At 44.2% G+C, this 58,572-nt stretch overlaps 2 protein-coding genes across 2 annotated transcripts; both read right to left on the minus strand.

The window, feature by feature from the left end:
• Window positions 1-3,093: 3,093 nt before the first annotated feature.
• exosc10 (exosome component 10) lies at window positions 3,094-14,340 on the minus strand. Its single transcript, XM_083640902.1, has 25 exons — window positions 14,209-14,340; window positions 13,649-13,785; window positions 13,384-13,507; window positions 13,184-13,288; window positions 12,806-12,962; window positions 12,051-12,159; window positions 11,498-11,573; window positions 11,274-11,384; window positions 10,341-10,484; window positions 9,776-9,966; window positions 9,449-9,605; window positions 9,120-9,268; window positions 8,867-8,917; window positions 8,654-8,765; window positions 8,487-8,534; window positions 8,292-8,367; window positions 8,083-8,192; window positions 7,894-7,986; window positions 7,254-7,322; window positions 6,718-6,823; window positions 6,543-6,616; window positions 3,833-4,013; window positions 3,672-3,736; window positions 3,498-3,574; window positions 3,094-3,382 (listed from the first exon to the last, which is right to left on the minus strand). The coding sequence occupies exons 1-25, from the start codon at window positions 14,332-14,334 to the stop codon at window positions 3,352-3,354; spliced, it is 2,679 nt and encodes an 892-aa protein (XP_083497028.1). The 5' UTR covers window positions 14,335-14,340; the 3' UTR covers window positions 3,094-3,351.
• A 7,298-nt stretch (window positions 14,341-21,638) lies between these two features.
• Window positions 21,639-55,161, minus strand: LOC310781800 (contactin-3-like; the record flags this gene model as incomplete). Its single annotated transcript, XM_083642427.1, has 22 exons — window positions 21,639-21,736; window positions 23,956-24,121; window positions 24,587-24,699; window positions 25,071-25,257; window positions 26,681-26,790; window positions 27,362-27,596; window positions 28,084-28,154; window positions 28,348-28,497; window positions 30,387-30,545; window positions 36,091-36,208; window positions 38,031-38,200; window positions 39,943-40,070; window positions 41,022-41,172; window positions 41,712-41,841; window positions 44,588-44,724; window positions 45,933-46,117; window positions 46,494-46,596; window positions 47,835-48,038; window positions 48,241-48,336; window positions 48,835-49,010; window positions 53,962-54,097; window positions 55,107-55,161. 22 exons carry the CDS (start codon window positions 55,159-55,161, stop codon window positions 21,639-21,641), a joined length of 3,078 nt encoding a protein of 1,025 aa, XP_083498553.1.
• Window positions 55,162-58,572: the final 3,411 nt, after the last annotated feature.

The following is a 58,572-nucleotide window of genomic DNA, read 5'->3' on the forward strand; positions in this document are numbered from 1 at the left end:
GGAGTTTGTCAGAACCGCTAAACTGTCCAGAATAACCACAAAACAAGCCCTCTGTTGGCGTTCAGACTTCAACTACTAAGCCAATGAAAAGAATAACGTTGCACCCAAAAATGACAATTCAGTCAAATCTACTCACCCATGCTACTCTTGTGCACAGTAGTCACATCAGCCTGTATTATGTTTTAGTGAACTGTTTCAGCTGTGTCCAAGCTGAGTCTCCATATTCTCATCTCATCAAATGGGGGATTGTACTGATGCGGACTAAATGAGGGTCCTTGATATGAAAAAGGTTGAGAATCACTGATTTAGTTCATCTGTAGTATTTGATACTTTCACAAGACCGCCATAAAGGTCAAAACAATCTGAATGAATTAGTTGCTTTGGTTAAATAAACTCAGAAAATATTGGATAATAACATACAAGATACTCTTTTGTGTGTACGCTTCTATAAAATATGAATTTATGACAATTTAGCAGCTAAATCATAGATTATTGAAAGATATTCCATATTCCAGACTGAAATGCTATAACAGAAGTGGAGTATTGGCTGGAATGACATGAACATTTGGACACTTATTCAGCGGGTATCTTGCATGTTGCGTTCAGGTGCACTGTATTTAAAAAAAAATGTAATTCCCTCGCGGGCCACACAGGGGGCGCCCGCGGGCCGCAAATTGAGTATCACTGAGCTAGACCCTCTGCTGCAGTTTACTGTTGAAGAGTGCGCCTCTCCATGGGCAATGGTTGGGGCTTTGATGCTGTCCACAGGAATAGCTGACAAGTTTGGAGAACTAGGCATCTCGCGCGCTCGATTCCTAGGCTCGCCCTGCAGCTTGCATACGAAGCCTGCTATGCAGCTCGACCGCTGTGCGGGCTCACCTGCTCTTATGACATCACTGATGATGTCACAACTCCGCATCCCTGATGACATCCCAATTGCTGTTGACATCACTGATGATGTCACAATGCACAATTGCTCAAGTGAGATCACTGATGAAATCAGTGATTTATAACATCACTGATGGCATCATCAATGAGACAAAAATTGAACAGAGAACAAACATTGCCCACATTGGAGAATTAAGTCTGAATGTGGCCTTCCAGTTCCCTCTTGCATCCTCGGTATCCTCCACTAGATGGAGTGCTGGTTGTACAGTGGGGAATTGCAAATGAGCGTGGGAGGATGAGGGTCTTTGAGATAAAGGACTGACAGGACTTAAGATCAGTCTGGACTTTTGCCATCAGAATCTGGGATTCTGGATGCTTGGGTGGGTGGACTTCCCCCTTATCATTGTAATTTTACAATCTTACCATCTAAAATAGGTGTCGTATAGTCCAAATGTTGATGTAATGATGATGTAGAAGTAATGATTTTATTATGATTTAAAAAAAATCAACTCAACTTGAAGCATAACACAAACAGCGACAGATATGGGGCAAAACTAGAATTATCCATCCCCAAGCACCACAGCTGCACAAAATGACAGTGTAGACACCGTTTTATAATGGACCATTCCATCTCATCATACACTGCCTCACTGGTCCACCGGACAGCTGCACTAATGGAGACCACTGTGGCTTCAGTTGCTATCATACTGCTATGACTACAATGGTGCCACTATGTGTTTATGTAGTTCTGTCTAGTGCAGTGTGTATGTGTAGCATAATGTCATGCACTGTCTCTCTGCATTACCTGCTTCAGTGTTTGTATGTAGCCGAATGAAACCTCTGTAACTTTGCACTGTTGCAATCAAGAGAAATTAAAGGGATATATCTGCAAATACAGTGTTATCAATTCCTTTCTAAACATCTCAGAATAATTTAGTGATGGTTAAAGCTGCACTACATAATGCTAATAAAATAAGACATAATGCAGACATTAAAACTTACATAAGGCATTTGAAAGCAGTAAAACCTGATAAATAAAATACATTTACAACAGTGGTTCATAACCTGGAAAGGGAATCGGAGTCGGCTCACAACAAAATCATAGTATTTCAAATATACGAAGCAGTTATGTTTATGGTTTTGTAATAAAAGCCTTTTCTTATGACACAATACAGAATAGAGTAGCTTCACTTCAATAGTCGGTCATTAAAATAGAGGAAAATAATGTTCGTCTCCAGGCCTCTATGATGCCGTTTAAGATTTAACATGTCAAACCTTTTTTATTTTTCTGAGCCAACGGTGAAGAACCACTGATGTAGACCAAAAATAAAAAATAAACTGTTACAAAATAATCACGTGTTGCCTGTGAATCTACTCCTGCCTTGCCTGGATGAATGCCTCACAAACAACTCTCAGGCAGCTGGATAATATCCAGAAAAAGGCAATTAAAATCATAGGTGTGGATGAGGACTCTGCCCATAAGGATTTTGCCATCACCAAATTGAGCCATCGCAGAACAGTTGCTGCAACAACTGTTATTTTCAAAATGCACACTACCAAGTGCCCAGCAGACCTGAAAGCGCTGCTACCCCCCGCTCATGTCCCAGGTCGAACCACCCGGAGGCTCCCACCCAACCATGCCCTGTCACTGCCCAGGGCAAACACCAAATGCCTGGACAGGAGCTTTCTCCACTCTGCCATAGCAACATGGAACAGCCTTCCCCCCGCGGTTGTTGGAGACATTACATCAAGCAGTGTTGATGCCTTCAAGAAGAGACTGAACAAGCACCTCCTCAGCACGAGACCCTAAAACTCAAGGACTTCTATTTATCATACTTAATCAGTCTCACATATATGTATGAGTAGCTGCAGATCAATGCTAGGCTCTCTGAATGTTGTTCATGAAGCCTGTATCTGTAATAGCATAATAAAAATAAAAAATAAAAATTGAAAACACCCTTAAAGGCCTTAGGTAGTGGAAACCTGCAGAGATTTAAATAGATACACCGCCATTATCAAAAAGCCATGTGACTGTAACAAAAATAGCATAACATTAGATTCAGCTTTCCTTTTCTGAAACACGTCTATTTTTGCAACTACACAAAATCTACCAGGAACATGTTAAAAAGTGAATCTGTTCCATCAGTTTTTTTTCTGTTTTGAGAAGAATAATAGGCTGCAAATGCTTTCTCTGAAATGGTTTTTAATAAGGTCTTCCAAGTATTTACATGAAAAAATTATTCCACAAAAGCAAAAACATTACATATTGAAATTCAATAAATATTGAGTTTCATTTTTTAGAAGAAAAGCAAGTTACATGATAAATTGTTCCACAAAAGCAAAATACATTACATACTGAAAATTCAATAAATATTGAATTTCATTGTTTTAGAAGAAAAGCAAGTGAAATTGATTTTAGCTGACAAAACAATGTTAAAACTAATAATAATTGAAGAGTAGGTCTTATCTTTTGGGCCAGTTGTGTCGGAATCCTCTGTGGAGAATAAAAGGATAAAAAGCAAAGTCAACTTACTGGGACACAGCTTACTCTGATCTCCAAAAGCAAAAACACAAGATATATCATTTAATGTAAATATATATATTTCTACCTGTCAGATTTTCCAGGCAGGTAGGACATACTTCTATTTGCAGCAGAGAAATTAGATTTTTGTCCTTTGGGATTTTTCTGTAGGACAACAGATGCAAATGAAATGATTATTTCGATATATAGGTTTGTGAGAGATTTTTTCCCAAATTACATTAGAAAATGGATAGAAAAATACCTTTCTCTTTGGATCGTGGGCTTGTCTGTTTGGATCAAATTGTGCATTGTCCTTAGACTTGGCACCTGTAAAAACAAATGAGGAACATCCATGAAATCTAATATAATTGATGTAATGATTTGACAAATGTGATTTAAAAAAATGCTGTATGCATAGCCCACCAGCAAAGACTTTGAGGTCTGACTGATTGTAGTCGAAGGGTTTGAAGTCGTCTTTGGGAGCTGGGTTGTTCTTTTGGGCTTTCTCTGCAGATTTCATCAGTTTCTTGTTTGGTTTGGGAGTGGACTCTCCAACCTCACTGGTCACCCTCTCTCTTTTCTTCCCACCTCCTTTTGCAGATTCCTGATTCAATTGGTCAACAAAGTTGTACACTGTGTTAGTGTGTTAGTGTGATTAGTAGCTACTTTTTTTACTACTTCTGACTTCAACTGACATTGCTGTTTTCATGTTGTAACTGTGATACAGAAGTGCCATGTTTAACCCATTTTCATATTGATGTTACAATAAAAAAAGTCAGAAAACATTTGTTGTGATTATGAATTGACTTGATTTTGGGCTGCAAAATGAATGAGTGAAAAGTGACCGTGGAAATTATTGCCTCCAACTACATCCAGGACTAAAGCTGAATACTTGGACGGCATGGTGCCTTAGTGGTTAGCGCTGCTGCCTCACAGCAAGAAGGTCCCGGGTTCGAACCCCGGTCCGTCCAAGGTCCTTTCTGTGTGTTTACATGTTGTCCCTGTATTCGTGTGAGTTTCCTGCGGGTGCATAACTGCTACATTTCGCCATCTTTTTTGTGTTGATCAAAGACTTTTAGGCTCCTCCACAGGGGAAATCTGTCAGTCTGTCAGTTATTTCGTGGGGTTAGTTATAATTGATCAATTTAGCTTCACCTTCACCTAATTGGACCTGATGAGACATTTTGCTGTTAGCCAACAGCAGCACGCTGGCAAGAGAGGAGCATTAATGTGGCAGCCACACCACAGCATGTGTACTATAGAAGCGTTGGAAAACTGCAAAGATATTGTGCATATTGTGCATACAGAAACAACAGCAGAAAGCCTCACTGTCAAAGTGGCGAGTAGAACTGACAGTTAACCGCCAAAGCCAATTATTGCCTGTATTTGGCGGATTGGCGAGTATTACTGTACTTTCCTGCTGCCAATAACTCTGACTATGAACGCCGGAGCCAACACACTTATTCAAAAGGTGCTGTTTCAGCAGGGAGTAACTTCAAACCAACTCCTCTCTTTAAGCCCTAATCACACACTGGATCACTGTGTGGAGCGACTGTTGGCTCCAGGCTCAGAGTCCGAGGCAGAGGGGAAAAGGGGAGCCACCAGCAGGGACGGAGCAAACCGACCAGCAGCCTTTGGCCATGTTCACATTACAGGCAAATCCGATTTGCTGATAAAGTCATTAATCATCATTATCTGATTTGGGAGTGTGTCCGCACTGCCACAAATCTGATTCTCAAGTCGGATCTGTGTGTCCAGACCTAAACAGCCTATCTGCATGGGTTGTTATGGTAACGACGTGAGCGTCAGTAAATACGCACGTTGGTGACGTGGTCTTCCTGCGCAGAAGCATTTGATGACGAGTTACGAGTGACATTCAAATCAGATTTGGTGGATCTGCGCGTCCACACTGAAGTCACATCAGTCAAAAGCAGATTGGAAACTACCTCCATATGTGGTTTGGGACAAGTGACACAAATCAGACTGGGAGCGTCCAGACTCATAAAACCAATCTGGATAAAGTCATTAATAGGTCACTGAAGTTCACAAATCAGATTTGGCCTCCTAGTCTGAACATGGCCTTTTTTCTGTTCTCCTGCACAGTGGACAGACAGAAGAGGCTGTACCACCACAACCTTTGTCTCAGTGAGCGCTCAGCAGAGAGGAACCACCAAGTGGTGGGCAAGAGTGTGCATGACTAACCATCCAAGCAGGAGGGTTCCAAGTAAGACCCTAGAGGGAGCCAGAGCTAACAGGCGGTGGGGCCTTTGGGGCAGGAAGTAGCTATTGTTGTTTCCCGGGAGGAAAGGAAAGCGTTCAGCGGCTGATGAGTGGAGGACATGCCTCTAATACTCCACTCCCGCGGTGTCCATCCTGCCTCCTCAGGCACATCATGTGGCGGATATAAATATTAAACACCACGAGCATCCTGCTGCTGCAGAGTGGCAGCTTGTGAGGCGCCATATTCATGTGCACAAACACCAGGCCTGTCTTAAGGAAATGTGGAGCAATGCAGTGGGTTAAATCAGCTCACTATCCTTATATGCTGCACCAGGCTCTGGGCTGAACGGTATCTGATGGTTTTTCAATGGGATTGCACCAGGCCAGAGCTGTCAAAAAATCACATTTGAATATTCCCTCTAAACAAAACATATTCGTTCGATTATATTCAAATACTTTTTTTTCTTTTTTCTTAGTGGGCGTGGCAAGGCAAACCAATACAACCAGAGAGCTTATACTACTTGGTATATTTATTTGAACATAAACATTTTTATTATTTCAACATAAACATGGTTTCCCCCCATTTTATTCAGTCAGTACTAATACAGTATAGTAGCCTCCACTTTTGTAATGTTTTTAAATAACCAGGCAAACAATGTATGTTTTTATGTTGTCGTCTTGGCTAGGTTTTTTACCTGGTTAAATATATAAAAAATAAAATTTCATATTAATTTTCATATTTGAATATTCTTTAAATTTGTATTTTTGAATCTATATTTGAATATAGAATATACTTTGACAGCCCTAGATTGCACTTGCCCAATAGGGATATCAGCAGTGAAGTTAAAGAGTGTGAAGCCTATTTGAAGTACAACATGGCAAATTGAGGGACAAAATGGAGAAAATGACTCACGGCGGCTTGCTGGCGAACAGTGATGACGTCTTGGAGAGACTCCTGGTAGCTCTGTTTGGCCTTGTTCCTTTCCTCTGTGGAAATCAACATGACAGAACAATGAAGCCGCAGCATGTAGCATGTCCACGTACAGTGAAGAAGAGTACCTTCAGATTGCTTCATTAGTGCCCCCTACCTGCCGCCTTCTTTGCGTGTTCCTTAGTTTCCTGCTTGGCTTTCTTCTTGGCCTCCAACTCCTTCTGTTGCTGTTCTATACTCTGCAGTTTCCATCTTTTACTGATCTGTTCAGATGACATGATGGCACAGCTATGAACATTCAAACATAATCAGTTGGGAGAATACCAACACAACTACGCTTGGATGGAGACCCTTTCATCAAGGTACATCAAGCTATTTAGGGCTGGTTTATTATCATGCAGTGAGGGGAAAACGTGCAATATATAACAGAATCTGGAGCTCCTTTCTGGACTCTCTCCCTTCAATAAATCCCCTTAGTCCAGAACATATTCTTCTCTGGACCTGCTGACTTTTCTCTTTAACATATCCTTAAAGGACCTGGTGTTGCAAAAGATGTTGATCATTGTACCATTCTCAGGATGGTGTTTCTTTTCTCCTGTTATTATATTTTACACATAAAAAATAAAAAATGTACTTTGACGCATTGTCAACAAATAAAACAAAAAAAAAGTATGAATGGAGTTTATTGATTACCTCATATATTTTTGTAGAGGGGTCAAACTTAGCATTTTTGTTGACACGCACGTCACTGGAGGGTAAATACTGAAAACAAAAAGGAATCGGATTAAACGGTACTCAGTGGATACTGAGAGCAGCTATAGAGTACCACAGGAATGAGTCCAGAAGACCTGGAGGTTAGCACTTCCGGTTCCTATGTGTAAAATGTAAATGTGTAAATTGGGGATTTTGATTACATGCTTGAAATAAGGTCTGTGGTCAACAAAAGTTTATGAAACAGCGAACGTTGTGTTCAGCAAGATAATCTTCTCAAATGAGGACCACTTTGTGTTCAGCAACATAATCTTCTCAAATGAGGACCACTTTTATGATTTTCAAAGAGTAAATGTGTTGTTTTTTAATGACAGACCTTATTTCATATCCTTGCAAGCCAGCTGGATTCTGGCGAGAACAAAACCACCCACCTGGCAGTGTCAGGTTACTTATTTCATGCATTTAACCAAAACTCCGATACAAACATCCCATTGACTTTTACACGTAGGAACCAGGAAGTGCAGGGACTTCGGGGTAAGCCTACAAAAATATGTCATCCCTGCGGTACTCTATACAAAACTATGTGTATAACACTGGAGGTTAATCACTGGTAAACTCTTACCATTCTGAAAGGGTTATGGAAAGACTCAATGATGCGGCTGGCTTTCACCTGAGCCCCAGTGAGGGACTCTTGGTCGTCTTTTGTCTCCATCTCCTACAGAAGGAAGCAGCACACATTAAGTAGGACAACAGTTCCACGTGAACAGATGGGCTAACAAAGTAGACTCAAAACACCACAGCTCATCTCTACCTCAAACACGGTGATTTTGGCCGAGGCCATGAGGCCACTCGTTTTCTGTCCATCGACTTCCATTCCTGGCTCGTCGTCTGAGAAGAGCATTCCTTGCTTGACAGGCAGTTCTGAAAACAAAAAACACAAGTTTAAGGTCTATTCAGCTCAAAGACTAAATCATAAGAACATGCCAAAATATGTATGACTATCAATTAAGCTTACTGTACCATGAGGAGAAAAGCTGGTCAAATCACTCTCAGAGACCCTGGATGTATCATGGGGACCGAACAAGGTCACCTCTGGCTGGAGAATGACAGAACATTACTTTTTCCAGCTCCAATCTCAGTTCCTTCAATTACGCTGCAAACTAGCATTCAACAAAGTGTCGTTCAAAGCTAAGGATACGTCCGTTTTTAACCAACCTTCTTTATGGGCGTGAGTCCTTTCTTCTTCTGAGCTACAATCTCGGCCTACGAGTGAAGAAAACATTGCGATTTGATTGATCCGAGTGCCTTCATTGTCAAGTGACTCTGACAAGAACGCTGACACAACGAATTTAGATCATTAATTGAAAAACATCACTTTGTACCTTGAGGAGAGGCATGTCCCTTCCCTGCTGCACTAATAGATGGAGCTCGTTGACCTGCTGCCTCACTAGTGGAGGGACGGGGTTACAGCAGGCAGTGATGCCCTGAGGCTCCCTGGGTAAATGAAGACAAAACATTTTGCTCAGGGTTACCACTAGGAAACAATGAGAACAACTCAATCCTTTTACAAAAAGCGTAAACATTAAGAAACTTACTTTGGCAATTCCTCAGATATCTTGATCATCATGTGATTGGGCAGGATATATCTGATGGACAAAGGAGAATTAAAACATGTTCAGGAAGCATCCAAATGGCTTTGATAATAAGGACCGACTCTAAACGCAGGGAGGATTGTTGTCGGGGAAGTGCATGATGGGAAACATTTCACAAGGCATTCATTTTAAATCGGAAAAGAGCACGAGCAGGCTGCTCCGATAACAGCGAGTCCATCCGTTTCCAACAGCCTACCCTGTGCTTTCATCTTCCTGCCTGGCCAGCTTGTCCCTCCAGGCAAACAGCAGTCTGAAGGCAGTGAGCTGCTGGGTGTTAAACGACTTCTTCTGCTTCCTCATCAGGTCCAAGTACGAGTCCTCCGTGAAGATGGGCTTCACATATTTCTGTAATTGGTGGTGGATCATGACGAATGTCGGAAAAATTAATGTGCCCACGGTGTGGAATTTGAAAATGGGAAAGAAAAAAAGAAACGACTGGAAATAGAATAGCGGGGAATGAGATGTGAATGTTAAATTTATGATTTTCTAAGAGGTGCACAGACTTAAGATTTGTGTGTTGTGTACCTTCAGGGAGATGTCTTTGCTCTTGTTCCAGACGCACTGCAGCAGGCCAGGCTGCCCGTGGTTCAAGTCCAGCAGCTGCACCCTCAGGGAGTCGTAGATATAGAGGAGGTAATGGGTGTCGGCCCTGGCATAGTGGAACATCTCTTCTGGCAAGGGCCTGCAGGGAACAAGAGTGACAATCCTATTCTTCAACTGCCTAAAGTCCAAGATAATGCCGTGCACGTCACAATGCATTCCCTCTCAAGAGATTAGGCTCATTCACACAGCCTAACATGATCAGAAGTAACTAGAAGATCAAGCGGCGAAATGGCATAATCGTCTCCGTACCGAATCCTCCAGTCGGCAAGTTGGTAGCGTTTGTCCGAGTCCACGTTGCAGAAGAATTTGAGCAGGTGGTCCAGCGAATGCCTGGCCAGGTTCAAGGCCCTGCTGGCCTGGTGTGTGTCAAAGAGATTGACGACGTACAGACCGAGGTCCCTCTGGAGCCACTCGATGTCAGAGTCAGCACCATGAAACACCTGGTGACAGTGGAGAAAATACATTCAGCTCAAGTGAAGAGTGTGCTGCATATGGTCAGTGTCAGGGAAAAACGGCTGACGATGCTCTTCGGTGAGTTATATATATATTTATCAGGAGAGGACAGATTGTTTTTGTTGGAGATGTGACCCCGAGTTCATAATGTCTTTATCACCTTCAATTTAAACAACTTCAATCAAATTTATTCATATGGATCAATTTTCCCAGCAGGCATAAAGATCCACACAGCAAAGAACCCCCCCCCCCCCACACACACACACAGTTACCTATACATGAAAACAAAACCTCTACAGAAACTATTATCTCATCTCCCTTCCCATCTTAGGACCCTCAAATGCAGGAAGGATTCAGTCACCTTGACCACAGCCGGGTCTGTGAACGCCTCGTTCAGGATGTACATCTCACTGCGGAGCTCCATCGTGTCGATGAGGAAGTCCTCCTCTCTGGTCGAGATCTGCATCAGACAGGTGATCCCGAGGAAGCTCCTGTAGGAATGATGCTGGGATGGGGAACAAAGTGTCATCATGACAAGGTGTTATGGCCCATTCACATTCTAGAATTAAAACTACAACTATAAAAAATAAAAGTAAATAGAATGTCTGTGTTCCCATGGCAACGATAACTATAAAAACCATCCAAAATGATAACTAAAGTAAAGTGTGGGGGGAAAAAATCTAATGGGGCGCAAAGTAACCCTTCCCACTCAAATTAATATCAGTAAAGAACACGAAGAAAAATCTGGACACCATGAACTATTGCACAGATTTAAGTGGGTGGAAATATCTTCTGTGGTGATTTGAACTCGTTGATGCTTCCAGCACATTAAAGATTGAGCCGGATGGAGCGGTTGTTTTCCTGCATTCTTACGCTAGGCTTGGAAAATACTGGCAACATCAGATGACAACATCTGTCTCCTTATACCATAAACCTGCACATTCTGGGGTCATTCCCTGTAGCTGAGATTATGTTCTCACTCCTAATAAACCACAGTTTATGTGGAAGAGGAATGAAATCCGCGTTTTCGGGTGTGCAGTTATTTGGTGACACCCAAGTTCAAATAGGATCGTTCTCACCTGCCTGTCCAAAAAACACAAAACACAAAAAGTATTAAAACGCCCCAAAAGGTTGAATAAACCTTGGTAAACACACTTGACGTGAGCTCACTCTTAGGTAATGCCAGATGCTTAAGGTAATTACTTTTCTCCAACTGAGGAGATGAAAGTATGATCTGAGGCTAGTTTCCCTACAGAGGTGCAGGTCAGCTACATCTCAGATGTTTCTCCCATACCTCCAGGTCCACTGCAAATTCAGACAATCTGCACAGCTTCTCATTCAGGGCCACCAGATCTTCCAGGGTGTCTATGAAGGAGCACTTTGTCTCAGCAATTGGGTTGTACATCTGGAAATAATCAAACCAATCAAAGGTGTATTCTGGAAATTTAAAGATTATGCAGAAGTCTAACATATGGGGGGGGGGGATATTAAATTTAAAAAGACTGATCTATAATTTACCTGAGGTTCAGACTTGGACAGTATCTGTTCTGGTACTGTAAGATGATCCAACTCATACTGGTATGGGTGTGCAAACCTACATGGATCAAAATCACGCTTGTAAATCACGTTTGTAAATCACATTTTCAGGGATGGCCAAACTTTTTTGGTTGCGGCGGGCCACATACAGGAAAATAGGAGTCAAGGGTCAAACAATATTAAGCGCAAATTTCAAACAAAATTCAAGCACTTCAAGGACCTTGTGCGAACCGTGAATAACACATACCCAACAGAATTGGATGGCTGTTTTAGCTTTGACATCCAACAAGCTAACTAACATTATGTCTCGCCTTCTTGCTGGGCAGTTTGAAAAACAAAACAAAAAACAGCCGTAACAGCAGGATGCTACTTTGTTCTAACAGGTTATTTTTCATTGTATTTTTCCAATTCACTGCGGACCACCTATAAGCGGGCAACGGGGCATCCCTGGTTTACATGGAGAATGAGTTGAGGAAAAAAATACCAAAAATATTAACATTAGATGAAGGAACTGCAAGTGAGGGATTTGTCTTACATGTCTTCCACATGTTCCTGAGTTCTCTGCTGGTGAATGAAGTCAGCCAGGGCAGCCGGGACATCCAGGTCCTCCGGACGCTCTTTGCGTATTTGTTTGTTGGTGAAATCTACAATTGGGGAGCAAAACAGCCATCACATTAGTTGAAATTTAAATTCATATTGCATACTGGCAGTCAAGGACACATTTATGTAATAAATAGACCCTTTTCACGGGGGCGATTTTGTGTCAAAAAGGCAGGGTAAACACAGGTGCAAGCAAAACTTCCAACTTCCAACCTGTGCCTACCCTGCCCTTTCCACACAAAATCGCCCCCCACGAAAAGGGTCTATAGCTGAATGCTTGACACATAAATTAATAAATGGAAGAAATAAGGATTATTATTCAAATTAATGTGGACCATCATCTCTGCAATTCCGGACTTTTTGTAAAGGGGTTTTGGTAACATGAAGGTACACCCCAACACTATGGTTCTAGTTATTATGCAGTTTGATTTTCTATTTTGTTTTTCATTTTCTATTCTTCATACATGTTTTTTTTTTTTTACTACTTCCCTTTTCCCTCTATTACAACTGGATTTTACAGGTTTGGACAGATATGACTTGTAAGCACATTGTTTGTTTGGACCTTTGTACTTTGGAGCTTTGTACAACACAATAAAAAGAAATGTTAAAAAAATATATATGTGGGTTAAACAAAAGACAGGAAATGGTTGAATTTCACCTAGAATAAAAGGAGTGAAAAGTCCATCTTACAAGAAGGAAGGGACTTTAATGCATTGGGCTTGATGAAGATCTTGGGGACGAAGGGTGTGTTGCTGTTGTCCACTTTCTCTTTGAATTTCAGCTGAGGCCTTGCAATGTTCTTGGCATGGAGCAGTCTGAACGTCTCGCCACGGCCCGAGTCTGAGCCCTGATTAAAGCAAGCAGAAAATGACTGTTTTGACCAAAAGGTGGGTGAACACGTTCACGAATAATAGGGACTGGGAATGCATTATGTATCAAGTGTTCCACAGTAAAAGTACTTGAATGCCTGGACTGCCACATTATAATTTTCCAGGCTGAATGCAGCCCAAAAACAGAGGCTGGTGTGTGTGCACTGCTGGGGCTGAGAGAACGGGTTCATTAGCCAACCTTGCGATTCCAGCTGGACACGACAATCTTAGGAGGCTGGATGCCTGCAGGCATGACAGGCTGCTGGCTCCTGTTCACCCCGTCAGCTTCATCGAGAAGAATCCCCTGGAAATCAGTTACAGGAGCTCTGTTGGTTTGCCAAGACCTTCTCCTCAACATTAAAAAAAACAATCCCATAACACCACAGCTCAAGGTCATACCACTTTTTCCAGGATGACGTCGTTGGCGTCCACCACCAAGTCAAACTGCTCCTCCAGCCCCGTCAGCTTGTTGCGGTCTCTAATGTGAGATCTGCAGCCATGGTTTTGCATGATCTGACTCATACTAATGCAGGGACACAGTGAAGAAGATATATCATAAGATGAGATTAAATAGATGGGAGGTTATTACTCAACAACCCACACTTGGTATTTGTACATCTAACCAGATTAAGTGACAAAATAACATAACATACAATACACTGACCAGTGCAATATTTGATCTCCTTGAGTTTCACAGAACTCCTGAAAGCCCGGGAAGCTGCGGTAGAAATCATATTCATCTCCTGTTTGAGGCAGGCCAGCAGATGCTTTGGTGGCAGACAACACAGAGCCCAGTCCATACTGGAGAGGAAAGATGGGTTACTCTGTGGTTTAAATTCAACCTTTATTTAACCAGTTAAGTCCCATTCAGATAAGAAAACTAACGGCAAAGGGAGACAGTGGCAGCAGCACAGAAAGTTGCAAAAAGACAGGACTATTAGGTTAGGCTACATAACAAAAATAAATGGCACAAGGATAGGAGCTTGGTGTTGTAGTAGAGTAACGTTAAAATGATAGATTCATCTTCCCTATACATGACAATTATACAGTATTGTAGCTGCATAGTTTGAGTCATTCGCCTGAGCCGATATATCGCTGTCCATGTTTATTAAAGAAACCCGTGCGTGCAGAATGGGCTATGCTGCAATTTGACTGTAGCCATAGCTCAGCATGTCCACGTTGCCCCAGCAGGACTGCCCCGTGGACTCGCGTTAGTCCACTTACTTTAACGAACGCATCCACGTCCTTAAAACCCGGACACAACTCATCTGCTTCTCCGTCGTTTGTGGCTGAGTTATCGCCTTGGTGCCCACTGTTTGAAGAGTTATTGCCTCTTGAAGAAGACTCCATCTCGGGATTGTGTGTGTACATGTGAGTCGCAGGAAGAAGCAACTCACTTCCTCAACAGTTTCTTCGACGCGCATAAAACAGAGGGCGAGGGAGGAACAGCGCCGCCGACTGGACAGGAGTGGGAGGGCAGCAAACTTACAAAACATACATACTGCATCATCAGTCTTTGGGAATTGGCACAGACAGGCAATGCATCTCTTTTTGAAAATATTGTTGCAGTGTGAACATGTTAACATTTTCTGGCGAATTATGGTACAGTCTATTTTACATAGCCTATATCTGTAACGTTTTAGGCAGAGATGCTCACAAGTCATTTTTTGCAAGTCCAAGTAAAGTCTCAAGTCTCTTCTGGATGAGCGTTCTATCATCTGCTGCATGCAATCTGGTCTGCTTAGAACACTGCATAGCTAAAACTAAGGAATTCAAAGCATGTAGTATATTATCCTCACTCCTTTATTAGAATACAATATCAGAATTGATTAGATGACATTAGTAAACATTTCCTTAATGTTAATGCACCAAAAAAATATAAATACAAAATAAAGATTGTTCACAAGTCTCAAACCCCAAGTCCAAGTCAAGTCTCAAGTCTTTGAGGATGAGTCTCAAGTCAAGTCTCAAGTCACTGTGTGTGTGACTTAAGTGCGACTCAAGTCCAAGTCCCCATCTCTGATTTTAGGTAACCTACTCCTCTGATTGCAATATTTTCAGGAACCCTCTTCCTCCTCTTTTTTCGACTGTGTGCCCAGGCTGTTGTCGTTAATGGGCCAATTCAATGCAGTGGCATTGCAGGCCCACCCCGCTGCATTGGCTCCCCCCATCTAACCTCAGCAAGCTGTTGCACTAGCATGCTCATACCATGAGAGGGCAATCTTGACTATTGAAATCTGCTGTAAGCCAACACTCCAGCATCTGCATTGTTGCTACCAATGAGGATGCAACACAGCCCTGCACATTATTCATGCCATAACCAATATAGGCTCTTTGATAGAGCCAAACAACCCATATCTGAATTCTGCTCATTTTTGCAGCTTTCCTCGGCATCTGTGCGTGGTGGGAGTCCTGGTGGAAGTACGCTCTATATTACACATAGAGACCCATTGCCTTTTTCGTTGACCATATCTGGTGTGAAGTTAACCTAGTGCACCAATGCACGGATCAATAGCATGTGAAGAGCCCGTCACCCAAGTATTGACACTCCAACTCATTACGGATGATCTGTGGTGTGTGGAGAGAGACCTTTCTTTTCTGCACTTCCCCTTCATATCGATTTTCTACACAGGATCCTCTCCTCTCTTATTATCTTAAAAGTATCTCTGCAACACTGGCTCAATCAATATTTCACAGTAGCATTCTACGTCATTGTTTTTTCTTCTTCTTTTTATTATTAAGAAGAAGCTATCTGAACTGCAGCAGATATATGCTCTAATACAGTGATCCTCGGCCCTTTTCATATCAAGAACCATGATGTAGTCCTCATTAGAGCCACAGACCCCCCAATTTGATGGGATTAAATTTTTCTGGCCCAAATCTAAGATTAATTCTGTTGTTAAACATGATTTTGTCCAGAATTCCGTCTGTCTGTATTGTAATGTAGGTATAGAGAGATAACAGCGATCTTCTACATCCACTGATTGTGTTCACTTATTGTTATCTATGCAAAATATTGTGCCTTGTTCAGTGTAGATGTGTTGATTTCTACATAGTTACTATTAAATTATAATTTAATTGAACTGCATTGAATTTTGAATTGATTTGAATTTTAGTTATTTCTCTGCTTTACTCTTTCTCTACTCTTACAAATGTGATACGTACATGTTGTAATTCTGATACTATGTTGTAATATGTACCTTGCTATAATTGTGAATTCTTAATCCTTCTTCTTACTAAAAACCTAACTAGGGACAGGAGTGGGAAACTAGCAATAGCTATAAACTCTGTATGCAGAACATCAGTTACTTTAACTTGTTTGAAATGAGTGAATGTAAACTTGCATTGTCCCTATCAAATAAACGATAAATAAAATAAATAAAAATATTTTAAGATATTACATCATGTGATGTTACTATCCAAAAAGCAAATAATTACATTGACTGTGATAACAGGCTGTTATATAATCGGCCAATTAGCACATCAAAAAACCCTCCTGAATGTCTTCTTCGTCCACTTAATAGGACATAACTGCTGCCATTTACACTAATTTGTCTGCTTTTTCACGTTATGGTTTTTATAGCTTTGATGGCGCCCCTTGGCACTGCTTAAACGCTTCCTGCTGTCAGGGAAGACACTCAAATGGATGATGCTGAGAAAATGACACAGTGTCACAAGTATCCTCATACAAAAATGAAAGAGAAAATCCATCAGTGAATTATTTTTATTAACTCCCTGATTTAGAAAACACGAATGCACCAAACAATATCATACATGCACAGCTTCAGCATATCAATATCAGCTGATGACTTTTCAATGTGAAAACATTCTGCACACAATCTCACAGAGATCACCTGAACATCACAATACTGAGGAGTCACAACAGAAAGGCCAAGCGTTGTCGCCTGGGGGCGCTAATTGTTTTTCCACTTCAGTCGTTATTGAGTTAGCTCGTTAAGGGTCAATCATGTTGCTCTACCGCATTTGCACATTTTCTGATAAATTCAACTTTTTCTGATCTTTAGAGTTGTAGCAAAATTGGAAAGTGGTATAAAAAGACGGAGTATATGTACCTACGTGCATTGGCCTTCTACCTTGTAACAGGTGTAACAGGCGTTTGTGTCATTGCGCCAAAAGGCTGTGTGTGTATCTGTGTGATAGCAGCTGCTAAAGATCTGTTCTGCTCATGTATTTTTCAGATTCTGCGTTTTGACTGAGTCTTACAATTGGAAGTGGAGCATGGTCTGGTCTCCCACTTGGCGGCATTGTTCCAAATCACAACAGAGTAACATTACATCATCAGCGCTAGAGTGATAGCATCACATTCACTTTTCAATAAAGCCAATACTGACTCTTAAAGCAACACTTGACCTTTGTGCCGATTTGTCAAAAAAACAAAACAAAACAAAAAACCAATCAGGAAACCAAGAAAGAAATCGAAAATCAAAACATCTCCACAGTACTGATATATTACAAAACAAGGAGGTTGGCAATGCTTTTATGTTCCCCGGACGCAAAGTTCATCATCTGTGTGTTTGTCATTTTTTTTCCTGTTCAGATCAACATTAAAATGAGTCAGAAAGATGCGTTTTCTGTGTAAACATTTGTTAGCTTAACTTAACAATGACACTGTGTGACGATGAAAGGATGTGTACAGAGAAACCACATAAAGCCACCAAAACAACAGAATGGGATTCAAAGACATGTCTTTTTTAAACGATGAACACTTATCTGGGGAGGAACACCTTCTCTAGCACTTAATATAAACTTGGTTTATCCTTCACGGTGGCTTGGATTTTCAGCATTCAGAGTTTTTCCGCTGGCGCCTTTGTGCTGGGGCTCCACATCGTATTTTTTACAGAAGAAAAATTATATTTCAATTCCACCCTGGGTTAAACTTTCTCCACCTCCCATATTGACCTTGCGGTATTACTTGATTTGAATGTCTGCAGTGCTTCAGTTGTCAAAAGCCCTGAACCAGAGCCAGTACAAGACATGGCTTTCCATTCTTTTCCAAATAGCTAAATGGCCTTCCTGCAAATACAGTTTCTGTTTAATAAGTGTGCACGCACACGCACACACGCACACACACACACGCACACACACACGTACCCAGCCACACCCACACCCACACCCAGAAAAACTCACACGCATTTCCTTGAATCTTCTTGGTGCCATCTTGATGGAATTGTCCTGATTTAGTCCTCCCTAAATCCTGATATATTCGTCTTGTGTGGGCGTCATTAGAACCATTACTTCTACGCCCTTTCCCATAGAAGCCCCGCAGGCCTGATCTAATTTATTAAGAAGTTTTAATGTCCGCTAAATCACGGCACATCTCAGACTTTCCATTTGTCAAGTCCAACCGTTAAATAGACCCTCCGTGTCAGACGGTGACGGATTTCTGATATAGCCATTCCCTCCCCCCCTTTAGGACTATTGAAAGTTAGAATAAAGCAGGTCTGAATACCTGAGCAGTGGGCTTATGATGAAATACATAAAAAAAAACGAAAAACGAACAATACATACAACACAAAACAAGCCAATTCAACTGAGAAAAAAAGGATAGCTTCACAAAATATTTAAAACACAGCTTACCATAATTTTTGCCAAATGATGTCTCTACTGGTGGCTAAATTTCAATATCAGCCTGGCACAATTGGCAGCACTTGAACCCGTCCACTGCATGGGCTGATGCTGTGTGTTGACTGGCATGCACCAGGGCACAACATGTGTGGACTGGCATGCACCAGGGCACAACATGTGTTGACTGGCATGCACCCGGGCACAACATGTGTGCACTGGCATGCACCCGGGCACAACATGTGTTGACTGGCATGCACCCGGGCACAACATGTGTTGACTGGCATGCACCAGGGCACAGCATGTGTTGACTGGCATGCACCAGGGCACAACATGTGTGCACTGGCATGCACCCGGGCACAACATGTGTTGACTGGCATGCACCAGGGCACAACATGTGTGCACTGGCATGCACCAGGGCACAACATGTGTTGACTGGCATGCACCAGGGCACAACATGTGTGCACTGGCATGCACCAGGGCACAACATGTGTGCACTGGCATGCACCAGGGCACAACATGTGTTGACTGGCATGCACCAGGGCACAACTTGTGTTGACTGGCATGCACCAGGGCACAACATGTGTTGACTGGCATGCACCCGGGCACAACATGTGTTGACTGGCATGCACCCGGGCACAGCATGTGTTGACTGGCATGCACCCGGGCACAACATGTGTGCACTGGCATGCACCCGGGCACAACATGTGTGCACTGGCATGCACCCGGGCACAACATGTGTGCACTGGCATGCACCCGGGCACAGCATGTGTTGACTGGCATGCACCAGGGCACAACATGTGTTGACTGGCATGCACCCGGGCACAACATGTGTTGACTGGCATGCACCCGGGCACAGCATGTGTTGACTGGCATGCACCCGGGCACAACATGTGTGCACTGGCATGCACCCGGGCACAACATGTGTGCACTGGCATGCACCCGGGCACAACATGTGTGCACTGGCATGCACCAGGGCACAACATGTGTTGACTGGCATGCACCAGGGCACAACATGTGTTGACTGGCATGCACCCGGGCACAGCATGTGTTGACTGGCATGCACCCGGGCACAACATGTGTGCACTGGCATGCACCAGGGCACAACATGTGTGCACTGGCATGCACCAGGGCACAACATGTGTTGACTGGCATGCACCCGGGCACAACATGTGTGCACTGGCATGCACCAGGGCACAACATGTGTTGACTGGCATGCACCCGGGCACAACATGTGTGCACTGGCATGCACCAGGGCACAACATGTGTGCACTGGCATGCACCAGGGCACAACATGTGTGCACTGGCATGCACCAGGGCACAACATGTGTTGACTGGCATGCACCCGGGCACAACATGTGTTGACTGGCATGCACCAGGGCACAACATGTGTTGACTGGCATGCACCAGGGCACAACATGTGTTGACTGGCATGCACCCGGGCACAACATGTGTGCACTGGCATGCACCCGGGCACAACATGTGTGCACTGGCATGCACCAGGGCACAACTTGTGTTGACTGGCATGCACCCGGGCACAACATGTGTGCACTGGCATGCACCAGGGCACAACATGTGTGCACTGGCATGCACCCGGGCACAACATGTGTGCACTGGCATGCACCAGGGCACAACATGTGTTGACTGGCATGCACCCGGGCACAACATGTGTGCACTGGCATGCACCAGGGCACAGCATGTGTTGACTGGCATGCACCCGGGCACAACATGTGTGCACTGGCATGCACCAGGGCACAACATGTGTGCACTGGCATGCACCAGGGCACAACATGTGTGCACTGGCATGCACCAGGGCACAACATGTGTGCACTGGCATGCACCCGGGCACAACATGTGTGCACTGGCATGCACCAGGGCACAACATGTGTTGACTGGCATGCACCAGGGCACAACATGTGTGCACTGGCATGCACCCGGGCACAACATGTGTGCACTGGCATGCACCAGGGCACAACATGTGTGCACTGGCATGCACCCGGGCACAACATGTGTGCACTGGCATGCACCAGGGCACAACATGTGTTGACTGGCATGCACCCAGGCACAGCATGTGTGCACTGGCATGCACCAGGGCACAGCATGTGTTGACTGGCATGCACCCGGGCACAACATGTGTGCACTGGCATGCACCAGGGCACAACATCTGTTGACTGGCATGCACCCAGGCACAGCATGTGTTCAAGTATGTTGGCCAGATGGGTGCAGACAGACAGCAACACACAGGCAGTCTGTGCGGCGAGACGACGTACCACTCCCACTACTTTTGCTTGTGTCCTAATTGATGCGACGGACGACCTTTAGTTGCCCTCATGGTACATTCAACTCTCCACCAAATGATAACGCGTGAACGGCAAACACTAGCATCGTGAGCTGCTGCGTGTTTTTTTTTTTAAATATCTCTGATACAAGCAACTTTGAATGAAACACATCCCTCTAAGATGAAGGTGGCCGTAACTGTATGTTCTGAAACTACGCATCACTGACTAGTGTCTCTAAGTGAAGCCATTACGAGGATCTCCAAAGGCACGGGCACAGGCGAATGAATGTGCTCCTACTCGCCACGTAGTACGTAGAGCGGACAACTGAAAATATTTAAAAAGTACAAAATACAACTTGATATCACTTCTTCTTCTGCAGGTTTACACTCAAAACGTTTGATAAGAAGAAGAAACTGTGAGAAATGAACTCTTAAGGAGAGCGTGTAGCGATCTATCTTAGCAAACAACAACAAGGAGGCGCAGACTACTTTGGCACATGAATGGAAGTAAGGCATCTGTATCATTCTGGAGGCAAAAGGAGCTGAATCTCCACGGAAAAAAATGTCAAAGCAGAAAAAAGGAGAAGGAAAAAAGCTCAAGCAGATAGTGTACTTGGAGTTTGACAGCACACTCCATTCCTGCACCGCCTCAATACCCGCAAACTAAACACTCAAAATAGTTTGCGGTCACCTCAAAAATACAGGGATGAGAGAAAAAAATGAACTTTCACATATAAAAAATATATACTCATAAGTGAAGGTGGGGGAAAACAGAGCACAGTCTGTCATCTTGTCATGACGTCGACCTGAATGTTGATGTCACGATGGTGATGAGCAGCGTGAGCGGGGAGACGTCCAGGCTCCGCGCCCGCGAGCCTCGGGCACTCATACCTGCAAGGAGACACATGACAAACGGAGGTAAAAAAGCTTGCCAGGTGCTGCATATAGCTGGCGTCAGCACCGCCACTGACTTCTAACTGCAACTTTGAGTCTGTCACGAATATCCACGGGCATGCATCAACTGAACCATCCACTTTTATTTTCCCCCCACTTCCCCCTGCTGCCTCCAGTGACCGCTGATAGAGATGGCACGGTATTCCAATTGGAAATAAGACGTTTTTGTCTTCGCAAAAACCACATAAAAACTTTAAAATATTGCAGGTTCTAAAGGGTCATGGAAATGTGGTTAAAATCTGCAGTGCAATTTCCTGATTTATGTGAGTCAATTAGCGCTTGTGGATCACTTTGCTGTAATAATATTGATAGAGAAAATTGACATCACATTAGCCTTTATTTGGACAATCACTAGTTATTAATATATTCATATACATTTCCATTTTAGTTACATATAGTTATGACACAGACATAGCCTAGGTAAACCCAGCCCCCACGTGACCTGCTCTCTCAGTTCCCAGTCACTAGCTAGTGACTGGGAACTGAGTTTACCCAGGCTAACACAGACATACTTCAAATTTAGATGACCTGTGTACATACACAGATGGACATCATATTTGGATAACCTGTGTACATACACAGACAGACGTATTTAGATAACTTGTACCATACATTTGCAGCTCCTCTCTATCGCACACTGTGCCCTGTCACCGTGCCACGGTGCTCTCTACAGGGCCAGAATAACAGATAGGTTGAGTCTACAGAATGGCCTTCCAGTGTGCGTCAAGACATGTAATCTGATGTGCGTCAAGACATGTAATCTGATGTGTGTCCTATAAGTATCTTTAAGTTTCTGTTCAATGTATGTAAGCCTGTGTATCCATCCGTGAATATACAAGAGTGCATCTCTTGGCCAAGATCTATGTTCAAACCATCATATCAGACGACTTCCTCTGACTCCTGGCTCCATCATTTCATTTCAACTGGTTTCCTACAAGTGGTTCACGGTTTACCTTTTGGCTGTGGAATTTCATTCTCTATCAAATATAATATCCACAGATCTTTACTGGGGGGTGGGGTGGAGTTTCTACTTTTAAGTAAACTTAGCCCTCTGTTTCGCCTGCTAATGTGTCTTGAATGTGTCTCATTCTTTGCAGGATCTCACTGCGCGTTTTTGTCAAACAGAGATAAAGATTCTCCATGAATTGGAGTCGGAAAAAAGGTAGCCCAGTTTTCATCAAATTAAATTTCTCTCCCAACGGCTTTTTCAGGGGCTCAACACGGAATATCAACATTGCAGATTAGCATTTAGAGAAGAAGAGTTAGCCCCCTGGAGTCCCACAGCGCAGTAATAGCGTCTAGTAAAAGAGGAAGTCAACCTCGGCGACAGAGATGGATCGCACTGCATATTTCAGCAAAATATAAGGCTGCAGAGCACAACGGGGTGGCTGGGGACAGAAGTTATGGAGAGTCACAGGAGGACAAAATGTCCCTGTCAGGTTTTAAAAGTGTTAAGTGACTTCATTTATGAAAGGGAATGGCCAACAAACTAGAAGTTCTCACAGACTGAGTGAATCTCAGTGAATCCATATGTCACATTTAGTCATTCCCACAGTCTTGCTATGCAGCATGGTGGCATCAGCATATTTCAGATCATCGGTGAGAGCCCCAACATTTTTGGAATAAGCATCAGTGTTGTTCCTTTCCTCTAAAAGGGCATCCAGAGCTCCAGGCCACCCATGTGTCTTAGTGAGAAGCAATGTGGACATTTTGTCCACAGACAAACTGGAACTAGAGCTGAACAATTCCGGGAGAAAAAATAAGCAAAACTGCAGCATTTCCAAATACCAATTACAGAGGCTGCAATTAGCTGCTTAAGTGAGAGGGGCGTATCAAATGAATTTCTAAGCAAGGCGTTTTAATGCTGCAACTGCAAGTACAATATTGATGAAAACCTTTCATCATACTCAAACTCAGTAAATCCTGCGCAGACACAATATTGATTTGAGCAAAATCACTTTTCTTTACACAATTCTAGAGTGATATGAATTGCAGTTAAAATCAGAAATGCAAATAATCACGATTCGCTGTTTTGTCGATATCTTTCGGCCTACAGGAACTACCGGTACTCGAATGACATCGAGACTTTGCTAGACTTCGCCACATGAATGCCACGTGTAACACGTGGAGCAGATAGGAGTGAGCAGCCAGCTTACTTAGTTGGTGGATCCTGATGGGGTCTGAGGCTGGTCCCAGACCTCCTTCACTCAGCGACTGGATGTGGATGATGTAGTCGTCGTCTTCAGGGAGGCTCAGCTCCACGGTGGAGTTGGCTGTTGTGAGCGTGTTGACCTGTCTGTGCCTCTGTCTCCTGTATGACAGCTGGAACAAGGTGGGTGCCTGAGTGCTTAGAAACAGGTAAGGCCCAATACCATACTCTGAACGTTTGTATGTATATATATACAGTATATACTGTATATATATATATATATATATACACACTTCTTTTCACCTGACAGCGAGGTGTTACAGCAGGATGTACTGTAGCGCATGGGAGGATCACACTATTCCCACCAGTACCCCCCCCCCCCCCCCCACCGGCACCCCGACCGACCAGAGGAGGGGCTAGTGCAGCGACCAGGACACAAACCCAGGACACAAATCAGGCTTCCCAGCCGCAATCACGGCCAATTGTGCCTGTACGGACGCTTGACCAAGCCAGAGGTAACACGAGGGGGCTCGAACCTGCGACCGGCGTATTGGTCGGACGGCACGCAGGGGATCTATCGCTGGCGCTGCACTACCTGGACGCCCCAACACTGTATATACTGTATAGGATGAACTCACTTGGTAGCCGGTAACTTCTGACTCTGACTCCATGGCCACCACAGGCTCCCAGTAAAGAGAGAGGCGAGAGCCAATTAGGGTCCATTCAACATTCAGCGGTGGCTGGGCTGGTGCTGCATGGCAAGAAACGAGACTGTTAGAAAACAACTTAAACTCCTGTCACATCATTACCCCTATAGCAGACACTTTCCTATTACAGTGATGGCTTTTCTCTCTACTCGTAGGATCATATTATATCCCAAGAATGAGATGAGAGCTGCACAGTTCTTTCAGTTTTCCAACTACCGTGACATGAGGGAGGAAACATGCCAAAACACATTAACCTTCTTCCCTTGCGATATGGCTAAGAATAGAACGGCTACTCGTGTTCATTTGAGCGTTATCCTCTGTTTGTTTTGCAGGTTTTGAAGAATAACCAGCGTGGTCACAACAATAAAGCCTCTTTCGATGAGCAGCGTGACCTGTAGGGGGGGGCGTGACTCACGTGGCTTTCTTGTGGTGGCGTTGATGGCGGGGAGGAAAGGGCCGGTGCCCGCGGTGTTGAAGGCGCTGGCTGTGAGGAAGTACTGCACGTTTCCCGCCAGGCCGCTCACGGTCACCGACGTCTGGTTCCCAGGGACCCTCACCTTCCCCATGGTCTCTGGCTTAGTGTCGTCTTCCCAGTACGCCACCTATCGGGAACGTAGAGCATGGCATTTAGGGGTTTCAACACGATTTCAGGCGTGGGCTTGGAACAAACAGTGTACATGGGAGCGTGTATTATTTATCAAATGTAGCACAAAATCAGATTTGTAGCTGTTTCTGATATCTTAAGAGAAATTCTGTGCAAATTTTTGACATTACAATTGCCCTGAAAATTTACTATTACAACTCCCAACAATGCTTCCTTATTGGTGTATTACAACTGAGTTTCACATTACGTCCTAAAGAGGAAATGTAATACATTACTCAGTAACATGTTGAACTTGTTACACTAATAATAGTGACGTATAACAACTTTTAATAACTCTGAATATCAGACTGAAAACAAACTCCTCTCGCCTGTTTTGTTTCTTGTCATAATAAGAAACAGCAGAAAAATTTATTACTCCCAGTCACTACTATGATTTTAAAAGCTATTTGATTACCCTGATTATTCACAGAGGAGCGCACAGGTGAGGCAATCTAGTTATCCTGATTTTTTAAAAGGTTAGACAGGATCCGATCAAGAATCGTGGGTTGTGGAACCGGAAAAGTGATAAAACAAATAGAGTACTATGCAAATTTTATGATTCAATTTCGAGCATATTGACAAGACAAACTAGTGAAAGAGCTGATTTATTACCATGCTGCTTCACTGGCCTGCTCCTGTACAGCGAGCGGTCCTGCATCAACCTCTGAATGTTAATCAACACCAGCTCCCACAGTATTCTGTGCTGTGGTGTGGAGGTGCTGATTGCGTTGGGACATTTGGTCTGGTATAGTGGTAGCACAGAATATCATAGGTATCATGGCACCTGTACAGCTGACAGGAATGGGAATAGGCACGAACTGTAGACAGGCAATTTTCTTTTGGTCTCTTCGAACAGAGGTTCTCAAATGTTTTTCAGCCAAGGACCCCTTACAAGATAGAAAATATACCGGAGACCCCCCTCATTCTGATTTGTGATTTTGGGCTAAGCTTAATTATTTCCATGGTAACGTGCTTGACTTTTAAATTGATACGTTTGTTACAGTAGATTAGAATGTAATCCATGAACCATTTTAGATTTAAAGCATACAATATTTTCGTTGAATTATGAAGCTTTTGCAACAACAACAAAAATGTTTTTATTTTTATTTTCCTGACAACTTTTCCCGGACCCCCTGGCAAAGTGCCACGGACCCCTGGGGGTCCCCGGACCCCCATTTGAGAACCACCGTGACTTCGAAAAAAACATTTGGGTGACAAAAGCCACCCAGCTGAAATAGCCATTTCCATGGCGACGCAGATTTTTTGGAAGCGATGACTCGCTGGTGCACCAGGGGTGATAACAAGGATTTGAATTGTGGTGTGAGAACTCTTCGTTCTCCATTTCCATCACACAAAAAAAAGAGAGAGTGAGTGAGATGTACCTCGTAGCCCAGAACTCTTTCCGAGGCGAAGGAGAGAGCCTGCCAGTTCACCTCAATCTCCGAGGCGGAGACACTTCTGGCCCAAACTCCCCCTGGCATCCCGCCTGGCTCTGAAGAGAGACGGCAGAGAGCTTTGCTGTCTTCATCCAGCGTCACACAGACAAACTGATAAACTGTCCTTCAAATGTTCCCGTTTATATAACCACGCCAACTAACCATAATCTAATGCTATCACTCTCGCCGATCCCTGCTCGGATAAATCAGCGCTCCCAACAACTGCTGGTAAATCGTCCGTCGATCCTCCACTACACCGCACTTCACCCTCTTTCAACATGCGGAGAGGAAATATGGATCTAAACGCTAGCTGCTTTTCACTCTGGCCTCATCTTGTCTTGTGTAAGAATTCAAAACACACTGGTGATATTTTGGAAGCAATCTGATGCAAAGGCCTCGTTTCCTCTCCCTCCTTACATATAAATATGTTCCAAATGTTCTACCAGCTTTTCGTTTCCTTTTAACTTGACCACCAGCCAGTCAAAGAGATTTCCCGAGATCTGCTTTATTTATCAATCTTTCATCCCCAGCAGATGCAATAAAACCAGCTTCATTTTTTTTCTATCCCTCTGAAAAACATGAGGACTCATCATCCTCCCTCCGAGTATTCCACCGCGGTCGCCTTACCTATCTCCGCGGAGTAGATGGTGACCACAGGACTGAAGGGACCCTGTCCTTTGCTGTTGTAAGTGCCAACCTTGACGTGAAACGGCGAGAAGGGGGCGATGCTGTCGTTGCGGTACACGTAGCGGGACGCGCCCGGGGCGGAGGTGGCCACGTGCGTCCAGCTGACCTCTCCGAAGGCGCGGAAAGCGATGATGTAACCGAAGCTCTCACCGTTCTGCATTTCTTCGGGGACCGGCTGAGAGTGAAACACAAAACTATAGTGATATTAAAACACATACAAACCACTCACGTCCCCCCCACCACTAGGGGCTGACACTATCTCATAGTGCCAAACGAAGTGCGCGACCCACAAATTGCTTTTCTTACCCACCTGAGTGAATGTAATGAGGAGTTTAAAAAAAATGCCATTAAAAAAAAGAGCCAAGCTCATTACAGAATGTCCCTGTAGCTTATCAAATGAAAAGTTATTTCGGCATTTATTGAACTGAGAGCGCTCAAATTATCTACCTGTGATAGCTTTGCTCATCTAATGGCTTCTTTAACATTTATACATCTCTTTCTCAGCAAACCACGCGGCTTTGCTTCACCGCTGTGATCGGAGCAACATCCAAGCCTTATAAATGACAAACAATCTATTATGGGGCAGATTCAGATTTGATTTAAGGTGAAATAATAAGCACCTCCTTCAGGGGGCAGGCTAGAGCATAAGACTGATGACTTACCTCCCATGTGATGACCAACTCGGATCTGCTGCCGCCCCCTCCGCCCACTTCCCCCGGCGCTGCATCAGGAACTACACAACAAAAGGTCATGTTCACTGCTCAACATACAACTTTTTGGGTTTATATTGTGTGGGATTAATAATCGTAATCCATTCGTCATTTTGTGGATTTAATAATAATAATCATTTAAAAAAATCTCTGTAGTTTTAATTTCAAAGAATCTCGTGTAGTCGTGAAGAATGAGGGAAAAGTGGAAGTGTGTACCTGCGTCCTCGGTCCTGGTCCTGAGTGAGATGGGACCGGGCTCTCCCACTCCAACACTGTTTTTAGCCAGCACCCGAAACTCATACTCCACCCAGGCATTGAGGTCCACTACCGTGGCTGTTAGTGTGTTCCCAGCGATCACCTCAGGCACTGGAGGGAAAACACCGAAAAACAGGACAAAAGAGCAAAACATGCAGGATAAAAATAAACACAACCGGGGAACTAAATAAATAAAACATACATCAGAAGGAATACGAGAGGAAATTAAGATCAGTCACTATATGAACGCCAGTCTACAAATATAAGTCTTCTAAGCAGGGATTTAAAAGATGATGTGGATTTAGTGATAAAGACCAGGTCAGCATTCGTCTTGTCAGCAGCTCCCAGCTCCCTGGGGATTTTGGCTTGGCTCAGGTTCACAGGGGGTTAAAATGAATTACAGCTCAGGGACAGACCTTGCTGAACTCTAAAGGTAATTAATAAATCAGGTACATCGATTGTACAACTGACAGGCAAGGGACGGCTAGAGAGGCTATAATTGTGGCGATACACCTCAGACACACTGATTGCATCGTGGCGTCGTGTCTAAGGCCACTCACGTCAGTACTTGAATGCAGCAAGCACTGCTTTTCAGCATTAGACTCATTTTGGAAACAATAAACTGGCTCTAGACTGTCTATTTATATTAGTATTTCAAACATTGGAGGAAGCGGAAAGAATAGGCTGTCACAAGATTTTAGAAATCGATTGGTCATAAATATTTTGATGTACAATGCACAAAATATGATGAAAGTCAAATAAATAAATTACTTATACCCTTATATTATCTAACTAAAATTGGCTACGTGGGCTCTGTGGTGGTGGTGTCTGTCTGTGGCGGTGTCAGTCACGATTTGTGACAGAAGTGATGTCATCAGTGATGTCACTTGAGCAATTGTGATGTCATCGGTGATGTCCCCCGAGCAACTGTGATGTCATCAGTGATGTCACTCGAGCAATTGTGATGTAGTATGAGCCGATGGCGCACAGTTGCACGCCGGCGCCTAGGTGGGTGGGCGGTGTCTGTCTGTCATGATTTTGGGAGTCCGCTGAGCAGGCGATTGCCATAATTGCAGTCATGGCGCATAGTCTCCAGATTCTCCACACTAGGAATCAAGTGCACATAGCGCGCGAGACTCCTAGTTTAATAAAAACTACTAGCTGCACAACTAGCACAACGTAACTTGATACTTCTGCTCAGGTCAGGTGTACGTTTTGAAACGGATAAATTACGCTTGACCCGACAGCCACAGCAACTGCGATAACGCTAGCGGGGTCTCTCTGTTAAGCAAGAGTATAGATCCTATCCAGTTTGTATTCTGTACAAGTTAAAGAGATTGACTTTTGCCTAAAGCAGGTGCATAGGTAGTTACAGTAAAAAAAAAATATATATATATATATATATATATATATATATATATATATATATATATATATATATATAATATACTGTATATATATATATATATATATATATATATATATATATATATATATATATATATATATATATATATATATATATATATATATATAATATCAAACAACAAAGTCCCCACTGAATCCCTTCCAGTCTGTATTTGGGCCTGTGTTCCGTAGCTGATCCTGACCTTTGACCTCCCTGCTGAAGAGGTCAAGAAACAGGAGAATGTCCCTATGGCGATGAGCCGAGTGTCAGAGTATCATATTAGAGGCTGTACACTGTATTAGATGAACTGTCATGTTCTACCTGTGTTAACCCTTTGCCAGTCTACGGTGAAGGTGTTATGTCCTACCTGTGTTAACCCTTTGCCAGCCTACAGTGATGTCATGTGTGTCCTACCTGTGTTAACCCTTTGCCAGCCTACCGTGATGTCATGTTCTACCTGTGTTAACCCTTTGCCAGCCTATGGTGAAGGAGTCATGTCCTACCTGTGTTAACCCCTTGCCAGCCTATGGTGATGTCATGTCCTACCTGTGTTAACCCTTTGCCAGCCTACGGTGAAGGTGTCATGTCCTACCTGTGTTAACCCTTTGCCAGCCTACGGTGAAGGGATTCCTGGTCTGGATGAGGTAGGTGTTGATGGGGCTGCCGTTGTCCCTGCCAGGGCTCCAGGTGAGCTGGGCGGTGGTGTCGGTCACTTCCTCCACCGTCACCGAGTCCGGGGGACCAGGGGGGCCTGGCAAGAGCAGAGGGACAGACACACTGTGAGGTAACATCTAGCAAAACCACCATGCTGGAGATCCATATTTATTGTCCAAGAACCTCCATCTCTTGCCATTTGCATTGGTAAGAAAAAAAAACAAAAAACAACAACACTGTGTGAGTTTAAGTCGAGCTATTGCCCTTCGCGGGTAATTACCGTAGTTAATCCAAGATTTATTCTCCAATATTCAAGCAACGTGTAATCTTTGCTTTCCACGCTCCTCTGGGTCATCGATCGACGACTCAGCAGAGGCCCAACTAGTTGCTCCTCGCAGTCAAATTAAAAAGGTAAAAGATGAGAAAGGGCCTCGTCGCCCTGAAGGACCCGAGTTTTATCATTCATTTTCATTATCCCACCAATTAGGCGTTGATGTTTTACTTTGGCCTCCTCCACTGCTTCCTGTTCTAATGAAGGTGTCAGCTCATCAGAAGTAATAGTCCACCAGAGAGCTGTGAGACAGACCACAGAATAATAACATGGCCAGCCAGGCTGCTGCTGCTGCTGCTGCTCGCACTCTTCACTGCCTCTCGATCGGATACCAATCTGAAGACGTTCCAACCTGCAAAAGCTTCGGCAAGATGCGAGCCAAAAACATGGACTTGTTGTTTATTGTTATACAGTAGTACATGTATAAATACAATCGTGTGGTAAACATGTCTGAACTCCCAGGTTCTTTGTTTACAGAAACCGAGCATGTGCCGTCTATATACCGTACATTTAGCATGAAGCCCGGGCTTGAGCGATATCGATCTGTGTAAAACTCATTAGCGGCTCTTGATAAAAAGCTTTAATACATTGGCCTCGTTATCAAGGATCAATTCCTCATCCTCTTAATTATATTTCCTTGGCTGAGGCGAGAGGCTGTTGTCAGTGTCTTCAGGGTATTCGAATAATCTCTTATTAAAATGGACAGACTGTCTGTCTGTGCTTTAATTGTACACTCAGCAGCAGAAGAAAATTAAAATTGGGCTTTATTATGACTACCTACGACCATAGTAATATTTTCAATTTGACCCAAATTGGTAAAATATAACTTCAGACTTGGCAAAACCTTTGCAATTTTATTTTTTATTTTTTTAATGGAATGCAGTGATGAAACAATAGAGACATATTTAGTGATGTCCCCTCTAGTGAAGAGTGCACTGGTGTGAGGTGTGTTCCCCTTTATACTTTTAGCCCTTCTTTCCCAAGGGCTAAACAATTATATTAATATTTAAGAATATTATATATTAATTAATCATTATTATATTCTGAGTGATCACATTCATCCCCTCTGCATTTCTCTCTTCATGCAGTGAATATGAGCCTTATCCAGGCTATGGTGTTTACATGGAACCATCAGCAACCTGTTTCTTCATCTGAACACATGGAGGTAATCTAATACTCTTTCCTGCTGCGCTCATTAGTCGTGCGTTATGTTGATGACGTCATGGGACACAGCGCTTGCGCTTCTCACCAAACCCAACAATAAATGTGACATGTTGTTTACACGTCATGTTATGCCGGTTAATATCGGCATATCACAGCTACCATATTCATGTTTTTCATATTCGGGATATGGTAAACAGGATACGTCATTTACAGTACATGCCCCAACTCATAAAATGGAATAAACTCCCCGAAGAAAGCAAGACACCAAAACACATCGGTTTTGAATCATGCTCTGTAGATAGAACTTGCCACTGCAATGAAGGAATTTTATTTTTTTCTTCTTACTTGTTGAGTGGCTTGGCTCCTCTCATCCTCTTTAAGTCATAAACGGAATATTTGAATATCTCAAATACAGGCTTAAGTACGCAGGATATGTGCTTGTAAATGCACTCGTGGTGGCAGCATTGTCTTCCAGCATGGCGATGCCCCTGTGAAACAGACACGAGTGCTCACCAAGTGGGTTGAACGCTAATGATGATGACGTCACCCACGTGCCATCATGGCCTTCTCAGTAGCCACCAGCAGCAGCCAGTGGAGTGTTAGTGAGACGTCATGACCTTCTCAGTAGCCACCAGCAGCAGCCAGTGGAGTGTTAGTGAGACGTCATGACCTTCTCAGTAGCCACCAGCAGCAGCCAGTGGAGTGTTAGTGAGATGTCGTGGAGTGGCACCTAAAAAACACCAAGAGGGCCCAGATGATCCCTCTCTGGACCATTGTGTCAGCAGTGCTTAGCATTGACCTTGTCTTCTAGGAGATGAGTGGCGCAGAAACAGCACCCTGCACAGTTAATGAGCTACTATCACTGGCTATCACCTTATGATTGTACAGTGCCACCTCTCTGATTAATAATAATAATAATTGGATTTATATAGCGCCTTTCCAAGTGCTCCACAGAATCATTATTCGTTCACACCATTCGTACTGGTGGTTCAAAAGCGTGGCAGCCACACATCGGTGCTCAACGGCCCCTCTGACCGACCAAACGAGGCAAGGAGGGTTGGGTGTCTTGCCCAAGGACACAACGACAGCAGCTGGGAGGGAGCGGGGATCGAGCCGCCAACCCTTGCGTCTTTGGCCGACCCGCTCTACCTCCTGAGCTAAAGCCGCCCCTAACTGATTACCTGGTTTACACGCGAACATGCGGGTTATGTGAATATTGGCTTTTTTGAATGAGGCGTCCCTGACAGAACCTGAGCTACATCACCATGTACTCATGTGCAGTACAACTTGTACAAGTCCTTGTAAAACCAAAATAAATGTGTTTTGAGTCTGTCACACCACAGAAAAATGTGTTATTAACCACCCACATTTGAATGATTAAAAATGATCGCCAAGTATCTAAAATTAGGTTTCAAAAGTGTGGGGAAAAATGAGCAGTATTCTCTGCTCTGAAACTCTGGGGGTGTGTCCTCTGAAGTGTGTGTGTGTGTGTGTGTGTGTGTGTGTGTGTGTGTGTGTGTGTGTGTGTGTGTGTGGGGGGGTGCTATCCAAACAGCACAATGACTTGTTATTGCTAAATAACCCCCATCATCACTCTACTAACAGTACATCAATTTGTTAACAGTGGGATGTGATCAAGCACAGCCATTATTTGGCCTCGGAGACTGATTGCCATCCAGCTTCATGCTTTGCCGTGCTTTGACATTTGAAGCGCTTTTTCGATCGGAGGAAAAAGGCAAACATGACAGCTGCTGTGAGCAGGAAGTGTAAGTAATGCACAACCTGAGTCACAGACCGGCTCCCTTCCTGTCGATACTTGGCCAATCCATTCCCGACTCAATCCATTCCCACCTTGACATAGCTTCCACTTCACAAACTGGCTGATTTCAACTTAGTTTTCATTTATTTTGGAAGCTTATTAGTGCAATTTGCCTACAAGATCTCGAACATGTTCACGCCGGAGCACTGATGGGCATCCTTGCAAAGAGAAGGATATGGATCCGACCTTTTCAAGTTCTGACACCCAAATCATCCCTCACCTCATCTGACATTTAACACATTTGCAAGGTGTCAATTTGTTCTTATTGATCTAAGCTAGAAGCGTCTCCTCATCTGTCCTCCTCTCGCTCTGTGCGCTATTCCGCTCAACAAACCTGCCACTCGCCGAAGCACGATGAGAAGTAGCTCTGTTTTGTTCCGCCTGATGTAGCTCTCGACAATCATCCCTCTTTGGTAGAGTTATACATATTGCATGACTGAGCAAAGACAGGCATCAAAATGTGCCACTGTCAACTAGTCACTGTTGACAATATTGCAAATTGCTTATCAAAGACGGGAGGGGGGGGGGTGGGGATCCTGAATGAATCACAATTTATATTTGATATTCCTGCAAATGTTGACAGTTGTGTCAGTGCAAATGTTTCAAAATGTCATATATACAAAAAACCTAGACTGGCTTTTGATGTCATCAAGCAAACTGCTGCCACACTAAAAGTAGGACACAACTCTGCGGACACTGTGATTATGCCCAGAGTCATTTCCATGCACTTATCGGGTACCATTTTGGGTTCAGAACTGAAAAAGAAAACGCCCGTTTGAGTTGAAAAGCCGTTCGGCACGGACACACTACGCGACGGTTGTCAGGCGTCTGTCGCTGTTCTGTTCAGATGACACAACTTGCTGTCGTGTTTGTGTCGTTTTGGTTCTTATATATGACAGCGACGGGGGATCACATATTACAAGAAGATACTTCACCAGCAGAATCCTCGACGAGTCCGCAAACGCAGGCAGTCTCACGCCGGCTTTATTCATTCTACGCTCGCACAACATGGTCCATTCTACAGAACTGGTTCAAAGGCAGAGTTATTAAGTTTACTGCTATTATTAATATTATTTGGGGTTTCAATAGATCCGATTTTTTTCAGAGTGGGAGGCGAGCCTCCCCAGGAGGGCTCCAAACAGTCTCAGGGGAGGCTCAGTTAATGGGAATGAAAAATTATGACATTACTTATTACATTAGTTATCAAAAGGAGATCACATAGAATAGCCTAAATGTGTCTGATTTGATTAAAGAGATGTTTTCTCCACATTCCCAGCCAGAAACAAATGAATGCCATCAGAGAGACCTTTTTTTTATTTTTTATGAATTTGATATAGTCTTAAGCAGGGGTGTCAAACATGCAGCCCGGGGGCCAGGACCGGCCCGCCAGAGGGTCCAATCCGGCCCACAGGATGACTTTGCCAAGTGTGAAAATTGCACTGAGAGGTCCTTCAATCCAATGTGATGCACTTGTGAAGGCTAAGAGGTTTCAGGAGCAAGTTAAATATTAAGTAGCATATTCACGTTTTCTGTATTCATCACTAAATGGTCAACTATATTCAGTAGGCTACCTTTTTTGCCGTCAGTTGGTTGTAATCGTAATGCACATGGTAGCTGAGATTAACCTGACTCTGCCAGACGGGGGCGGTATTGTGTTCACTGTGTTCAATACCGCCCCTGTCGGTGTTTTGTTCATGGGACAGGCCAGCATTTTGCACCAGTCCAGTAGAATGGCCCATATACTTTCTACGCCAGACCACTTGCCATCACCCCCGGGCCGTGACTGCCTCTCTGCAATCTCATTGGCTGTAGCAGGTTGATGGCTCTCCTCACGAGCAGATATTTAGCAGGTTTATCTGTCAGGTTTCTATGACTCGTTGGCGAGCTCCCCGGTCGCGTCTGAGGACAGTTCAGACATAGCAATTGAGCGCCGATTTGGGAGCGCCGAGCCAATGCTGATTTACTTCTGATCAGGGGGGTCTGCTGCGCTCCAAAAACTGTCGCAGAGGGGTATTATCGTCTAGTCTGAACTGGGCATAAGCAAACAAACATTCTGTGCCCAGAAAATCTGAATTTCCTTCATCCTTCACTGTCAGTAAAGCATCTCCATAAAATGTTTGTAGGGTAAATCTTCCTTTTTTTCTTTTTTTTTCCCTCTGGGCAGATAAAGAAGCACAGCATGGGTAAAAAAAAAAAAAAGGTAAGCCTAATAGATTAGAGTCTTTCATATTATGTGCTTTTTTTTTTACAGGGGGGTAAATGTCTTTTTTGGGAGGGCAACCCAAAACATAATCCTGGCTATAAAAGCATGCAAAGAGGTTTTCTTACCTTTCACGATCAACACAGCCACAGCTGACAGGCTCTCCACGTCCGTGTCCACCACGCAGATGTATTTGCCCGCGTGGTAGAGCTGAATGTTTCTGATCATCAGATCTCCTGCAGCTCGCTACCAGGGAGGAGATAGAACATGATGTAGCATGAACGATAACAGGCCTTAAACAGGCTACAGGAGCCAAAGGCGTTTGTTGATCCTGCGGTTATATATATATATATATATTTAATATATAGCCTTTAATATCTCTTGCCAGTTTTTGCAGTCAGAGCCACTAAGGAACCACATAATCAAAAACGTTCCTCTTGCGGCAGAACATCTTAGTCACACACAGGGACGAGATGAGCTCAGATGAAAAGGAGAGGGGGCAGGATCCGCCGAATTTTACAAAGTAAATTGAGTTTTTGTGCCTTACAAGACCTCATTTCACTCGCTTTTGCAGAGGTCATCACTCACACGTTCCAGAGCAGCTGTGAGGAACTGCACAACGTGAGCCATTTCTATTGGGGCTCCGCAGGCACTTCTTTTGCTCTGTTTGAGAAGCAGAAAACCGGGGCCTCTAAATTCTCAGCTGAGAGGACACCCGCGAGCAGCAAATGGTAAATTAGTGGTGAAATCCCTCTCTTGGCATTGGCAGGGAAATGTGGATGGTAGGGCCAACATGGTTTAATTATGGAAATTAATTCCTTAAGCAGCAAAGTTAAGTTGATAATCTCTTTTGGACTGGGGACATTACAGCATTTCTGAGGAACGGGTATTTTTTTTCCGATAAGAATGTTGTCAGTCAAACACACACACACACACACAAACATGCAGAACAGGGTAATCTGGAACAGCACGAGGGGTGTTCTGGAGATGTTTTGGCCATGTGGAGCTTTGCCGTGCTTTCTAAAACAGTCGTTCCCATCCCAACATTTTTTGACTTATGTGGTACCCCTTAGCTGTTCTGTCATGCCAATAGTACCCCTGGGCCTGACTCGTGCATGTCGATGATTCTCCTCAATTTATTCTATTAAACTCATATTTAAAAAAATGTATCTAACACAACCCCCCACCCCGAGTTTTTCTATTTATTCCAAACAAACTGGCATTTTCTATCATTTTCCCCAAGAAAGAGCTACCCGGCAGCGGGTGTTTGGAATAGCAAATTGAAAAGCTTTTGAACTGGATATGGGTTGACTACTGTATTACATATCATAAATAGAGAATAGTAAGACAGACATACTTGAAAGAAAATGTCGCAATCAACCCTTGGAATGAATTTGACTGGCGTCTGCCACTGTTACCAAAACAGTTTTATGAATTTACGATTTAATTTATGAAACTATTGATATAGCATTTCCATAGAAGTGCCAATGTTTAGTGTGTCTCACAGTGTCAATTAGCCAAATAAATCAATCACATGACAACCATTTCTCAATAAGTCAAATTTAGATTTATACTTCTTTTTTTTTTTACAAGGTTAATGCAAATAAGAAAGTCCTCTGCGATAAAATGGATTATTTGGCCATGCCAGACAGCCGGCTTAACTTGAATAAAGCTGGGAGCTGCTGTTTCCTGCTCCTGGTGGGCTAGCTGTCTGAACAGGCTGCCAGGCCGGAAGCTCCCCTCGTTGACTGCTGTGGAGGCGGCAGGCAACTGCAGGAGCCCAGTGATGTCGGCGCCCCCTTTCACACTGTTCACATCCCCACAGCTGACAATTACAACGCCTCCAAAGATAGCTCCGAGTATAAAGCTATAAACACGAAGCAGGCAAGTATTGGCAACCGCTGTAGTAAGACTAACCACAGCGAGTCACTCCGAGAGATCGCGCGATGCCAAACCACAAGCTGTCTCTTTGAACTAATAGCAGGTCTGAAGTGAAGCGAGATCGGAAACAGGTGCCAACTGTCCATTTGGCACTTTGTATAAAGAAGTAGGACTGCGGGTCACTCACCCCGCCCACTAGCTCAAAGTGACCGTCTCCCTTGGTGATGAGCTGTCCGTTGAACGCCCAGGAAAAGGAGACATCAAGGACGGGGTCACTGGCGACCTGACAGGGTAACACGATGCTCTCGCCCACAATGATCTCCATGTCCGCCGGGCCCTGGGTGATTCTGGTTGGATCTGGCCCGAGAGAAAAAAACACTTTAACGACACCGCCCATCAGAAAATGAATCCCTGCACAAGATCTAGCCCTCTGTCTCTTCACTGTGTGATAGATGTCAGGTATCGGAGGGCACTCTGTCTCATGCCTTCTGCGTCTGCCCTTCACTAGCAGGATTCTGGGTTAAAAATATTTGACTGCTACTCTAAGGCCTATGAAATAACCCTTCAGCCGGAGGCAGAACTTGCCATCTTTGGCTGCTCTGAGTCCTCTCTGAACTTCACTACAGCTGTGCAACAATCTCTGACACTGGGGACAACTGTTGCCAAAAAACAAATTCTTAAGGAATGGAAGTCCCCCTCTTCACCCTCTTTCCAATTGTGGTTGATGGACATGATCTCTGTTATACGGATGGAGAGACTCAGGTTCCTGAGAACCAACTCACTTAGAAAATTTCGAACTACGGTATATGGGACCCATTTTTAGCCTATGAGGTTAGGGGCGACAATTCTCACAATCTCACAAAGCACAGGAGACATTTAATGTTCGGGGGAGTCGGTCATGTGGACGTGTCGTCATTCCAAGTTATTTGCTGATTTGCAGGGAATGAAGAATACTAGTGGTGCGACACTTGCTGGAGCACGTGTCAAACAATAAGTTATATCCAGTCCGACAGCGTATCGTGGAAGCTTAATCGAGTCATGTGATAACACGGAGCCCGCCGGCTGCCGCCACTAACACGCTCCACTACTCTGGGCTGCCACCGCTCGAATAATCTTCTGTAATCCTGATAGCAATTACAATACACGGCGAATCAGATAAAACATGTAGTATATAGCTGAACCAAAATGAAGGGGCACCGCTTCAAAGTCTAGTAATGTGTTACAGCCATTATTTGGCTAAGCCTGCTGCGCTTCAAAAGTCAAGATAATGAATCTGCCCCGAATCAAATAAAGAAGTTAGAAACACAAAGAGCACATTGAGGATATGCGTCCTCACATCGTACCTTAAAGGCACAGCAAAAAAGATATGTAAAGAATGAGTTCTTAAGCTTAATCAATACACGGTTCATGGTGCTGTGGCACTAACTGAATTACATTCTTAACAGATACGCCAATCATTTAAATAACGTAATCGGCTTTGGCAGTTACAGAGGCGGACGACAGCATTCGGCACATTAATAAAACTAGCAAGGAACTTGGAGAACGCCCAACTATCACTCGACTGGAAACGCACCATCACTCCCCCTGGAAACACACTTGCGACAACAATAGCATCTGTAACTAGCTCTTCACTAACACTTTCATTGCTTCCATACGTGGCACTTTTATTTGTTGCGGTAAATTGGTTGTTTCAACGGCTCTGAGGGAAACAATAATGGAGTATTTTCTCAAACACCGTCCGAGTGCATTATTGCACCCACTGCAAAATGCAGTGGGACAAAACAAGTCAATAAAATAAAACAAAACACCCACAACAGAAAGAGAACGCTGTGATAAGCCGGGAGGAGTTTGTCGAGGTTTACCAATGGAAATGTACCCATTGGTTTTATTTAAAAGAAGATCAAGTCAGTTAATTATGCAGAGACTTGTTTGACGTTTTGACACACAAATTCGTTTTTATTTTGTACCCACTCACGTTATTGACTCCAGTCCTAGCGGTACACTGGCCCTCCCTCATGGTAATCCATATGTCTAGCGTTACATTTTGCTTACTGAGTGGAACTCACACAAACATTCTGCTATTCACCAGCAGAGCTTACCGGTAACAAGGAGTCTTCCCGTGGTGCTGGACATGCCGAATCTATTCCTGGCGAAGCAGGTGTAGCTGCCTGCATCAGACTTAGTCACGTTGGCGAGCCTCAGCGTTCCATCGGGAGAAAGTGTAATCCTATATAAATGCACAATGAAGACAGGCAGCAGTTTACCTTCCAACTTTTCCAAGCAATAACACATTTTTACAACTAAGGAAGAATATTTTTTTATTTGATGGTCAGCAACTTTGATCTCGTTAATTGCTTCATTTGCCAGATGGTGTATCACTAATTTTTTCTGATTCCCCCCCCCCCATTTTCTCCCCAATTGGACTTGGCCAATTTCCCCCTGCTGCAACGGTCGCTGCTCCACCCCCTCTGCCGATCAGGGGAGAACCGTAAACTAGCACCATGCTTCCTCCGACACATGCGCAGTTGCCAGCCGCTTCTTTTCACCTCACAGCGGGGAGCTTCCGCGGCAGGAACGTAGCACGTGGGAGGATCACGCTATTCCCACCAGTTCTCTTCCGCCCCGAACAACCAGAGGCACTATTGCAGCGACGACGACACATACCCTCAATCTGGCTTCCCACCCGCAGACACAGCCAATCGTGCCTGTATGGACGCCCGGCCAAGCCAGAGGTAACACAGGGGCACGAACCTGCGACCCTCGTGTTGGTAGGCAGGGAATCTGACGCCCAGATAATGTATCACTCTTGGATCTCGATTTTCTACATGAGCATGGGCATCTGTCAGCTAAGCTCTGTGTGTGTGTGTGTGTGTGTGTGTGTGTGTGTGTGTGTGTGTGTGTGTGTGTGTGTGTGTGTGTGTGTGTGTGTGTTAAAAACACACAACTTAAATGAATGTCCCTCCATGAGCTCAACCAAGGCACTCGTACCCCTCTGACACCATCTATAGAGAAATCTATTTATATGAAAATAATACATTCGTTATGTACGCACCTTAATATACTGTAAAGATTTTAAACATGAATGTGTTCTGCTACTGTATAGCACGGCCAAATGCATCATTTTAACCTGAATATCAGTGCTTTTAGCCTGTAGTTAATCTCTAAAGTCAGTCATTACCTGTCATTGGTGTGGATCGGCAAGTTCCCTTTTTTCCACAAGATGCTGGCGATGGGATAGGCCTGGGGCTTACACTCCAGCGTTACCGTGGTGCCCGCCTTGGCTTTGAGCAGCGCTCTGAGGAGGTTCCCTGTGAAGTCTGGAGGAGAGGCTGATGGGAAACAGCAAACAGACTTGAGTACCACACTGTAACAAATCTCACATGGGGATTTGCAGTGTGCTTCAATTTTGGTCTGCGAAAGTCATCCAACGCTAATATAATGCAGACGGATATCTCAAACATTTGTGATGGGATTCACATTATAAAGATGGAATCACTATTGGCCTTCCCTTTTTTTTTATTTTTTTTTTACATAATTTATTTTAAGTATATAGCCTAACAAGTGATGATTTACAATGAAAGTCTGCGGTTTGCATAGGGTCACATTAATCGTTTGTGATCGGCTCAACCTTTGAGGAAAATGTATCCATCACCACATCCTCACCTTTTCTAACCGGCACATCAAAGTAAATGAGGATATCTCATGAAGGGATAAATCAGAAAATACATTTGACCCCACAAAACCATTCTCACTGACCCCATTATGCGCTAATCCAGACAACCTTTAGAATGACAGTAGGATGACCTTTACGATTCTTTGGCAACGACGATTCAATGATTTAAGGGGAAGGGATAAAAGACCATCTTACCTAAAACCATAAGTTCAGCACCAAAATATATGACGCCATGTTTATTCTCAGCCACACACTGGTACATGCCGGCATCAGACAGCATCAGCACCGACACGGACATGACCCCCTCCTCCACGTGGATCCTGTCCTGTGAACAAAACACAAGACAAAAAATGATTATTGCCAAGACTTAAAGGTTCCCTATTATAAGAGTAGCTACAAATGTTCCCGCATGGAGATACAAATATGTTGAAAGTTGGTTTAATGAAGGATTTGTCCAAATTTTATTTTATTTGAGCGCCTACATTTTATTTATTTATTATTATTATTACCTTTTTGACAGGCAGTTTCAGACTAGCTGCTGTCAACACATCACTGGACTTGATGGACTGGACTGGTTCATCTTGCTAAACCATTACTAAAATCCCTCCAAACAGGCAAATTTGCAGCATTTGAACTGGAAAGCCTCCACATAGCAGATTTACCTGATTTGAGTTGTCAGCCAATCAGGGTCCAGTATTGTGACTTTTGTGCCTACGACTGCCTCTTCCAATTAATTCAGTACACTTGTTTATATAAAACATCAACAATAACATTATTCTTATCAGTACACAGTTTTGAGAAACCATTTGTGAACCCTTCCTTCAGATTCTGAACAGCTGTACCATTACCCTCCATTCTATTCTATTCTACTAACTAACTTCACGACTGTAGCTCACTGTAAACTGCGCGGACAGTGCCGGTAAGGCATGGTGTATCTTGGTGATGTGGGGGGGATGTGGCAAATGAGCTAAACTCATATCCCTTTAAGCAGCATTCTGGAATGGATTGTTCTTCTTTACAGAGTTGGTCCACTTCATTGATTTTTTGCCCCGGTACGTCTTGCATGGGCGACTCGCTGCAGGTCATAGCTAAGTAATTCAATAGGCTTAAGGTCATGACTTGGCCATTCATTCCAACATGCTCATTTTCATTAGTTAAGCCCTTCTTTTGTGGATTTATTTCTGTGCATCGGGTCACCGTCACGCCTGTGACCCAACCTCTGTTAAGTTTCAGGTCACAAACGGTTACCCTGATTTTCTCCTGTAGGATTTACCCATACAATTTGGAATTCATTCAGTGATTGCAGGCTGTGGTGGGTGTGCGATGTTCTAGTCTTATATCCAGTGCTTTTTTCCCCCTTCCAGACGCAACAAATCCATCTCATCTGTCCACAGAACACTGCTCCAGTAGTATTGTGTACCGCGATGAAGAAGGCATACGCTGAAACATGTTGGAGAACTTGGAATAAACCGTTTTTTGACCGGCAGCCATCTTTTTGTTTGGGTCGAAAAGTTTCCAGCGCTCTCGTTTCTGTGTTTCTCTTGTCGTGGACTCATGAAAACAGACATTAGCAGCAGGTGCAAGAGATGCCTGCGGGTCCGAAGCCGTTACCCTTGACTTTCCTGTCACTTCCCTGAGATTTATATGGCACTCTTGCAACGGTGTTGAATCTCTTCCATTTGTTCCATTCATCTGCCTGGAGATGATCATCTCAAGTGATGGAGGTCCAAGTCTTTAGAGATGCTTCTGTAGCCCTTTCTAGCCATATGAGCATCAACTTTTTGATAGGGGGGGGGGTCATTTTGCCTTCATTTTAATAGGACACTAGACAGACAGGAAAGGTGGGGAGAGAGAGGGGATGACTGACATGCAGCAAAGGACCATGGGTCGGAAGCGAACCGGGTTTCGGCTGCGCGAAGGGCTAAGCATAATGTGGTACGTGCTCTACCAGGTGAGCCACCAGGATGCCCCTATCGACAACTCTTCTGTGCTCCTCGGAAGTCGCTTTTGATCGGGACACATTTCACTTCAATGGACCAAACTGTTGCTTACCAAAGTTTTGTGGGGTTTTTTTATAGGGCAACCTATCACTAACCCATATCTCCATGTCATCACAATGATTGGATTACCTGACTCCAACTTACCCCTAGAGGTTGACAGTTTTTTCCAGGCTATACTCATAATGCTTAAAAATGGCTTCAATAAAAACATGAAAAAGTTGTTCAATTGTGTGCACGTTATTAACTTTTTCAAAATGAAGTGAATTTAGTAAAAAGCACAGCCTGCTAGCGGGAGACACTCAAGGCTGGCTCCATAGGCTCCCATTATAAGCTGCCGTCTGTTTACCAACACTGATCCCTCATATACAGATTGCACCGATGACGAAGATACGGTGCAGATCAGACCGCATTTCAGGACCAATTAACGCATGAATCCAGGTAATTCCAAAAGGGTTCACAAACCTTTTCACACAACTGTATTTGAAACCACAATCGTGAAAACTGGATGTTTCAGTTTCTTTTACCATAAAGATGTGAAATGTATTCCGACTTCTTACACCAGTGAAAATATTCTATTATTTAATGTTTCCCATAGCACACAAACATCTGCACTCTATAAAGCATCGCCAGCCCTCAGCAAGCTCTGTAAGAAAATACATCTCGGCAGCATGATAAAATCAATGTTCAGCTGAATGCTAGGTGAACTTCTCCGGTGGTCTGCTGTGCTACATGTATATTTCACAGTAAATTAAACACATTGTCCCTCAATCTGGAGCAGCTTGAATATGACTCATGAATAATGAAAACACCCACTGACTCCATTCAGAGGAAGTGTAGCAATCTCCTGGGGCGTACACTGATCCACTCGCTGGCTGTGTATTCTGCCACTGGCATCCGAGTCTCATCATCACTATACTCTTCAGAAAGGTGTTTACACTCTCATCTCACCGTCAATTGCTCTCCACAAAAAAAAAACACACAAATCTCCTCTGTCTGTGCCAGACTGTTCTTCTTCTACAAAATGAAAGAATTGAGCCGTAGCCGAAGCGTGTGTGAAACAAAGTGTTTTACCTGGGAGACCAGCGCTTGGCCGTTCTTCAGCCAGGTGTAGGAGGGCTTTGGCTTGCCATTGGCTCGACACTCCCAGTATAGCCTCTCCTCTATAGCCAGGGCTGTGTCCTTCATGGTCTGGATCCACTGAGGCTTGGCTGAGGGAAAATACAAAAATACACACCGCTGAAATACCTGAAGATAATCCGGAGCGTGGATTTTGATTTTATTTAAGACGTAAGAGAAAGACGAAGAGTAAGACGTATCTCACGGGAATATGTTCGATTCCATACAGCGTTAAGAAAAACATTTGTTTGATTGACAGTCTAAATCAGTGCAGATCATAAGAGTCGGGAGGGAGGATTTGTCTTTATAGACGAGTCATTTTGGTGAATAGAGAAGAGTGAATTGTAGAGTATCAATCCGTTCCACCTGTAGGGTATCAATCCGTTCCATCTCTTCAATGTGTCGACTCGACACCCTGGGGGCGATTCACGATTAGCACAAAACACTCGAAGCGCCAGGTAGCAGGAAGCTCTTCTGATGGGTGAAGAGCATCCTCCTCCCTCCCGTCACCCACCCCCCACCTGACTGCTATGCATAATAAGCATCATGTGTCTGTTTTTCAGCCCCGTTACTTAGCTCTTACATATTCACTGCTTTTCAAGAAGCTTTACAGGTGGAGTGTTTAGCTCTTGTTAAAATGCACAGCTCACTTTGTTTGCAGGAACATTCTGCCAACTCCAATTACACAAGTGTTATTTCCCCTCTGTCACAAGACCGCGGAGAGCGCAGACGCAGGAAGCAAGCCGAGTCAACAATTTGATAAGTGCAGTAAAATTAAAATCAACTGTGCTTACTATCTGGGAGGCAGCCAGAGAGCTTTTTTTTCTGCTTTGGTATTTAATAATTAGCTGTTAAGCGAGTAAAATCCGGAGTATAATCAATTTACCGTATGCTAATTTTTCATCCACGCTCTTTCTCAGCGCTTACATCAATTATTGCTTTCACTGTAGTGTTGAAACAATTTCTTTATTAATCGGTCAACAGAATTTTTCTTTTAATTATCATAATCGATTTAGTCATTAGTCAAGTATACAATACCAAACATACCAAAGATTTACCATTGACCAAACATTTGCGTCTGCGAGCCCACGAAGCGGGCGAGACCTCGAGGGGAAAAACCGACGAGGTACGGTAGAAATGAGTGATGAGGAGGAGGAGGAGGAGGGGAAGGAGGAATGAGGACAAGGCACGCTAGGCTAGGGAGGAGCGCGCTCTGTTTCCAGTATCTATAATAATAGCTTAATATCGGAACACTTTTATAATTAGTATGTGTCATAATGTTGCCTTAGGGTCTCAGTACCATAGAAGGCCAGTCGGCCGGTAGCCGTGTTCTTGCCCATCTTGTTCTCGGCCACGCACTCGTAGCCGCCCGTGTCGTCCTGCTGGAAGCTGGGGATCTCCAGCACGGCGTTGGAGTACTTCATCTTGACTTTGCTGGGGAAAGGAACGCCATTGGCCCTCTTCCAGGTGATCTCCGGGACGGGACTGGAGGCGAGAGAGAAATTATGTGAGCCTCAGAGGAGATTCTTCTCAATTTAAGTTCCTTTTAAGCTTTACGAGCCCAGAGCCACTCGTGGGTGTGTGCCTGTCTTTATAGTCCTACCATATAATGTCTGATGGAAGCTTAAGGCCTATTCACACTTTACCCGGCGAATAAAGCGAAAGCCCCTTTTAGGAGACGGCATCCATGAAACTGTCCACAATTGTGGCAACAAAAACACCAGCTTACACGGTGCAGAGAGCAATCATGGCGCGATGCCGCACCACAGACATAATTGCAGCAGCAACATGACTATATAGAAATCTGCCGATTCCTCGACGGGGGGGAAATTGAAAACATGCTTCAAGAAATCCGTCTTACTTCCCGAGGGCGAAACACTCCAGCGTAACTGTTGATCCTTTGGCGGCGGGTACGTCGTCTGGGAAATGAACTTCTATTTTCGGCTCATATTCACCCATCACGCCTATGAAGTGCAAGCACACAAGTATGTCGCTCAGTCATCCATTATTCATGTCTCACAAGCAATATGGCTTCTGCATTAGGGGCCAAACAACAGCATGGCAAAACTAACAGAGGGAAGAAGAAAAGAGACATGGGGGCAAACGTTCTCTCTTGGGTGAAGTCAAAGCAGTACACCACTTTTTAAGTGTGCCGTCACAAGAGCTCAGTGAAATAACCACCAGGAATAATTTAGCGGTCTCGCTGGTGGAATACACAGAGCACGTTCAGATCGTCTGGCAGTTTTACTTATTCATCGTTTGAAAGCTTGAGTGGGCAGTCCACTGAGTCCAGCAATCTCTGGGATTTGATTGTTTCTGTCAGTGTCCAGTGAGGACAGACTGGACCAGCTGTCCAGTGAGGACAGACTGGACCAGCATCAGTGATTTGATAGCATTTAAACCTATGCAGCTGCAAGTTCAATACAGTGTGTGCAGAAACTAACTGCTTGAGTGACCAGAAGAACACTCGATATAACGGTTTAATGACGTATGACTTATGGTTAATTCATTCCAAAGGCAATGTTGTTGTTGTTTTTTTTATCTTTTTCTCTGAAAGCACAATGGAATAGAACAACAGATTTCCGAGGAGAATTGCCATGAGAATTCATCTGAAAGCACAGGGAACGCTTTTAAAGGGTATAGAAATGATAAGAACAGCTAAGTCAGCAGAGGACAGATTTGGGTGCTTTGTTTACTGGCCTATAATTGAGGAGGAACTTGTTTATTTACTGGCATTAGCAATCTGTGACTCAAGCACAGTGCATCAAAGATGGGACAGGAAGTAGGATGAGTTTAAAGCCACTCTAAATAAGTCCTCATAACGTGAAAAAAAAATGTATTTACCACATACTACTACTGCTACTATAGTAGTAATAATAATAACTTATAATGATGTATTTATATAGTGCCTTTAAACACAGAGTTTACAAAGTACTTTGACCTAATACTTAATACTTAAAATGAATTAAAAAAGCAATGGAACAGTGTGAAACAGGAAAACAGCTTAGGTACTACTAGGACAATATGGGAATCCATCAGTCAACCCCCCCCCCCCCCTCGCCCCAATGCAAATCAAAAATCTGTTTTGAGAGACAGGTTACTACTAGGATAACTAAGATAAAAACCAAAATAAACTGTGACGATAGAATCAAACAAAAATGAGATACAGGATTATGGACATAAACGTTACAGTAGATCTTACCATCTGTCCTGAGGATCAGAGACGTAGGTGAGCTATGAACTTTGCCCTTCGTGACGCTGTTCATCACCACACAAGTGTAGTTCCCCACATCAGAGGGTTCCACCTTGGCAACGTACAGGTTTCCCGTCTGCTGAGAGACGAAACGCCGATTGTCTTGCTGAACAAAGTATGGATACTCGTTGAAGATCCATGCATAAGTGAGGTCTGGAAGACAAATACGGGTGAATATGAGCCAAATATTGATACCATGTAAAGTGATATTAAATGTGATTAGATGTATTCAATGGGACTATTCATCAGGTTAGTCAATACTAGCAGGAGAGTGTTTTTTAATCTTGCCAAAACGCCCAGCTACAGTAGAACTTGCAAAAATTCAACGCAGGTCGTGGGGGTTTCGAGAGTTTACCTCCTGAAGACGTGGGCGTCCCACAGAGTAACACGACTCCTTGTCCCTCTCGAACCGACACCGCACTTCTGGTGTGGACTTTAAAATGATCCAAGTCTGAGAGAGGGAAACGAAGAGAGATCAGCTGCATCATCATCTTACATGTCGGAGTAAAACAGAGCTGAGTGAACGCTTCCGACGAGATGCGCCGCAGACACAAGAAGCCCATATGGTCGTAGGGAATTGTCTTAAGTATTTGCACTTGTGGTCGTAATTTGAAACGTGCTGCGGTGCCTTAGAGAGAGCGCCAAAGTGAGATAGAGGACACAGATTATTCTAAGTACCCCAGGGTGTTTACACATTCAGGATATTGTAAAGTATTATAAACCAAAATACAGCACAATATATGATCAGATGCTGCTGTTCTTAAAAACCGTTTTCGACTTAGGACCTAAATGAGAATTTAACTAGACCAATGAAGTAGGTCTGCAACGTGCCAGATGTAAACCAGACGCGACTTCACAAGGAAAACAATTCCCCCTCCGTCCACGGCGAGTAACCACACGAGCGAGCCGTAGTTGAGGAAATGCTGACATACGTATAACCATAACTTACAGGCAAACTGTAGGCTCGCTCTCCTGCTGAGGATGGCTCCTACAGTGTTGTAGGCCATACACTGGTACATCCCTACATCCTGGTAGCGGTCCAGACTCCGTATAATGAGGTTGCCCCCAGACAGACGCCGCCGGTGATCCAGGCCCAGATTTATGAGAGTCCCATTCAATGACCATCTGCGAGGGCAAAGACACCATCAGTCCCTGGCAACATGCACTGTCCATCTCTTTCTACACACCAAGGTGGTCTGACAGCAGGCAGAGTTTCAGGAGGCAACTCAATGAAGTCGGGATAATACATCTTTGTGCATGGGAATTTATGGGCTCCCCCGGTTGGAAACGGGGCAGGATGGAATTCATGGCGGTGACTTTTTGGCATCCGTACTTTTTTGTCAGTGCTTCATCATTGCTGATAAAGAGAATAATTGTTTAGAGTCAAACATAAAGGATCGCTCGGCAAAGCCAGCGCATCTGCATCTCCACATCTGTAAAGGGATAAGGGGACATGTTTTGACATATTGTTTTAAACCACCACACATCTACATGCCTACACACTTTATAGACATATGAATGGCCTCGGACATGCATATTTGCTCTAGATTCACACATCTGTTTTCTTTATACTCTCTTGACGTTCTCTCTTCAAAATGTCAACTTTTTAGGATTTTCTTTTTTAACCCATACTGTGATCCGTCAGTTGGAGTTGCCGCCACAAGATTTTCACAGATGTATTGACATTTCAAATGTTGTATTTCTTTACCTCAATAAGCGCTACTACTGTACTGTTATTTTCACCACACTAATAATACAGTCCATACTTTCACCATACCTTTCATCCATTCATTCCACTTAAATTAATTACTACTAATACTTAGAATCATTGGTTTTGTATGTTTATATATCCCCCATTCTTATTTATATCGTGTTTTTTATTCTCTATTTTCCGTTGCTTTATTCTATTATTGTTTGCTGCTGCAACGAGCCAAATTCCCCACAGGCATCATTCAACTTTCATTTGATCTTATCTTCTCTGGTATTTTATACTAAGCTCTTTCCTGCACTACTGAAGGGTAATAGCCAGCCTAGATATTATTGCCATGCACCTTTGTCTTCTCACAAGGAGGCAGCATTAACACCTGGCAAGAGCTAACAGTGTGTTCACACACCTTCTCTGTCTCTCCATTACACCTTCCCACACTCAAACAGGTGTGGGGAGGAGGAAAATAGACACTGGTTCAGGTTGCACTATGAAATAGACGAAGCACCTCAAAGAACTCTTTAAAACATGATGATACTTCACTGAATTAAACAAGCACCATAATTAATAATAATACCATAATTAATCAAGGAAAGACTGGGTTTCTCTGTCACCAAAGCGCTCTTTCAACTCCAAGTTTCAATGCTATTTATAAATGGAACATTGATGGGTTCAGGGAGAGAGAACGCTTTCCCAAAAAGGTTCCGCAATTTTCCTCAAGGATTAGAAAATAACTATTTATTTCCTTCAGTCATGTTCCTCAACACTGCTCTGTTTAAGTGGAAATGAAAGGGGCATAGGGCATAACAAGCAATTTTCACAAAAGCTTTCAGGTCTAACCTTCAAAATCATTTCTGAAAGAATGTCAAAACCTTTGCACGTTGATGGGTGTTTGCTGCCATTTTCTAGACGCTCATGCTTTTAAGAGCCCTTGGTGGCCGTGTTTCTGTGTGCGGAGGAACCTCACTACATCTTGGAGGAAGGACTTTGGACTTTGGGATGCATTTTATATGAGACTGACTGTCTGCATGGCGAATAGCCAGAGGGCTGGACTAGCTAACGCTAACGGTGTTTGCTCAGGTGCATAATCTGGTGTGTGTGTGTGTGTGTGTTAGAGATGCAACCATTAATCGATTAGTTGTCAACTATTTAATTAATCAGCAACTATTTTGATAATAGATTAAAAGGAGGACTTTTCAACCCGCTTTGTATCATTACATTGTCAGTAGTAAATGCAGTGGAACAGTGTTTACCTTCCCTTCATGTTTCCTGCACTGAGAGCTCTGCAGCTCAATCCACGCACGTCCGTCTCCAAATGATGCATTTTACGTCATTTGGAGACGGAAATGAACAGATGTTGTACTCGAGGGCGGCCGTTCAAACTACACATTGTCTATTTTTATTTGTTCTGTTAATGACCCATACCAGCTGGCAGGGACGGAGTTTCTGCAGGCAGACGAACTGAGATTTCTCAGTGCAGGAAACATGGAGAGAAGGTAAACACTGTTCATCTGCTTATACTACCCACATTATAATGATACAAAGCTGGTTGAAAAGCAGAAAAGTCCTCATGTTTGCCCTCCGGTTTGAGAATTTCTTTTAAGGGGGAAAAAAGTCACAATTCTCTGATTCCAAGTTCTTAAATGTAAATATTTTCTGATTTCTTTAATCCTCTAGATAGAACATTAAGCTCAATATCTTTGAGTTGTGGACAAAATAAGACATTTGGGGACGTCCTCTTGGGCTTTGGAAAACACTGATCAGCATTGATTGACATTTTACAGACCAGACAACTAATCGATTAATTGAGAAAATAATTAATTGACAATGAAAATAATCGTTAGTTGCAGCCCTAGTGTGTTCTCGTCTGTTTGTCTGTTTGGGCGAACAGCGATGCGCCACTTTATCCCTCAGTCACCATTTTCACCTCTTTTTGACCCGCTGTGAAGTGACTCTATTGTTCAGTGTTGTCCTGAACACTGGGCAGGAGATTGAATAGCACCTCCAAACCTAATTACTTTGCTTGAGTCTCATTTCAGGAGCACATGTCTGACCATCTGACCGTGGAGAGAGTAGAGAAGACGCATTCTGGCTGGATCCTTCTGCAGTCTGGAGCCACATGTTTTTCCTGAGGGGGCAGGCTCACTTGGTCGCATTGCAGAAGTAGGAAAAACTGCAGTTCCTCCAATGGCCACTTGAGGCTGGCTGCAAAAGCGGGTCAATCCCCTTTCATCCCAGTGTTAAAATGCCCATCTTTACTGCATAAATAAACATGTTTGCAGCCCGGTTCAAAAAACGGTTTTGGTCTCTATAACGAATTTCGCCTTTCATGCCAACTGTACGGGGAGTTAATTTTTATATAACTCACCCATTTAGAGTAAAGTTTATGATAAAAAAGAGTGTTTTGGGTGTGATTGACAGGTTGCCTGTCCAGTGATTGCGCAGCTTGTCGATCACGGACCAATATCAGGCGGCTCTGCGGGAAATCCCTGATCTCACACCGCCTCGCACGAGCTGCGGGAGAACCAACATGGCCAAAACGCCAAACTAGAGGCTTCAAAACGGGAGTCCATGAACCGCTAGGTGACGCCAAACACACTCGGTCCATCTCGTTTATACAGTGCAGTGGTTCTCAACTGGCCTAGCCTCACGGCCCACATTTTTTCTTAGTCATTAAGTCGTGACCCAAATTTCAGATTTTTTTTAATGCTCTTTAAACAAGTTTAAACTAGTGATGCTCGTAGCTAGCATGACATGTTTGGTACCAATGGATGCCCTAGGCCTTCTAGTTTCAGAGGATAGTAGATCCTGCTTTAAAATGAGCCTGAGCTACAGCCTCTACAAGACAGCAATGTTGGCCATGAACGCCGGCATCCTCAAGGAGTAGAAGAACTGTTTTTTTTTTCATGCATACATCCGTGACCCACTCAAAACGGCCCCGCGACCCACTTTTGTGTCCCGACCCACCAGTTGAGAACCACTGGTCTATGGCTTTTCTGCCTCAGGTCAAGGAAAGGTAAGGTAAGGTAAGGTACGGTAAGGTAAGGTAAGGTAAGGTAAGGTAAGGTAAGGTAAGGCAAAGAATAAAGAAAAACAGGTGGTGCATCAATTCATAAAGAAAAACAGGCGGTGCATCAATTCACTGTGAAGAAGAAGTCTTTTGTGTATAATACATGTTTTTCTCCCATGAGCCTTTGTGCTGCTACAAGGTGGATATGGGAAGCCCATCGTGGCTGTGAGTGACAGGACTGGCAGAGAGGAGAGAGGAGAGAAGAAGGAGAGGAGGAGGGGGAGGCAGCGCTGCTGGGAGCCCATTTACACTTCAAGAGAGGAGGTGGGGAGGTGCCGAGGGCACGCAGAGCCAAGCACAGCCGGCCGGCGTTAAACATGCTCATCTCACCTTTAATCAGCGCGCGGAAATACCTCGTCTTAGCCGGGGGAATGTGAAAAGCCTGCCGTAATGAGTGTACGCTCTCCTTACCCCCCCGATCATTCGGCTCATCCGCGCTGGCTGCGCCGCAGTAATCCCGCTGTCGAACGCCGAAGATACTCATAATCAACGGCGGGTTAGTGACGACCTACGCCGGTGTCGGTGTCTTATAAGCAGAGGAGAGAGACAGTCATTAAGATGCTACACATGTGTCACTTGGATGCTATCTGGTGAGACAAGAGGCAGATTGGCGGCGCGTTAGTCAATATGAATCAGTAAAGCCATAATGATGCCAGCGCTCCGAGTGCCTACACGCTTTTCATTCTAATTTGGGGGAAATTAATTAAGGGGGAGTAAGCGTCTGCATATTCCACACAAACAGCATAATCTTGGAATTCACAAATCCTCCATCAAAAGCGTGCGATAGGCTTTACATGGAGGCAGAGCAGTAACGCCTGGCGTAAGATGACAACGATTCATGGGAAAGATAGGCGCCGTCCAGGGAGTGCAGCGGTAGATTCCCTGCCTACCAACACGTGGGTCGCAGGTTTGAGCCCCCCGTCTTACTGTACCTCCGGCTCGGTCGGGCGTTGTCCATACAGGCACAATTGGCCGTGTCTGTGGGTGGGAAGCCGGATTAAGGGTGTATGTGTCCTGATCACTAGTGCCTCCTCTGGTCGGTGGGAGGGGAACTGGGGGGGATATAGCGTGATCCTCCCATGCGCTACGTCCTCTCAGTGAAACTCATGTGAAAAGAAGTGGCTGGCAACTGCACATGTATCAGAGGAAGCATGTGTGAGTCTCCTCAGATTGGCAGAGGGGGTGGAGCAACAACCGGGGGCAATTGGCCAAGTACAACTGGGGAAAAACATCTGGAAAAAACAACAACAACAACAACAACAACTCTATAAGCATATAGATGAATGTGAATGTGTTCGTACCTGTACTGAGGAGGGGGGATGCCCTTAGCATCACAGGTCAGAGTCGCCTCCTCCTCTATAGAGTCGACGGGAATGAACAAGTCGCCTGGTTCCATCCTCCATCGTGGACCATGGTACGATCCACTGTCCAGACAGTCTGTCAGAGACACAGTAACAGCCTGAGCTTCAAGTTGGAAGAAACAACATTTCGATGGTATCATCCATAATTTCACATATTTACAGTTGAAATATAGGATGGTGGGAGGGGACATGACGCAGGGAGGGGCTGTTCAAATGTGTCGGACCACAACTCACATGGAAAGTGACTCAGTAATCTTGAACTGTCACAAATTCCAGATTCTTCCAAATGAATAAATGGGACACAACAACAATGGTGTCTTAGTGAAAAGGAAACAGGGTTTTCGGGCATCATCCAAAAATCCACAGTACAGTGTTGCAACTTGTGTCACTTTGAAAGTTAGTAAGTTGCTGGTTTTATATGATAGGAGGGGTAGACGGCAGGATTGTTCAAAATGAAGTTTAAAAAAACACCATTTTCCATTTTAATTTCCAGCAAATGAAAGGAATGGGATATTGATATGACAACAGAGAGAGAGAGAGAAAAACATAATCTGTGAATGATTTGGTATTTAAATAGGTGTACAGTATGATATTAGAATATAGTGAATTCGCTAACAAGGTGAAAAAGCCTTTTTTCAATTCATTGTGACTTTAAAGAAGTCTCCCCTCTCCACCCCCGCTGCTGTGTGTCAAAACCAGTGAAGGTCTTTGCTGTCTGTTTGTGAATTATTGTAACTCTCTAGTAAGTGGCTTAGATATACACGGTTTTCGCGGAATTGTTAGTCCTGTGACTGTCAGTCCTGTCCTATTGCACTAGCAAACACTGCAACAGGAAGTGAGCTGGGGTTCAATTTAGAATGTTTGTTGTTGAATTGAAACCATCTATAAAGGACAAGGAAACAACATCACACATTTGTCCATCAGAGGGGAGTATTTGGGACTGACTGTCCCAAATACTCCTTTCAACTTGGGGCATCCTATCATTTCTGATGTCTGACGGTGATTATCAGCTCGTCAGTGAGCGTCCCGCACCTGTAAATGTCCAGACACAAAAGAATCATTACTCATATAAAAAGATGTTTTACCTGCCAGACAATCGATGATTGATATCAGTAGAAGCTGTTTCCACGGCAACGTCATCCTTGGCAGCCAAGGGCGAATGAGACTCTCATCCAATACGCTTTGAAATGACACTCTTACTCTCTGGAAGAGGGGAGCTTGACCTGTGGGAACAAGAATTTTGTTTGTAAAATACCAAACTCAGACTAATGTGTCGCCTCATCAAAAAAATAGACCCAACAGATTCATCATCGACATTACGCTTAGCCATCATTCATCAAGGGAGGGGGGGACAGGACAGGTGTTGTGTAAATTTTGGTTTGGGGATATATAATTGCAATACAATTAGCTTTAGCATTTGGCACTGCCATCTCTCCCATTTCTAATCAGTGCGAATCAAAGCCGTGTCCTCGTGTGGCCTGCGGGTGCCGCGTGGGCCAACTTTGATCCACAGTTGCCCGACCTGAGGGGCGATATCAGAGGCATATGGGATGAGCCCCATGCCAATCTATTAAGGAGGGCGAGCGACGCCCGGCCTCATCCTTCACTTGGACGGCTTCACTCTGCGACTGCCCGCGGAGGCCTGGACCTGGGAATTGGGTGGCATCCAATCAATTAGATTCACCCACGGCCAGCATGCGTCTCCCCGCATGCTGGGGCTGGATCAAGACAGCCTGATGAGAAAGCTATTCCACACCCAGGTCCATAATCAAGGGCAAGTGTCTGTCTGCTCCCCTATAGCATGTGTTGCCAATTGCAATGCGCCGGGCCTCTTGCAGGAGAGGAGACCGGGCGAGTAACGACGCAATTATGAGGTGTCAAACATACACACAACAGAGAATGCGCGTCGCGCGCGGTAACACGGCAGGTAGGCATGCAGTCACACATACGTTAAGAGATACACACATGCATGGAGATATGCACATCTCATAGCAGGTTTGCACACATAAACACACACGCACGCACGCACACACACACACACACATGCACACGCACACATTTCTTCAAGAGGTGTTGAAGACATATTAAGGCCAGTGTGTGTGGTGAAGAGACGCCAATCTACTAAATGTCACCCAACAGAAACGAAACACCCACGCACACCTACACACTCTCCTCGGAGGCTTGTGGTGTATAACGCATATATACACCCGCATACACACATCCACACACACACACACGCACGCATATACACACACACACACGCATATACACACACACACACACACACGCCCTGCCTCCACACACCTTCTCTTTAGTCGACATAAGCCGTGATGTGTGGCTCATTTGCGGCCTAAATCCCGGGGCTAGCCTGGTTCGGAGCGCTACTTATGGAGGGTCTAATTGTTTGTCAGCTGCCTGGATGTCAGAATCAGACACGTGGGGGTCTCTCAGGCAGGATTTTATTCCCTGGCTTTCATGTTTGCTGGACCCATTTTCCTCCCCAAAGTCTCCTAAATTGGATTTGTACGCCACCTCTCAAGAGGACTCCTGCATGCCCTACCTCAGTGATAGCAGGGCCCACAGTGTGAACACTGCTGCCACTTCACCACTAAGAGCTTGGTGTGTGTGTGTGTGGAAGGTACAGTGAGTATTACACCAGCGTCAACTTTGCATGGTATGCATTCGTAATGGGGCTTTTTCTCTCAGGGAAGGTGCCGCTTAGCAGCAGATGCCGCGAGAACCTAATAAATCATTTACTAATGCAAAATACTGAGCTACTACAGAGCGTCACTGTCAATGATATTACATGGGAGCCAGCCGAGCACAGATTCACTCACTCACTCACTCACTCATTCACTCACTCACACACACACACACACTTAACTTGTCCTCGTGGCCTGATGAATCGTGATTCGTGACGATGATGACAGTGATGACATGAGTGATAGAAGGTGGTGAGAACGGCGAATCACTCACAAGTAACGAGTGTGTCTTGACTTCCTCTGCCTCAAAGATACAGCAAGGCGTGGGGTTTGACATTAACCGTGCGTGTGCTGTATAATCACCATAATCTACCACCTCACCAGGCAGCACAGTCACAGCCAGTATCCAAGTAGCACACTGTTAAATAACTAGATGGCATCTGGAGGAGTGGGAGTGGACTGACTTAGAAGGCCAGTCAGTGCTGCTGCATTCATCAGAAATATTCTAATTGACATGATGGATAGGCTATGCAATTACCTGGTGCATGTTGCAGGGTAGAAAGGATATATGTCTGTGTGTGTGTGTGTGTGTGTGTGTGTGTGTGTGTGTGTGTGTGTGTGTGTGTGTGTGTGTGTGTGTGTGTGTGTGTGTGTGTGTGTGTGTGTGTGTGTGTGTGTGTGTGTGTGTGTGTGTGTGTGTGTGTGCTGTATCTCTACATGCCCAGCCAATCAGTGCCAGCCACTTCCCAAGGTTTGCTCAAGGTTTTTTTCTCTCTCTCCCCCTTTTTCTTTTCTTTGAATAAGACATGATGAGGCGCCTTGAAGACAGACACTCCTCCACGCTTTTATGCTGGTGGCTTCTTTATGACTGATCAAGGCACTGCAAGCAAGCACAATTAACACACAGCCAGCCAGGCAGGCACCGGCCAGGCACGTCCACCTCAAAGCCAAGCTGGACCCTATGATGTGCTGGCCTACACATCAGGAGGTGAGGTGTTAAGCTAGGCTGCAGTGTGGCTGGCATACAGTACACACACACACACAGCAGTTCATGAGACGACTGGGGGGGGGGGGGGTATCTAAATAAAATACTATACTTACAGTCGGCCTAATGCTAAATGCCTCTCTGCATCACTTAGACAAGAATGACTCTAAAGCCTTAAAACCAACTATTTATTTCAGGAGCCAGCGCCTGTGTCAGTATATCTTCCCTTCAATAAATAGGCAGCGTGTGGAGGAGGAATTGGTTGCAGTTGGGAGGGCACGCTGCGCGCCTCACGTTGCTGCCTGGATCGCATCCTCAATTATGATCCGAATATGAATGCATGGGCCGCTTCGAGTCAGTACACAGGCCGATATGAGAGCCCATCAACACTAGATAAATATTTTAGCATATAGATATCACTGTGTAAATAATTTAGGAGGGAGCTTCTGGATGTGTGCGCGTCCACAACTGCCATGCGCGCTCATAGGCTCTCTCTCTCTCTCTCTCTCTCCTTACCTTGCTTCCCCTTATCTTGAAATATCTTGAGACCAGCAGAAACCAAATCCAGTCCTCATAGAAAAAGCGACAGATGGATCCTCCATGGAAACCGTATTTGACTAATTTCGCTCACAATAATCGCAAGGTCGTTCATACAGGTGAAATGGAGCCAGCTGGTCAGTCAGTGACGGGCATGGACACACGCGTTTCATATCGCTCTGTTCTCCCCTCCAACAAATAAAAAATAAAATGAAAGAAAGAAAAAAACAGCACCCATGCTGTGTTTGCTGTGCTGCTGGATCACATTTGAGATAATCCCCCAGTAACAGCCAGGCTCGACTCTCCGTTTACGCTCTCGAAAACCAA

This window comes from Poromitra crassiceps (assembly GCF_964638095.1).
Source record: "Poromitra crassiceps genome assembly, chromosome: 8".
Lineage (NCBI taxonomy): Eukaryota > Metazoa > Chordata > Actinopteri > Beryciformes > Melamphaidae > Poromitra > Poromitra crassiceps.

Excerpts from the sequence above, each read along its gene's own strand:
- exosc10 (XM_083640902.1), bottom strand. The coding sequence starts at position 14,334 with ATGGAGTCTTCTTCAAGAGGCAATAACTCTTCAAACAGTGGGCACCAA. Across the intron at positions 7,987-8,082 it reads CCAAAATCACCGTGTTTGAG|GAGATGGAGACAAAAGACGA; the intron begins GTAGAGATGAGC and ends TTCCTTCTGTAG. Across the intron at positions 3,737-3,832 it reads AGACCTCAAAGTCTTTGCTG|GTGCCAAGTCTAAGGACAAT; the intron begins GTGGGCTATGCA and ends TTGTTTTTACAG.